At 38.6% G+C, this 72,089-nt stretch overlaps 2 protein-coding genes across 2 annotated transcripts; one reads left to right on the top strand and one right to left on the bottom strand.

Moving 5' to 3' along the window:
- Nucleotides 1-1,902: 1,902 nt before the first annotated feature.
- LOC114038898 (probable polypeptide N-acetylgalactosaminyltransferase 8) lies at nucleotides 1,903-34,567 on the top strand. Its single transcript, XM_027856411.1, has 10 exons — nucleotides 1,903-2,192; nucleotides 9,226-9,392; nucleotides 15,616-15,799; nucleotides 17,090-17,287; nucleotides 17,911-18,025; nucleotides 20,226-20,411; nucleotides 22,139-22,276; nucleotides 22,856-22,951; nucleotides 32,628-32,795; nucleotides 34,336-34,567. Exons 1-10 carry the CDS (start codon nucleotides 1,903-1,905, stop codon nucleotides 34,489-34,491), a joined length of 1,698 nt encoding a protein of 565 aa, XP_027712212.1. The 3' UTR covers nucleotides 34,492-34,567.
- Nucleotides 34,568-40,994: 6,427 nt separating this feature from the next.
- LOC114038899 (probable polypeptide N-acetylgalactosaminyltransferase 8) lies at nucleotides 40,995-70,618 on the bottom strand. Its single transcript, XM_027856412.1, is given in 12 exon segments — nucleotides 40,995-41,141; nucleotides 43,438-43,605; nucleotides 49,620-49,715; nucleotides 50,700-50,837; nucleotides 51,951-52,102; nucleotides 52,105-52,135; nucleotides 59,115-59,229; nucleotides 60,051-60,248; nucleotides 63,298-63,481; nucleotides 66,124-66,290; nucleotides 70,329-70,498; nucleotides 70,544-70,618. Coding segments are annotated over 12 exon segments (1,641 nt in total).
- Nucleotides 70,619-72,089: the final 1,471 nt, after the last annotated feature.

Below are 72,089 nucleotides of genomic sequence, written 5' to 3' on the forward strand. Positions count from 1 at the left end.
GCTAGGTCACACATGCCAGAGGCAGGATTTGAAACCGGGTCTTTCTGATTCCAAGTTCAACACTATCCACTACTCCCCAATAACAGCTGACTGACATTTCTATAGCACTTTAAAGTTTATGAAATTTTGTTGGTTTTTTTTTTTACACATTATCTTTGATCCTCATTGAGATAGGTACTATAGGTATTTTTATTGCTATTTTATAGATGAGGATACTGAGGCTCACAGTTTAAATGGTTCATCCTTGGTATTACTGCTAGTTAGTGTTAGAGACAGGATTTGAACCCATGTATTTACTAACTGAGTCCAACATTCCCACTGCTATACCAAGCTGTCTTTCTAAATGGTATAATTCTTTGTGTCCACATTTTATCTCTCTATTAGATTGTAATCTCTTTTGCCAGGATGGAATCATTTTTTACTTTTTGTATCCCCGTCCTCTGACACTGAATTCATTGCCTAGAGTAAGTACTTAATGAATATTTGTCTAAATGGATTGAATTGACATTCCAAATAAAGCAATAGAAAGGGCAGCTAGGCAGCACAGTGGTTAGAGTGCTGGGCCTAGAGTCAAGAAGACTCATCTTCCTGAGTTCAAATGTGGCCTCAAACACTTCATAGCTGTGTGACCTTGGGCAAGTCACTTAACCTTGTTTGCCTTGGTTTGCTCATCTCTAAAATGAGCTAGAGAAGGAAATGCAAACCCTCTCAGGAAAACTTCAAATAAGGTCATGAGGAGTCAGACTTCACTGAAAAAAGACTAAACAACAGCAAAGCAGTAGAAACGGAAACATATTAAGCTCTAAAAAGGTAGCAACACATCCATATTAGTCTGTCGTATCAGAGCTAATTAGCTATATAGAGACTTTGAAAGAATAGCATACAGGACAGATAAAATTTAATGGCCCTAGAGAAGGGGTTCTTTGGGGGAAGGGAAAAACATTTTTTAAGCACCTACTATGTGCCAGGCACTCTGCTAAGCACTTTACAAATATTATCTCATTTGAAGCCTCATAAGACCCCTGGGAGGTAGGTGCTGTTGTAATCACCATTTTATGGTTGAGAAAACTGTGGCAGACAGAGCTTAAGTGACCTGCCAAGGATCACACAGGTAACAAGTGTCTGAGGCTGGATTTGAACTCAGGTCTTCTCGGGTTCTAGGTGGTAAAGTGGATAGAGTGTTGGCCTTGGAGTCAGGAGGACCTGAGTTCAAATCTAGCCTTAGTTGCATGACTGTGGGCAAGTCACTTAAGCCTATTTTCTGCAGTTTCTTCATATGTAAAATGAGCTGGAGAAGGAAATGGCAAACCACTCCAGTATCTTTGGCAAAAAAACTCAAATGGGGTACAAAAGAGTTGGACATAACTGAAACGACTGAACAACAACAACTTCTTGGGCTCTTTTTGGACCTAGCATTCTATCCACTACACCACCTAGCTGCATACATACCTGTTTGGCCTATGGGTTACACAAAATCATTTTTAAATCATATAAAATAAAAATAATAATTACAAGCAAAACTGATTAAATATAAAAATGTAATTACACCCATCCAAGTTCATGAGCCTTCTAAAATCTCTCTAAGAACTTCTTGTAGTTTGGAGGGAGGAGGAGGTCACCCTTGGATCCCTACTTACCACCTTGCCTTAAGGAGAGCAATGCTCCTGGACCACATATTCTGTCCAGGTAAGGAAGGCGTGTGTGAACCACTTCACATCTTCTGGCATCCAGACCACCTAATCCTGGGCTCTTGGGAGCCTCAGAAAAATTTGGATATATAGAAATATCTGTGTGATCAGAGTTGCTTGAAATATGTACATTTTTTCCCCTTTTTCTGACCATCTTTCTCTCCCCACTCTACCCCACATCCCATGTACAGAGGATTCCATGAAGCACACCAGGATGCAAAAAGAGATGAAGGAGGCAGAGGCTGTTGCCAAGGCATCAGGAAGACTAGAAGATGAAGGGAAGCAGGCCCCCAGAGCATCAGAAAACAGGACTCAGAAGGAAACCAAGCATAAGCCACCAAGAAAACTTTTCCCAGACTCAGTTCTTTTCCAACATTGGGGTGAAGATTTGACTGAATCCCAACAGATGCTGGCCCACGACCTCTTTATCCAGTTTGGCTACAATGTGTACCTGAGTGACTGGCTGCCTCTCAACTGCTCTATTAAAGACTTTCGAAGCCGCAGGTACAATAGGAGTGGGGTTATTCTAACAAAACTGTTAAGTAGTTTAAGATGTTAAGAAGTCTAGAGGGGTTTTGTGTTTGATTAAAAGTTGTACTTTTGAGAAAGTGCTAAAGGGGATGAAAGGAGAAGGGAAAAAACAGTGGAAAATGGTTTTGAAGGGCTGGACAGTGGACTCAGGAAGGCTGAGCAGAGTTTATCTTCATTTCATGGATTATGAAACTGATACAGAATGGTTACAAGATTATTCTAGGGTACATAACAAAAGGAGGCTGGACAGAAAATGTATAGATCCTTAGAGCTCTCAGAACCAAAATGGAATTTAGAGATTACTTCTTTACTGAACACTAAGTAAATTATTAGAGGTCACTCAAGACCCAGATTATATACCATTCTCTCCCAAATCCTCCATCCAAATATCTCTGTATTTGCCCTTCTTTCTTTTTTTATTTCCTCCCCTCTGCACTTTCTTTATTTTCCTCCTCCCTTCAGTTCACAAATATTACTCTACAATGCCCAGCACTATGCAAAGCGCATGAAAAATACCTTGACCTCAAAGACTTTATGGCTGAATTAGGGAAACACCAGGCAAAGAGGAAATATTGTCAAGGGAACACACAAATAAGTAAATAGTAAGTGATACAGACTGAATTTATAAGTGCTATATGTATTTTTCATTTTTCCCAGTCATAAGAAAAAATAGAATACTTCACAGGGTCAGACTAGTGAAAGCCAAAAACATGCTTCAAATAGTCAGGGGCTTTATCCAACATCCCCTGAATTTGCTACATCACTTTTCAGTATTAGTAGTGAAATCTTTTGTCCCACTAAGGTGGTAAGGGAACTCACAAATTTTGACCACCAATCAGTTATGAAGTACCTACTATGTGACAAGTACTGCATTAAGTGCTGGAGACACAAAGATAACAATGAAATAGACTCTCACCTCAAAGAACTTATATTCTTTAGGGGATAAACAAAATGCACAAATATAAGTAAATACAAAATATATACAAAGTAAATGTGAAGTAATTTGAGAGTGAGGGAAATAATTAGGGAAGGCAGCTGGAGGTGATCAGAGAAGTCTGAACTACAGATTCAAAATGGAGATGAGAATAGCACTCCAGCATGCAGGGCAGCCTGTGTAAAGTCCCAGAGACCTTCTTTATCTGTGTGAAAAGTGTTTTGTAATAATGTTCACCTAGTCCCTAGCCTTGTCTTGGCGGGTAGACTTGTAGTTGTTTTAAATGGATTTTTTCTTTCTATCTCTTCCTGCTGGACTTTGTTGGTAATATATAGAAATGTTGATGATTTGTGAGGGTTTATTTTATATCCTGCAACTTTGCTAAAGTTATTCATTGTTTTAATTGATTCTCTAAGTATACCATCATATCATCTACAAAAAAAGTAGTTTTGTTTCTTTGTTGCATTCATATTCCTTCAACTTCTTTTTCTCCTCTTATTGCTATAGCTAGTATTCCTAATACAATATTGAATAATAATGATGATAATGGGCAGTTTCACTTCTGATCTTATTGGGAAGGTTTCTAGCTTATCCCCATTACAGGTAATGATTGCTGATGGTTTTAGATAGATACTACCTATCATTTTAAGAAAAGCTCTATTTGGTCTTAGGCTTTCTAGCATTTTTTTTAATGGGTGTAATTTTTTCAAAAACTTTTTCTTGCTACTATTGATATAATTATATGATTTTTGTTGTTTTTGTTATTGATATGGTCACTTATACTTATAGTTTTCCCAATATTGAACCAGCCCTGGATTCCTGGTATACATTTCACCTAGTTATAGTATCTTTTTAATATTATTTCCCAGTATGCTATTTAATTTTTTACATCAATATTCATTAGTGCAATTGGTCTATAGAACTCTCTCTCTCTCTTAGATTTCCCTGGTTTATGTATCAAAACCATATTGGGTCATAGAAAGAATTTGGTGGAACTCCTTCTTTGCCTATTTTTTCAAATAGTTTATGAATTAATTGTTCTTTAAATGTTTGGTAAAATTCACTTTTAAGTCCATCTAGGTCTGAAGATTTTTTTTTCCTTAGGGAGTTCATATAGTTGGCTAATAGTTGTTTTAATTCTTCATTGGTGGTACATTTACCCTTTTCATTTTTGATACTTGTCATTGGTTTTCTTTCTTTTTTAAAAATAAAATTAATCCACAGATTATCTATTTGTTTTTTTCCCATAAAGCCAGCTCCTAGTCTTATTTGTTAATTCAAAGGTCTGATTTTTTTTACTTCCAATTTTATTAATCTCTTCTTTGATTTTTAGCATTTTTATTTTGGTGTTTAATTAGGAATTTAAATTTTTTTCTAGTTGTTGTTGTTATTGTTGCATGCCCAATTCATTGATCTGCTGTTTCTCACTTTTATTGATACAAGCATTGAGAGATATGAATTTGTTCTTAAGTACTTTTTTGGCATTATCCTACAAATTTTGGTGTATTATCTCATTGTCATCATTACCTTCAATGAAATTATTATTGTTTTTATGATTTGTTCTCTGACTCACTCATTTCAGGGGTCCCCTGGAATCTCTTTCTGTCCAAGTGTTCAATCCTCTTACCATCTCTGGGCAGTAAGAGCTCCTAATTCTGCTGCTGCTGCTGCTGCTGCTGCTGCCTCCAAAGCCCATGGCTGGTGTTGCAACCCTGCTATGCTCCTGTCCAGCCCCCACCTCAGTGCCATAGGTCTTTCCTTCTGTCCTCCTAAGTGGTCCTGAGCTGGAAAAATTATTTACTTTTTTTTGGTTATTCTGCTTTAGAGTTCTTTTTGATGCATTATTTTAAAGTTATTTAGAGGTGAATGTTGGGTAAGTTTGGCTAGAATACCCCCTTTACTCCACCATCTTGGCTCTCTATACTTTATCTGGAATATTTTCCCTCACCTCTGACTCTTGGAACTTCTACATGCCTTCAGGACTCAACTTACGTGTTAACTCCTTCAAAAGACCTTCTTGGTCCCCTCCCTCCTCCCATTGTTAATTTTACACACACTTCAAATTACTAACATGTAAGTATACATATGTGTGTATGTATGTATGTTATATGTATCCTCTATTTACTTATCTGTGAACATATTGCATCACCCTGGTAGAATGTCAGTTCCTTAAGGGTTGAGTCTGTCTTGTTATTATTTATATACCCAGGACCTAGCACTGTGCTTAAGGCTTTGATCTCTCACTTACTAGCTGTATGACTGTCATCATTCACTTCTCTGACTTTCAGCAACCTCATCTTTAAAATATGGTTAATAATACTTGGCTATGTGCCTCACAAGGTTGTCATGAGGAAAGCATTTGCAAACTATAAATTGCTATGGAAATTTCATGAAGATGAAGATGATGATGATGTATGATGACACTAGCATAAGTAACTCAGGCCTAATCTTGGCGGAACTACAGATAATTAGACAAATTTTAAAGATGGCAGACTACTAGGCAGTCTTTGCAGATGACATAGGACCACTAATACTCTCTCCTCTAAGAAATCAGATGAGTGTAGGCTATTTCATCTATGTTAGATATAATCTCTACAATATTTCTACTGCTCTTTATTTCTCCTCTGTGCCTTTGCTTCTGTCCTTTAACATAATATGATGCTACAAGAAAGATTCCAGGGGTATCAAAAGAAAAAGAACTCCTCTCTTCTGCTAGTTTCAGATACCTAGGGCCTGACTGCTTACTGCTTCCTGAAAGTAATTGGAACCCTTTTTAAGGAAGGCAGGACATAAGCATTTATTAAGCACTCACTATATGACAGATACTCTTTTTAGTGCTTTACAAGTATTATCTCATTTGATACTCAAAATATCCCTGGGCAGTAGGTGCTAAGGTATTCCCATTTTACAGTTGAAGAAACTGAGACAGATAAGTGACTTTAAGTCACATTAAGTGACTTGCCCAGGGTCACACAGCTAATAAGTGTCAGAGGTAAGATTTTAACTCAAGGCTTCCTGATTTCAGGTCTATCTGCCTTACATGTAAGGGAAGGTTGTCTTTTTTTTCTCTCTGATCCACACAACTGAGAAAAAAATCAATGACATATAAATAAAAAAGAAACTGATTTAAATTTTCCCCCATAATAAAATGTTCCTTGAGTACATTTTACTTTTTAAATTATTTTTAATGAACAAAAAAAATATCTTCTTCCCACTGATCCCTCAAGGGGAAAAAAAAGAAAAACAAAACAAAACTCTTCTGATAAGTATGCATCATTAAACAAACAAACAAAAAATCCCACATTGGTCATGTCCAACAAATGTACTTCACATGTGTTTTCAAAAAATAGGGTACAGATCATTCAATTCAATTAACTTAAATTTAACGAACTTTTATTAAATGATTACTTTTAAGGCATTATTCTAGTCCTTTAGAATTCAAAGATTTAAAAATAACCTTCAAGAAACTTACAATCTACCTACTGAGAAAATGAAACATATTTGCAGATTGTATAATACAAGTTTTAAAGGTATGCAATCAACCCACAAATACTAATCAAATTCTGTTTTCGGTATCAGGAATACAAAGATAAAATGACAACAGCATCTGTCCTTAAGGAGTCTATATTCTACTGGGGGAAAGAGACTTTACAAATATAAGTGTACATAAAATATAGAAAAAATAGATACATGATAATGAGAAGAGAAAGAGTCACCAGTATTTAAGGAGATGAGGAAAGGCATCGATTACTATGTCGAGACTGAGATGTCTTTATGGCACTCAGTTCAAAATGAATAATAAGTATTTTCAGGAAATGCAGGACTGTAACTCAGGAGAGATTTGGGAGTTTTCCATATTAAGTTGATAACTGAATTCATGGGAGTGGATGAGGTCACCATGGTAGGGACTTCTAAGGAGATAAGAAACAAGGGTCCAGGATGGAGCTGAAGGGATATAGCCACAGTAAGGAGGCTGGAACTTGGGTCATGATCCAACCAAGGAGACTGAGAAGGAGCAGGTAGGAAAAGAATCCATCCATCAATCAATCATTCAACAAGAACTTATCAAACAATTACTAAGTGCCAACACTAGGGATACCAATATAAAGAGTAAAAGAATTCCTATTCACAAAAAAACTTAGGGTCATATAAATCGAAAGAGAAGAGGGTAGACAGGAGAGGATGGAGAGGGGATTAAAAAAATTACTATTGTGAAACTGGTCCAAAGCAAAAATAAGGAAAAAGAGTCCAACGCTTTTTAGCTGAGAAGATGGAAGGGGAAATCTTTATGGAAAGGTTATGGGGCTATTTAGCCTAAAGAAAAAAATGCTGAGAGAGACCCCTCGAGTGTTGAATGTCATTAAGTAGGATGGTAATAGACTATCCATCTTAATTCAATTCATCAGACTTTGATTGATGTCTGTTTTTACTCAGAACTTTTATAGGCCATTAGGGGATATCAAAGAAGCGCAAGGAACATTACCAACCTTCACAGAGTTGCAAAAGACTGATGAAAAAAGATACAAACCAGAAACAATATGATCAGCATCAAAAATGGCAATTGACAGAAATAGCCTGCCCCAATGCCCAGAATCAATGAGACCTTCATTCAAAGTCCACCTTAGACACTTACTAGGTGTATGATGCTGAACAAGCCTCTCAACCTCTGTCTGCCCAAGTTTCTTCATCTATAAAGTGGAGATAATATTAGCATCTATGTCTCAGGGTTGTTGTCAGGATAAAATACTTGTACAGTACTTTCTAAACCTTAAGGTTAGATAGCATGCTAGATAGTATTATTACAATACAGTCTCATTGAATAGACATAAGTGCAGTAGAAGATGAGAGAAGAAAGAGATAGTGGGAGTTGATGCGGGGTTAGGGCTCTCCCTGATCTTTGTTGGATCTGATGGAGTGTGATAGGCAGGGGAAAAAACGGTAAGGGGCATTCAAAACAGCTTGGACAACAATTCAGAGGCAGACACAGTAAGTAGTGAGATTGGCCTTGTTGGGAAAAGAATAGGTTGATTCAAAGGTATTTTAAGACATAAATTTAGATAAAATAGGGACATACAGGTCTTCAATTTCCAGGCTAAGGAGTTTCAATATGGTGTTCCAAGTAGTGGATAGCTTGAATGGACCTCTGATCAGTGAGGTAACATAACAAAGCAGTGGTCTTTGCAAGTGATTGAGAAGAGACCTGAGGCAATCATTTCAGGACTCCAGGTATGAAGTTGTATTCAGTCATTGTTTCAGTTGTGTCTGACTCTTTGTGACCCCATTTGGGGTTTTCTTGGCAAAGATATTGGAGTGGTTTGCCATTTCCTTCTCCAGCTCATTTTATAGATGAGGAAACTGAGGCCAACAGGATTGAGTGACTTGCCCAGGCTCACACATCTAGTAAGTGTCTGAGGCCAGATTTGAGCTCAGGAAGATGAGTCTTCCTGACTCCAGGCCTGAAGCACAAACCCCTGAGCTACCTAGTTACCCCCCAGGTATGAAATAATGAAGGCCATGTCTAAAGTTGAATAGGAAGGATGTGGAAAAGGCAGATTGGAGAAAAGTGATCTGGATTTATTGACTGGTTATATGGGACAAAGTAATAGCAAGGAACGGAAATAACAATAAGATTTCAAATCTAGAAAATGGAAGAATGACAGTGCCTTTGATTGCAGAAGCTGGGAAAGGGAGCCAAGTTTTGTTGGGGGGGTGGTCTGAGGGAGAGGTAGGGTGAAGTAAGGATGTGCATTTGGTTTGGAGTGTCTTGTAGAGTTTGAGGGATCTGTGTGACACCTAAAGGAAAATATCCCATGAAGATAATACAAATGGAAGAGGATTTTATTGCAGCAGAAAGGATTTAAGCTAGGCATAGAGAAAAAATCCATGGTTGTTATTGGAATAAACAAATGATGATTTCTCTGTCCTCTGATGGGCTTGAATTTTGGGTAGGAAGCCACCCTGGTCCAATTAAGGTATCGCAAAGTCATGTCTAGAGGCAAGGGGCTGGGCTAGGTAAGTTTTATAAGTTCCTCTTCAACTTTTTAATTAATAATAATAATGTAATTTTCGCAGATGTCTTCAGAAGCAATATCCCCACCAACTCTCAACCCTCAGTGTCATTCTTACATTGCTGAATGAAGCCATGTCTGTTATACATAGAGCCATCATCAGTATCATCGATAAGACCCCTCCTCACTTGCTTAAAGAGCTCATCCTAGTAGATGATTTTAGTTCAAATGGTAAGTGGCTTGGTTAAGGTATCCACATGAATGCTGGGGAGGGGTTTTGGTTCTGGTTTAGAATTTGAAACAGCCTTAAAATGGAATTTACAAATACTTTTAGTCCACACAAGGGAAACAGAGAGCGTGGAAGGGATCCAGAGAAGAGTCTTACACATGCTGAAAGCGATGGGAAATATGGCCAATGAGGAAGGCACAGCAGAACTGGATTAATTTAACTTGGAGAAGAGAAAGGGTTGAAGGGTAAAGGGTTAATAAAAATTTTCATATGGCAGTTAAAAATAAATTTTTATTAATATCTTTTGTTTTTACATCAACCACATTCCCATTTTTACATCAGCTGCATTCCTACTCCTCTCTGAAAGCCACCTCTTAAGCTAGCTGGCAAAGTGAATAGAGCTCTGGCCCTGGCTTCAGGAAGACCTGAGTTCAAATGTAGCTTCAGACACTTCCTAGCTGTGTGTCCTTGTGCAAGTCACTTAACTCTGTTTGCTTCAGTTTCCTCATCAGCAATATGTACTAGAGAAGGAACTGGCAAACCACTCCAGTATCTTTGCCACAAAAAAGAGACCTAAATGGGGTCACAAAGGGTCAGATACAACTGAAACAACAGCACAACAACAATAACATAACAAGGAAAACAAAGAGGGGAAAAACACAGTTCAGCAAAACTAATCAACACTGAAAAAGTCTGATGTTCTATGTAGCGTTCCATACCCACAGTCCCCTGTATCTGTAAAGGAAGCACAGGAAGTGATTTCTCATTTCTTCTTCTCCAGGGTCAAGCTGGTCATAGTAATTTTATTACTTTCAGGGAGTCCCACGAAAAGGAGGTAGGCATATCAAATATCTTTTCTTTTTTTTCTAGTTGCTGCTGAAGAACACTCCGCTTCTTCTGAGAGCTGGACAGCTGGTTTAATCACCCTAGTAATTCTACCCCTTGATCTTTCAAGCCTTCCGGAGAAGGTGTTATCTATTGACCATTGGGTTCTCTGCGAGCAGCAATCAGTTCAAGATCACAGTTAGCAAAGGGCTACTTGAGGCCTGCCATGGCCCCCTGTCATGCCTCTGTACCCTGCAAGGGACTCATTCCCCTGTCAACCTCAACAGTACTCGCTCCGCCAGAGGCTAGCTCACTTTGCTCCCCTTGGTGCCTGATCATTGCGGCTGAACCCCTATGTTGAGATCCACGGTCACTGCCACCAAAACTAAGAACATCTTTCTCAAGATCATTGTTTTATCACCTATGCATAGAGAAAAAAAAACAAAGCAGAAGAAAGGGCCAGAAAATCTTCTACATATGTTGTAGCTGCCAGGTAGGAGCAGTCATCATTTCTGCTGGGATGTGGAAATGAAGCAGGGGTCTTCACTAGCACCCACTCTTCTGGGTGTCCCAAAGGAATGATAGTTTTGGGTCAAGTATAAGCATTGTCTCTCCTTTTACAGTGAGGTAGTGTCCCATTCCTCCCCACCCCCATCACTCTTCTCAGCAAATTAACTTAGGTTACTTTGACACATTTCATCTGTATCTCCAATTCTGGACATGTCTTTGAGCTCCTGGGGAGGCTCGAGCATTTTACTTTCAAGGGCCACCCTAAGTCCTTTTCACTGAAACGTCAACAAAATCCACGTAACACAGTTATTAAGAGTTTCCTAAATGCCATATAAAAAGTCCCAAGCAGCCCATTCATTAAAGTTCTATCCCAAAACGAAAAAAGTCTTTAGGGAGGGCCTAAGATTATCACAGATGTGGGCGTGGAGTTTACAATCTCTCTCAAATACAAATTGAAGCAAATTCAACAAATGTTTAACTTTACAACGTTTAATATCATTTGAGGCACAATTCTTGAAGACTCATAGTGTATTCACATGGGCATCTAGTTGTTGAATGTTAGAAGATGATTTATTTGCCTTCGTGGAGACTCTTTCCCTGTTCCATTGACAGAGCTCCTCTGGAATAATGATTGATCATTGTGTTGATCAGAATTTTTAAGTCTTTCAGAAATGTTTCTGATAATATTGATGTTATTGTAGAAATACTTATCCTCATTCTGCTCATTTCGCTGCACATTAGTTCATAGGAATCTTCTCCAGTTTCTTTAAAACTTTCTTCATTTCTTGCCACATAATAGTATTCTATTACATTTACATGCCATGTTCTGTCATCCTCTAAATAATGAATACCCTCTTAATTTCCAATTCTTAGCTACTGTGAAAAGAGCCTGCTATAAGTATTTTTGTACATACGGGGCATTTTTCTCTTTCTTTGATCTCTTTGGGATATAGGTATAGCAGTGTTGTTGCTGAGTCAAGGGGTGTGCACTGTTTAGTACCTTTTGAGATGTAGTTTTAAGTTGCTTTCCAAAATGGCTGAATCACTTAACCGCTCCACCAACTGTGCATCAATGTGCCTGTTTTCCCATAGCCCCTCCAACATTTGGTGTTTTCCTTTTTTTTCTTAGCTTTTTCATATGGCTATTGATAGCTTGTAGTTCTTTCCTTTGACTATTTATCAATTGGGGAATGGCCCTTATTTTAATCATTTTGAGTCTGTTCCCTATATATGTTGAAAATGAGACTTACTACTTCTTGTCTGGGGGTGAGTCCCCTCCTCTAGGGACCAGAATTGGGATCATATTTATCTTGATGTCCTCCAGAGGATAAGGATTAGAGCTGTTTGCTCTTGTCAATACTGTTGTTCACTTGGGTGGAAAATTCCAGACCTTCACTCCTCTGGGGACCAGATTAGTAGCAGTGTTGTTGAGATCCTTTTCTTCTTCTGGGGGCTAAGCCTCAGTTCCCACCTCTCCAGGATAAAAGTGACAGAATAGTGCACCATGAACCTAGAGGTGGCTAGGTAATATAATGGTTAGGAGCTAAGGTAGAGTCTATGCCAGGATTTTCCATAAGCTAGATAATGAGGAAAGAGACCCCAAACTTATTTGACCCAGCATAGATCAAAGGTAGCCAAGAGGGAGCTGTAATAATCCATACACTAGCTATGCTAAATTCACAAATGAACTTGATAATATGAATGTTATGTAGAAAGTGATTTTAAGTTGAGCTCACTCTTCCTAAGGCAGGAGATGGCATAAGAGAACATATTCTCTCAGGCATTGGAGAGAAAGGAAAATGCTTTGTAACTTCCATTCTCACTATTTTATCAAAGTAAATATGCCTTTGTAAAACAACAATAATAATAATGTTATGTGATGGGTGAAGTTTGAAATACCTGAGGAAGCAAAGGTTTGAGCTTTGGAGTATATTGATTTATTAAGCAATTCATGCCAATTGCATTACAAATTGGGATCAGGCCTCCTCAGCTTGACCCTGGACTCCAAATATAAGGGGAGACAGATTTTTATGCATTAAAAGCAAACAATTATTGGATATAAACCAGGATATAAGATTATGTAATCTGATTTCTAACTGGAGGAAATATTAGGGGCTTATTTACAGGAAAATGAAACTTAAGTCTTAAAATGGAGTAAGTTTTACAAGATATAATGTCTTTGGTTTACACAATTCCCACAATTGTCTCATTTCTGAGTTACTATAATAGGATACACACATAAAAAAATCTTACAATTTTAATCTGTATTTGTGGTCAAATTATAATATAGAGATGATATGTTCTTAAGTGGGGAAGTAGACAAACCAATAAGACAAAGATGTAAGGTAAAAGTTTTCTAATTAAATGGAATAGGAAATTTTGAGAAAGCAACATGATTAAACTGTTTTCTCTAAGAACTATATACACATGAATATGATTGACTTTCTAATGTATCTAGTATGAAAATTCAGGCTTTGATGGTGTTTTAATAATAAATTCTCAAAATTGGATTAGAGATTTTACATATAAAGTTGCTTTTATAATTGTAAAGAAAATTCTTTTCCCATTGTCTGATAATTTTATTTTATGTTTTAAAATTTTATTTATTTTTAGTTTTGAATATCCACTTCCTTAAGATTTTGTCTGATAATTTTAAAAGACAGAAGGGTTGGGGCAGGTAGGTGGCACAGTGGATAGAGCAGCAGCCCTGAAGTCAGGAGGACCTGAGATCAAATCCGGCCTCAGACCAAACACTTGACACTTACTATCTGTGTGACCCTGGGCAAGTCACTTAACCCCAATTGTCTAAAAAAAAAAGACAGAAGGGTTCATTTTACAAGATAGGCCCTCATGAATTGTTTTTTGTTTGTTGATTTTTTTTTTGGTTGAGTTTTTTTTTTTTTAAGATTCTTATATCAAGTATAGGGTTTAGGTAAAGATATATATCACAATAAGTGGTTTATAAATACTGAAGTTCTCTGAAGTTTCAGGTTTGGAAGACCAAATTTAAAAGATTGTACCAAAATTGTATTAAGTCTTGTTACTGGCAGATTTTAGCGAGAATCATCTAGGAAGTGATTTGGAACCAGGAAGCAAAGGTCTCTTCGGAGCTGTCATGAGAATGAGGCCTTTTCCAGAATGTCCAAGAGAATATATTTCCAGGGACCAGATGACTACACGGGACATCTGGGACTCAAGATAAAATGATTAAATGGACATTGGGAGTGGGTTACTAGGATACAAGGAGGCTTGATGTCATTTAATATTGATGATCATCATTGTATTTCTTTGGCCTTTTATTTCATGGTGTTTATGTTTCCTGAGTTTTCTTGATTACCTTGGTGACATGTAAATCTTCCCTCTCAAAATTAGGCCATTGTGAGTTCTGTTTGATCTGTAGCCTGACTTAGTTTACCTATAGAGTATATTTAACAAGGTTTGAATGTTATCATTGTTGTTCTTAGATTAATGGTAGCTGTTGTACTAAGTTATGTGACAGGATACTTCCCTGTGGTCTTTTCTTGGTACATAATGTTGAGGATGAGCACGAGCACATTAAAAACTTTATAAATTTGGTTTATAAATAAGTGATCCATGGGGGAGAGGGCTGGAGCCTCCCCCTACCCCATGAATCAAAGGGGAAATTGAGAGAATTGTGTGAACAAATTGACTCCATCTGGTAAAACTGATTCCATTTTTAGACCTAAGTTTCATTTTCTTGTAAATTTCACCTGCTTGCTAATTGTGGGAATTGAGTGACATTCTGTTTCACATCTGGGGGAATTCATCTGCTCACTTTCCCCCCTCCTGACTTGGAAAGTCCCTAATCTTTCAGCCAATTAGAAATCAGATTACCTAATTTTATAGACAACTAGGTGGTGCAGTAAATAGAGTGCCAGGCCTGAAGTCAGGATGACTCATCTTCTTGAGTTCAAATCTGGCATCAGACACATACTAATTGTGTGACCCTGGGGAAGTCACTTAAACCCAAAGAAATGGCAAACCACTCCAGCATCTTTGCCAAGATAACCCCAAATGGGGTCACAAAGAGTCCAACACGACTAAAACAACTGAACAACAGTAGTCTTGTATCCTAGTTTATAATCTGTTAATTATTTGCTTCCAATACAAAAAAAAAATCTGTCTTCCCTTGTATTTGTGATCCAGTGCCAAGCTGAGGAGGCCTGGTCCCAATTTGTTATGCATTTGGAATGCTTGCTTGGAATTGATATGCTTGGAAGTTCGAATCTTTGTTTCTTCAGTTTTTGCAGATTTCACCTGTCACAGTTAAATATATAGAGTACTTTAAATTTTGCAAAGTATTTTATACATGTAGCTGCTATTATTTTCCCAATTTTACAAATGAGAGAAGTGAGGCTTAGAGAGGTCAAGAGATTTGCCCTGGGTCAGGTAAGTCAAATAGTTGATTTACCAGTAATATTCCCATGATTTGAACCTGAGTCTGACAAGGGCCACTAAACAAGACCCTATCTATGATCCTACATTTCCAGTTTCTGAGATCAACTCATAATCTATCCCCCCAATCTAAATTCATAATAGGAGACTTGGACACACTTCTTTCCCTTTGAAGCAGGAATGAATGAGAATTATTGGCAGGGGGATAGAATACAAATTGAGCCCATTCAGACGTGTTCAGGGCCAAAAAACTGAATAATAAGAGAGTAAATTACCCCAGAGTACAATAACACAGTTGTCCCTTTGTCAGGGTAGACATGGTGTAACAGGAGAAACTGCCTAATGGTTTAGTATCATGAGTACATGCCCTCCACACTCTGGAAGTCTATCTAAGGTTACTTGATAATGTGGAAGTTTCTGAATCATATCAAATATTGGTCCTAGAATTCAGCAAAAATTGTGCTTTATTGGCAGAGGAACTCAAGAGGGATTTGGATAAACAGATCCAGCTTTACAACAAGAAGTACCCCAAGCTACTGAAACTAATACATCATACCAGGAGGAGAGGGCTTACTCAGGCCCGCTTGTCTGGCTATCAAGCTGCCACAGCAGATGTGGTCGCCATTTTGGATGCTCATGTGGAAGTGAACACTGGATGGTAAGGTTTAATTGAGTTGTTATCCACCTGAAGAAAGGCAGTGAGTTGTTGAACCCTCCATAGTCCAAGAAATGAGGAGTAGAGATGGACAAGGTAATAGGAAAGCCAAAGGAGAAGAGAGCACTTATTTCTTGGATTTTGATCATCCAAGGTAGACAGAATGGTGTTGTGTGGAAAGCCCTGGGCTTAAAGAGAGACCTTACTTTTATTCCTAAATCTGCTACTACCTGTCCTTGTGGCCTTAGGAGTAACCTAACTTTTCTGGAAATCAGTTTTCTCATTTGTTAAATAAAAGGTTGGGTGAAGTTTTCTCCAAGATTCTTTCAGATTGAAATATTATATAGCAAGCATGTCCTCAAGAGTAAAGGATCTGTATCTGTATCTACACACACACACACACACACACACACACATATACACATATATGTGTGTATAGATAGACAAAGAGACAGACAGACAGATAGATAGATACTCACATTTATATAACACTTTATGGTTTACAAAGCACTTTTCTCATGACAATGCTGCAAGGTTTAACAAGGATAGTCTTATAAAAAGAGGAAACTGAGGCTGAATAAGATTAAATGTTTTTATGTTTACACAGCTACATTGTGTTAAAGATAGGAGTCCAACTTAGGTCTCCTGATTAAAAGTTCATGGGGAAACAACTGTCCAAGGCATGTCAGTTGGAAAATGTGGACACAGAAATGGGTGAACCTTTTCATCCAGTGTAAGAGTGATCTTTACCAGATCGTAACTTCCACATGATACTTTCCATAGCACAAGGACATCTGGCCCCCAATCTTTCCTCTGCCTCTAGCAGCAGTAAGTTTGCTCTCCTCCTGCCTTTGTCCCAGGCTATCAAATAGGGATAATATTCATAGTCCATACTTTGTTTCTCTGTACTGAATTGTAAATTCCTACAGGAATAGCTCAGGGCTCTTACAGATTATCCTGGAACTACCATGCATCCCTCTGGATCGCTGGAGCAAGATTCATCCTGAGATTGCTGCCCCTCAAGTGTTGAAGAAGAAGACTTTCTAGGCATACCCTATTTCTGACCCAGACTATTGGTTTTACCCCAGCAGCTCCTGAGCCACCTAGACATGTAGTTGTGAATTGGTCAGTATGTCCTTTTTTACTCACAGGTGGGAAAAGACACAAAAGGTGAGAGTGAATGTGGAAGGTATTTGGTTTACCTTTCTTTGGACTCTACTGACATTTCTATATTTTCTCTCTGTCTCTCTGTCTCTCTGTCTCTCTCTCTCTCGCACTCACTCACTGTGTTAGGGCAGAACCCATCTTAGCTCGGATCCAGGAAGACCACACTGTGATTGTATCACCAATGTTGGATGGAATTTCTTATGATACCTTAAAAGTTATTCGATATTCAATATCTCCCATTGGTTTTGACTGGGAACTCTGGTGCCTCATTGATTATATGCCAATGGACTGGCATTTCCTGAATGATGACACTGCACCTGTGAAGTAAGTTTGGAAAGCTTGGAAAAGGAAAAACTGCACTCAGAAACTTGAATTCTTACAAATGGGAGGCAGAAATGATCAATTAGGGTTTTTTTCCCTTTCTCATCAGAATTTGCTTAGTATTAGAGACCCAATATAGCAAGCCCAATCTGAACAGAAAACCATTGGTTCTTCAGGTTACCAGGGGACTTCAGAGGTTTTGTAAAATCCATTCTTCTGACTTGAAACAGGACCTAAATGCTTCTGTTTTTTAAAAATTTTATTGATTTATTTTGGGGGGGGTTAAGCAAAAGTTTTTAAAGAGATTTTTGATTACTCCTACTACATGAGAAATCTCTCATAAAAGATTAGAACAAAGTAAAATATTTAACTAAAATTAATAACACAGTGACCTCCTTTGACAGTGAATGTAACATCTCGTATTTGTAGCACCTTCTCTCAGTTTTTTTAAATCAATTAAATTCTATTTTTAATGATCTCTGGAATGTCTCTTCAGGCTGAACCTTCCTTCCCAATTCTCCACATTTTTATGGTCCCATGTCTATTCCCTACTTCCATTCCCAAATCCAAACCTTTCTACTCCTCAGTAGAGGAGGTGGTGACTTCTCTGCTGTGTCTTCTTACAGGAGTCCTTCTATCATAGGCATCTTTGCTGCAAACAGGTTGTTTTTGAGAAAGACTGGGTCCCTGGATGCTGGAATGATGATCTACGGAGGAGAGAATGTGGAGCTGGCCCTGCGGGTAGATTTCTATTCCCTTTCCAGTTTAAGTGATGGGAATCATTGGGCAAGGTTGGACTCCTGTCCATGGTGAGGCTTAAATGCCCATGTTGCCAGGCCACTGGATAGAACTCTGGGAAACAGGCAGGACTTTTGGGGGGTGAAGTTTTCAGGGATTAGTGAAATCTAGCATTATAATCCCACGTGGTAGGGAGGGAGATGAGGTTTCTGACTTGTTCTTTTGTCTCTTCTCCCTGAAAGAAAAGTATAGGCCTCACAGTACTCCCTGAATATTTGTCTTCAAGTTATCTAAAGTCTAGGGTACTCCACTCTTGGTGTAGAGACCTTCAGCTAGAAAACACAAGTATGACAGCTTGCTTAAAATGATGATGATAATAATAGCCAATATTTATTCAGGTTTGTGAGGCGTTTTACACACACTATCTTATTTAAGTCTTACAACAATCCTATAAGGTGGACTCTAGGGATATTATTAACCCCATTTTACAGATGAGGAAACTGAGACTCAGAGAGGTTAAGTGATTTGCTTATAATCTCTCAACTAACTATCAGAGACAGTATTTGAAACCTAGCATGCTTTAATCTAAGTGCAAGAATCTAGCCATCATGTCATACTAGTAAAACAGAGAAAACTGGGGTGAATGGGAGCCAGGCTACATGTTGAGAGGTGTTGGTGGTATGACTTGCCAGTGAGGAAGTGAACAAGCTTTTATTGAGTTGTAACACAATCCAGTGTAGCATTTGAGTTTAACACTTTTTCCATACTTATCTAAACAAACACAAGACTGGGATATGATTTTGATAATACAGTAAATAAAAACTAAATAAAATGGATCTGAACAATAACATCTTTGCCAAGAAAACCCCAAATGGGGTCATGAAGAGTTGGATACAAGCAAATAACTGATCAACAACAATAAAAAGGATCTGATTTAACTTAGATTTTATATACCAACTGCCCCTCTCCCTTTAACTTCTGAGTCTTTGTCTCAATTCAATTTACATGAAGGATCTTTTTTTCTTCCTCTCTTGCCTAAGGGAAATATAGAGAAATCTACAGTCTATCATCTCTGCCTTCAGAAGACTGCAATATAATAAATAATATGACAAATATTTATTAAGCATGTACTATGTGGCAGACACTTTGCCAAGCTCTGGGGATACAAATAAGAAAAAAGAAATACTATCCTTGCCCTCAAGGAGCTTGCAATCTAATGGGGGAAGATCATACTCAAAAGGAAGCCAAAAGGAATGGGGTCCCAGAGAGTATCTGGAACAATGATAGTGGTGGAGTTGAAAAGCAATATGAAGAGATGTCTGGGATTCTTAGTCCTCAATCAAGAGAGGTTTTAGGAGGAGTTTTATGATCCATAGACCTCCTATCAGAAGAGCAGAAGCAACTGGGGGTACTCATGAGGCATAATTACTAAAGCTGAAGGAATCTCAATGATGAATTTCCTGGTGACAAGTTTATCATGTTGAGAGGCATGATGAAGATGGTGGAGTTGAAATCAAGCAGAGAAGCTGGACTGTTCTTAATGGTTCTATGGCCTTCTCTCTAGAACAAGAGTAAAACCCTAGGAATTTTGGCTTCTGGGGCAGATTCAAAGCAGAGGATCCTTTATTGAGTTCTGGTATAAATAGTCTAGTGCATACACAGAGTCTAGTACATAGTAGGCACTTGATAAATATTTACTGACTGACTGGTCAAGGTTGATGACCTCCAGAAGGAGAAATGCATCATAGACAGGGGACCTTGCATATGGGGGGAAATGGTGTTATGGGGGCATGGTCTCCAGAACAGGAATAATAGTTCAGAGGTCCATAGCATCAATAAAGCACTTCTCCCTTTTATCCTACCCAACCCTCAATCTTAGCACTATGGGAGAAAATTTTAGCTATGGCTCTGGACCCAGTCAAGATGTTTCCTATGTAATTTTCCTCAGAGTGCCTCTGTACTGTGGGAAGCAGGGAAGAGGGAAGCAGCAACTTCTCTTCTGAGCAATGAGAGAAAACTTTATGGAAAAGCTAGGATTTCAGAAACTTTATGAATAAAGAAGGTAGCTTTATAGACTCGAGGGGAAGAAGGTGGAAGTGGGATAACCAAATTTACATTTTTCAAAACTAATTCTAAAAGGTAGCCTGTGAGTCAATTGAATGGAATTTGGTGGCATGCATGTGTGGTTTTCTCTTGGATGCAGGTGTGGCAGTGTGGGGGGAAGATTGAAATCTTACCCTGCTCCCGGATTGCTCACCTAGAGCGAGCCACCAAGCCCTATGCCTCGAATCTGAAGTTATTCATGAAACGCAATGCTCTTCGTGTGGCTGAAGTCTGGATGGATGAATACAAATACACGGTCTACTTCTCTTGGAATGTGCCTCTGGAGGTAATCTGTCAAGGACCCCAAGCTCGACAAGGATAAGCAGAAGGGAAGGGGGAATAAAAGGACAAAGGGGGAGATGCAAACCCAACCGCAGGGTTACTAGTTAAGTTCCTTCCACCATTACCGCTTCCCCCCAACCCCAACTGTTGATCAATTTCATTGAAGCAGTTAAGGATTCTGTGTTCTGAGCATGATACAAAGAGCCATGACAAGCCATTTGGCAAGGATGGTTGTAGTCCAATCACATATTTCTGACAGTGAGAAACTCAGGTCGAAAAATATGGCACAGGGGCAGCATTTGTGTCTGAAGCTGTTACTAACATGAGTTATCCTATGCTTGGGTACACATATCACGTGTGACAACCTGCTAGCTAAGGTTTCTTCATAGAGAAAAGTAACATGCAGGGTACTAGGGAATGTAGATCCGTAGACAGAAGAGGAGACAATGGGATAAATGTGGAAGATAGATCCTGAAAGTGAGTGTGAAAAAAGATCAAAGAATTAGATGGGAACCATGTGATAGGTTAACATGTGTTTGGTGGTGATTGGGGTATGGGGGAGAATATTCATAATATAGTGTCTGGAAGGAGCTGGGCTTTGCTAGTCATTCCAAGGCATTAAACAGGAAAGAGATCCTTGGCTAGCCTGAGCAATTACTCATTTACTGTGATTTGAATGTGAGAATTCATCTCTTCATTTACCCTAGCATGCAATAGGATAATATGAAGATGTGAAAATCTCTTGTTTTCACCATATAATAATAGCTAGCATTTATCATGTGCTGGGGACTATACAGGTGCTTTACAAATATTATGTCATTTTATCCTCAAAACAACCCTGGGAGATAAGTGCTGTTAGTATCCCCATTTAGCAGTTGAGGAAACTAAGGCATATAGAGGTTAAATGATTTGCCTAGGGTCATACAACTTACTGTCTAAGGTGGGATTTGAAATCAGGGCTTTATGACTTCAGGCCCAGTGCTCTATCCACTGTACTACCCACCTCCCCCTACCTGCCCTCTCTACAAAGACATTCTATTTTACCTCTTTGTGATGTCAAAACAAGCTGAATTGACTTGGTAATGTTGCTGGATAAATATCTTAGGATTTTTAAAGTGTTTGGACAACATAGGTTTTAATCTTATTTTATCTTCCCATTTTCTTTCTCTGTGACCTGTTGGGAAGCAGTCTTTGCCATCAGTTGAGGATTGTTGTTTGTCCTATATTCTCAAAGAACACCATAACATCAAGGAAATGATGCCATGACGTGCAAGTGAATTGGATTTAAGTGAGGGAGGGCTGTGCAAAGTCACCAACCTCACTTGCTCCTCTGGAGCCAACTGGGTCCAGTGGTGAGATATGGATCAGGATAACTGGAGATAGCCCTAGATGCAGTGAGAGACCTTGACCTTTTTAAGCTAAGGTCTTTAACAGGACTCAATTTGACTGAGGCAATGCCCAGGAACTGTAGAGTTTAAAGAAGAGTTAAGGAAGTGTAGAATAACCTCCATGACGCATGTCCACTATGCTAAGTTGATGTGTATAGATTCCAGGGTTAAAGACTAGCCTATTAATCTGCCTCTCCCAGGAAAAGTGAAAAATATAAAGATTACCCAGAAGGCATGAGACACATACCCAGTTACCTTCTCAAGTGACTCAACCCAAAACAAAACAAGGAAATTATAGGTTCTGAGGTGTGTGAATATGAAAGAAAATTTGTCTTTTTTCCAGAACCATGGAATCAACTATGGAGATGTGTCTTCCAGAAAAAAGCTTCGAAAAAACCTTAAATGCAAAAGTTTAGACTGGCACCTCAAAAATGTTTACCCATCTCTGAATCCTATTCCCGACATTGTTGCCTATGGAGTGGTATGTACCATCCTCATTGCTGCCATGACACGAAAGCAGGTTCTATGGTCCCATAGTGTTGCATGTCCAAGAAACACCTATGACTTATTTCTGATATACCTGAAATTCTTTCTGACCAGGATTCTGTTTTGCATGAAATGTCATTTCCCAGGCCCCTTTTCCATAATGCTTCCCTAAGTTTCATCTCCTTATCTCATATCCCAAATGTCCTTCCCCTCACATGATCTCTAGATGCTTTTAAAAATTTCCCTTCCTTTCTCACCCTCTCTACCCACATCTATCTCAGCTCACCAGGCTATTCAAGAAAACTTAAACCTTCACATCTTCCCAGAACCAATTTTAGGGCCTAGAGCAGATGGCAGTATTGTCTTACAATGATATAGGGAATATTCAGCAGTATCACCATGAAGTTTTCACATATAATTAAATAATTGCTACCCAGGACACCAAATTTCTTTATTTTTAGCTGGCACTGATATTATGTTTACCAGTGTGAGAAGATAAACCTTGGGCAGAAATCATCTCTCTTCCTTTCTTAGTCTCCTTTAACAAGAAGTGCTGTGTGTTTTGCTTTAATAGCTGAAAAATTCTTTGAATGAAAACCTCTGTGTTGACCAAGGACCTCCCCAAGATGCCAATCCAGTCATGTTTTACTGCCATGGATCTGAAACACAGGTATCCTCATTGGATAGATATGTGATTATAAGACAAAGCCTGTTCTACCTCTACCTCTTGTAACCTTTATTCTCATTACCACAGAGGAAGATCTGGGAGATTGGGGAACCAAGAGGAGATATTCAGGGTGAAGCTAATACCTTTACAAAGCCCCTTCTCAGCTCCACTCAGACACCAGCCATGGCTGGAGGGTTCCCTTTCACATTCACAGTAGAGCAAGAGGGAAAAGAGGTGTGGGTAAGAGAGTGACTCAAAGGCTAGAGTAGAGAAGCCGAGGAGTATGATATAGACAAGCTGTAAGAGCTACCTGTTGAACCATGGACAGTGCTGGTATGCTATGGTCCATGGAATCATGAAGAGTTAGATATGACTGAATGACTGAAACTAAACAAGAAACTACTATGCTGGTACTTATATACATTATAAAGCACAAGAATAGAAATTAATATAGGAGGAGGTAAATATGAAATCATATTTGCATGAATAGGGAGCCACTATCATTCTACTGAGTGAAAATATTTGGCAGTAAATCAGACATGTGGGGAGAGTACACGTGAGGTGCCGAAAGAACTTGTCTAGCATAGGTGCCTTGAATTCATTAAGGATAGCTAGGTTCTATCTTTCTATCTCGTTACTTACATTGAGTTTCATTTCCTTGTTGGTAAGCAAAATTGGAGCTGAGTCATTTTGTTTTTTAAAAAAGTGGTATTTACATAGCACTTCAAGATTTACAAAACCTAACTTCTAGCTCTAAATCTAAGGTCCTATGAACAAAATAAGTTAAATATCATAGGTGTTATTTTCTCCATTCAGCAGATGAAGGGATTGAGTGTTTTCCAAGTGACTTGTCCTTGGCAAGGCATCCAGTAAATGTCTGAGGGAGCATTTTCAACCTATCTCCTTATGTCAATGATCTTTCCATTATACAATACCACCTACACTCTTTCCAGCATGTACTGCTATCATTAGTTCTAGCCCAAGCAGTGAGTCTTAGCCTTTGCTATATTTTCTAGTCCCCAAAATACATCTGAATACTCAATGGATCTATGTACAGATTTACAACCCAACTGTACCTTATCATCCAGTGAGATATTTGTCTGTGCCTTCCCACAAATCCACCACAGTCTACCTGCCAACATACTAGAACCTTCTTCTTCTAGGTCTTCTAACTATCAGTTCAATACTCAGGCTAGCCCTCTGTTATCCCTATCTCGTGAGAGGGATAATAGCTCCTCATTTCCTGGTTGATAACTTTTATACCACTTCGCAGTATATTGTCCTTGGAAATATATTGCAATCTATTTGCAGCCTATATGTTGTAACATATTGGCTTTTTGGGTCACTCTCAATATAAATTCTTCAAAGATTGTGCTTTTCTATGATTTTCTGCCATATAACAAGAGAAGAATGTGATTGCTAAAAAGATGAGTCAGAGACAGCTTGGGATTACTGAAAGCCCCATGCAACCTCCCAACTATAATCTTGTCTACTCTCTCCCCTGTATTCAATTCAGGCCCCATTTCACTGTTCATCTGCAAGGTCTGCATTAATGTGTGAGCTCTATAGTCAGTGGTTGTTTGTCCTTTGTTTTTGAAGAGACCTGATGACGTCATGGGGTGATGTCTTGACTTGTGTGTGAATTGGATTTAAGTGAGAAAGAGTTGCACAAAGTCATCAACTGAGTCATTGAAGTTCAGTCAGGACAACTGGGGATGGCCCAGGATGCAGTGGAGGCACCATGGTGCCTTCAATGTCTGACCAAACTTTGAACACTCCACGGACCCTGCCTTAGCCGCCTTCATGGCCATTGGAACAAATTGTTTTCATCTGCCCATTCTTCTGGGGAAAGTCTTCACAAGCTTGGGGTAGACACCCTTCCCCCCCTCCTTAACTCAGTGCTGGGTTTGAGGTCTGTTGGTTACTCTCAACATGATTTAGCCTGTCTGCTGAGATGATTTTACCAGGGTGTGGCCATGGTGCATGCTACAGCTTCTTGGAGCCACAGGTGAGAGTTGGGGGACAGGTGGACACCAAAAGTAGATGGGGAGCCCTGAAAGGGCTTGGCAAGCCCTCACTCCAGAGGTGCTAGTTGTCTCTGAACACCCCATACACCCTATAGTCAGAATATTTACTTGCATAGCTTAACCAGGTCAATGGCCATTTTCCACCCATTTTCGATCCATAGATTGTCTAGATTAATGTCTTTTTTCAGGATAGCAGCATGACACAGTAAATAGAGCATCAGACTTGGAATCAGGGAGACCTAGGTTTATTAGACACTTACTTGTGCTATGTGGGCAAATTGTTTTAAGCTGAACCTCAATTTTCTCATCTGTAAAATAAGGGAGTTGGACTCAATATCCTCTAAAGTCACTTCCAGCTCTAAATCAATGGTCCTATTCAAGGTACATATATCCCCTATATCCCTAGTGTTTGGCACTGTATTTATTAGGTACTTAATAAATGCTTGTTATTGCTTGATATCTCCTTAATAGAATTGTAATCCCCTTAAGTTAAGGACTATCTCACTTTTACATTTCTGCACCTAGTATAGTGCCTGATATGTAGATATATATATATATATATATATATACATAAATACACACACACATATATATAGTATATATGTATATATACACACTTTTACAAAATGTTTTATTGATATCTTTTATTTTTTACATCACTAAAGTTTCTCTCAGATATCCTTCCCAACTCACAAAGAACTGCCCCATGTAACAAATAGTATTCTTAAAAACTAAATAAAAAGAGAAAAAGAAGAGGAAAAAATCTGCATAACTGAACAACACATTGAAAAAGTCTGAAAGTATATGAAAAGCACAACACTTGTGGACCTCCTATCTCAGCAAAGGAGTAAATTGGGAATATCTTCTTCTAGTTCTTCTTTTGAGTCATGCTTGTTTTTTTACAATTTTACAACATTCACTTTTGATGTTTTCTGTAGTTCTTTCCATTTACACTGTTAGTTATATATATTGTTTTCTTTGCTCTGCTTAATTGCCCTCTGCATTATTTCATGTAGATTTTTCCACGTTTGCCTCAATGCATGACATTCATCATTTCTTACATATTCCATTATATTCACGAAACAGAATTTTTTAACCATTCCCTAATTGATAGGCAACTACTTTATTTCTAACTCTCTCATAAAAAATACAGCTATAAATATTTTAGTATATCTGGGGACTTAATTCTCATTAGTGATCTCTTTGGAGAATAACCAAGTATTGGAATCTCTAGAGCAAAGGGCTTGGACATTTTTATTACTTTATTTGCATAATTCCAAGTTATTTTCCAAAATGGCTGTGCTTCACCAAAAATGCATCTTCCCACAATTTCTCCAACATTAACTATATATTCTTAATGGGTGTTTATTGATTAATTCATGCAATCATAATTACATTATCACAACTAGGAGGACCTAGAGGACTTAACCACAGAGAATCTTTCTACCCAAACTGCACAAGATAGTTAATTATGTTGTGCCTCACTTGATATTGATCATTAGATAATCATTGAACAAAATTATTTCCATAGTTGCACCTATCAAGCAATCTTTTGTGATCTCATGCTATTCATGTTAGTCATTTGTAGTAGGAGACTCTTCAAGGTCCTGTTTTGCTCCACAAAGTGAAATACTTGTTTATAATCAACAAATAATAAGTTATTAATCTAGGGTCAGGTATTCTCTGTACTTTTCAATCAGTTGTGTAAGCAAAAATGAGATCTGCTGTAGAAAATGTGTTCTGAAAACCTATCCCTTTCTAATATTTTTATCAGATGCCCTAGATGCAGTGATAGTTCATTCTCTTAAAACTTTATGGAAATGATATGCCCTTTCAACTGTCTTGTTTTGATAATAATTTCCATAATTTCTCCAATTGTGTGCTATTTTCTCTTCTAGGTATCTTAAAAGTTAATTTCTTAGTGATGTCAGAAGTGTATCTTCTCCAGAATACAACTATTTTGTGTGTACTTGGTCTGTTCTTCTCTTTCTGATGTATGGGATTGGGAGGATAGTGGTGCCTTCAATAGTAAGAGTGAAGTTTGGAAGGAGGACACAAAAGGGGGGAAGATAATGAGAACGGTTTTGGACATATTGAGTTTAAGATGTCTATGGGACATCCATTTCCATTGCTGCTTAATTTATATTATAAATTGCTGTTCTTCATCATCGGGTTTCTCTGCTTATCAGGAGTGGTGGGAAGGGTCAAGTGTTTGCTAACTGGCATGAATTCTGAGATTTTTGCAACCTTCTTCCTATAATAACTGCTTAATCAGTTAAACTATTTGTAGTAAAAATGGTGATGATGTCAATACCTTTTCTCTATTTCTCATTTTACAGCACCAATATATTTTTGAATAGTAAGTAGATCTAATAGGAGTTATTTTAATTACACTTAATATCTTCTTATTCTTGTCTTTCTAGTTTGGTAGTGACTTTGATCATTGATTTAACAAATTGATGGCTTGACTGCACACAAACAGTTGATTCTGAAATGACTTCCGCATTAATAACCAGTCTTTAAGTCCCAAAAGTCTAAGTAACATTTTAAATACTTAAAAGAGAACTAAGACATTTGAGACATCCTATATAGTTAATTAGGATGTAGATTTAGGAAGATGGCTGATTGAGTAATTGTGTTTAAGTCCAGCTCCCAATCATCACATAAAAACAGAAAAAAAAATTTTCCAAATAAAGCAAAAGAACAACAAAAAAGGTAAAAGGAAAGAATCACTAGAAAAAAAATCCTGAGGAAAAATTAGCCATAAATCCAACGAAATCAGCATCCTGTCCCCCTGAAAAAAATATGAATACACAATTTAAAAGAATCAAAGAAGAAATCTCCGGAAGCTAAAAATACTTCAGCAGCTACAACTGTATCCCCAGAAATAAAATAGGGACAACAGCAAGACTGCCAGCCTCAGAATGAAGAAGACCTGGCCTCAAGCACTATGTCTAACACAAACTGGCCCTGTGATTCTGAAGGAACTTTTTACCTTCCTATGCTTGGGCAACTCATTAAGATTGTAAATTTCATTGCAAATGTCAACTTATATTAGTAAAAGGAATTTCCTCAGCAGGAGATCCTTATACCTATGAAATCAAAAGTTTGGTCCAAAAACAAAGTAAAATAAAACTGAAAGTACTTGAAAAATTTAATAAAGAAAGATATAATTGAAATTGGAGCTCTTAAAGAATATCTTAAGAAATACGTTGATGGCTTAGAACAGAAAGCAGAGAATTTTAATAAAGCAGTAGATACCCTGAAAAAGATAATGGTAGAAACATTGGTAGAAATTGGTAGAAAATGGTAGAGCTTGTTGTGGTGGTGGAGAGGAAACACCTCACCCCTTATCATAGCACCTTGGAAGAACTGACACTTTTCAGGTCCCTAGAAGTGTCTCTGAAAACAGCTGTACAAACCCCCGAAGCTTGGGACGGTATTCTCCACATTGGAAACAGACTCTTACCTTAACGAAGAGTTTAAAACTCAAGTAATTTGTTGGGATCATTAGCAAACAGCGCAAAAAGAGTCAGACTATATTATCTTTGGTGACAAAGAAGATCAAAACATATAACCAGAAGAAGACAACAAAGTCAAAGCTCCTACATCCAAAACTTCCAAGAAAAATATGAATCAGTCCCAGGCCTTGGAAGAGCTCAAAAGGGATTTTGAGAAGCAAGTAAGAGAAGTAGAGGAAAAACTGGGAAGAGAAATGAGAGTGATGCAAGAAAATCATGAAAAGCAAGTTAACAGCTTGCTAAAGGAGACCCAAAAAATACTGAAGAAAATAACACCTTAAAAAATAGCCTAACCCAAATGGCAAAAGAGGTCCAAAAAGCCAATGAGGAGAAGAATGCCCTAAAAAGCAAAATTGGCCAAATGGAAAAGGAAGTCCAAAAGATTACTGAAGAAAATACTTCCTTAAAAATTAGAATAGAGCAATTAGAAGCTAGTGACTTTATGAGAAATCAAGACACTGTAAAACAAATCCAAAAGAATGAAAAATTAGAAAACAATGTGAAATATCTCATTGGAAAAACAACTGACCTGGAAAATTGATCCAGGAGAGATAATTTAAAAATTATTGGACTACCTGAAAGCCATGATCAAAAAAAGAGCCTAGACATCATATTTCAAGAAACGATCAAGGAAAACTACCCTGATATTTTAGAACCAGAGGGCAAAATAGAAATTGAAAGAATCCACCGATCTCCTCCTGAAAGAGATCCCCAAAGGAAAACTCCTAGGAATATTGTAGCCAAATTCCAGAGCTCCCAGGTCAAGGAGAAAATATTACAAGCAGCCAGAAAGAAACAATTCAAGTATTGTGGAAACACAATCAGGATAACACAAGATTTAACAGTTTCTACATTAAGGGACCACAAGGCATGGAATATAATATTCTGGAGACCAAAGAAGAGAGGATTACAACCAAGAATCACCTACTCAGCAAAACTGAGTATAATTCTTCAGGGGAAAGAGTGGTCATTCAGTGAAATAGAGGACTTTCAAGCATTCTTAATGAAAAGACCAGAGCTAAATAGAAAATTTGACTTTCCAGTACAAGACTCAAGTGGAATATGAAGAGGTAAACAGGAAAGAGAGATCATAAGAAACTTATTAAGGTTGAACTATTTACATTCCTGCATGGAAAGATGATATTTGTAACTCATGAGACCTTTGTCAGTGTTAGGGTAGTTGGAGGGAAAAAATTATATGTATGTATAGATAGATAGATAGATAGATAGATAGATAGATAGATAGAGAGCACAGGGAGAGTTGAAGATGAAAGGGTCATATCTGGAGCATAAAATTAAGGGGTGAGAGGGGATTATACTAGGAGAAGGAGAAAGGGAAAGGTAGAACGGGGTAAATTTTCTCACAAAAAAAAAAACCCAGAAAAGAAAAGGCTCTTACAGTGGAGGGGAAAAGGAGGAAGGTGAGAGGGAATGAGTGAATCTTATTCTCATAGGATTTGACTTGAGGAGGGAATGACATACACACTCAATTGGGTATAGAAATCTGTCTTACCCTACAGGAAAATAGGAGGGGAAGGAGACAAGAGAGTAGGGGGATGATAGAGAGGAGGGCAAATTGGGAAAGGGGGTAATCAGAAGCAAATACTTCTGAGGAGGGACAGGGTCAAAAGAAAGAATAGAATAAGGGGGGGGGGGCGGGATAGGATTAAGGGAAATAGAGTTAGTTTTTCACAGCATGTCTACTATGGAAGTGTTTTGCATAACTGCACATGTATAGCTTGCCTTTCCAATGAGGGTGGGTGGGGAGGGAGGAAAGGAGAAAATTTGGAGCCCAAAGTTTTAAAAATACATGTTTAAAAAAATGTTTTTACATGCAACTGGGAAATAAGAAATACAGGAAATGAGGTACAGAAATTTACCTTGCCCTACAGGAAAATAGAAGGGGAAGCAGGGGAGAGATAGCAGGGAAAATAGACTAGGGGAAGGGGTATTCAGAATGCATGCCATCTTGGGGTGGGGGGAGGGGTGAAATGGGGTGAAAATTTGGAACTCAAAATCTTGTGGAAGTAAATGTTGAAAACTAAAAAGAAAAAAAAATGAAAAGAAAAAAAGAAATGTACAATCTTTGCATATCTTTTACTTAATTCTGATTCTTAATGTAACAAGAGGGTAGGCCAATGAGGGCCCAATCTTTAGAGCATGCTCTATCTGTTGCTCTATCTATATGGAGGCTGAGTGAGACTGCTTCTGAAAATACAAGACTAAGGGTACCTTTCCTTTCTTGATTCAGAGCATGTGCAGATAATTACTAACTGTTTCCTGATTTACTGTATAATGGGGGAAAAAACCTTTTAATTTGCTGCTGAGCTGGATTTGAGAGTGCATACAAAAGTCTAGAATAAACAAAATTTCTCTCTTCCTTTGTGGTGATCTAGGCAAAAACTGATGTAAGCAACTGGGTAGGAAGAGGGGTCACCATGTAGCCATGGATACATGACACTACTATTTCTTCCATCTCTGTAGGAGATCCATCATTAAATGGAACCAAGTCACTACCCTGTAGGCTTTGAAAGATCAGAAGAACTATCAGAGGCAAAGTAACAGAAGTTAGTTACAGAATCTATTGGCAGCTGTCAAACTTGGTGAGGTTCTTTCCCTGAGGAGTGCCTCATTTCACATAGCCCAGAAGTGAATTGATCCAGCAGCTAAAACATGTTCCTAAAAATAAGAGTGATACTTCTATCAATTATACTGCATCTGGAAGTGAACTTTGTGGGGACTTTGAGAAGGGAAAAAAGAATTCCCCAGGCCAGGGGAATCCCAAGTGTCTCCCAAGTTGGAAGAGTGGAATATTTTAGAACCCCTTTAAATTTGGGTCCTCTTTCTCCAAACCAAATAGGTATGTAGGGGATAGAATGTGCTACAAGATGACTACAAGCCATCAGTAAGGCTAGCCCCAGAAGTGATCTTGTATTTTTCAACCACCACTTTGTCTGAGCCCACATTCCCAAGGAACTAAGTGGGTGTGAAGAAGGCAGAATGCTCCCACTTTGGAAGGTCTTTGTACTTTAATTCTTGCTATGTCTTTTTTGTTAAACATCCCTTCATAAAAGCTAATTGATATTGGGGAGATGTTAACTGGTTGTTTGATATTGGAGGGAAACATAGCTGATGGGGACCTGTGAGTGACAGTATTAGGCAAAAAACCTTGAGATTACCCTAGATAGAAGGAACAGTCTGTCCTTAGGGTCTGCCTGGCTAGTTCAAGTGGGGATTGAGAGCTTGAGCCCAGAGCTCATGTGTTACATTTATTTTCTGACATAAACTTTCCACCACTCTCCCCTTTTCCTACCTCTGTGCTGAAGACAGTATCAATGAGTATGATGACTTATTTTAGAGCAACTTGTCAAGTTATTTGTAGAATTGTTCTACCCTATCATGCTTTGGGTGTGTGTAAACTGTATCTCCCTAGTAGTCTGTTTTGAATTTGTTTTATCATGAATTCTGTAAGCGGAGGTGACCAAGAGTTCCATCAAATTCTTTGTTTCTTCTGGATTGATATGGTTCAGCTGCTTTAGTAGAGTTTTGGTTATTGGACAAAGAGCTTATATACAGAATGCCAATTGATAAATTAATGTTTATAAAGGGTCTAAAAAATATGCCCCTTTCTTGTCATTCTGATACTATCATTATGAAGGGGAAATAAGCCCCGCAGGAAAGAGGGCTGTTCTGTATTTTTTCTTTGTTTCATGGATTGTCAGAGTCAAAGAATTTATCACCTAGTAACAAGCCTATCAGTAACATGCCTCTCCATGGTACTACTGCAGTGGTTCTCAGACTACAGGACCATCTTGCTGGGACGATACCTAAAATTGTGGTAGAATCTTCTGGAGCTTATGCTCTATTGTCATAGCCTTCAAGAATTCTATGCCACAATAAGGAAGTAGAATAGGACTTTTGTGGCATGTCTCAGCATAGCTAAATTCCTTTGTTGATTATCTTGTGCATTTAGAAATTCATGACTCATACTGGTATTTAGCAATTTTGACACAATGGAGGGAGAAAAATAGGTTTGGAGCTCTGAGAGAGAAATGGTCTATGAGCTTTGTCTGGAATGGAATTGTGTCATTGAGAACTCTATCTCTGACAGGTCCTTCTGCTCCTATTTAGATTTTATTTTATTCTCTGACTGGACAGCTGTATCTGGGGAGGATGTATGATAAATGGCGTGCTTATTTCCGATGCCTGGTGGACCTTGGAGAAGGGGAAACGCCAAAATTACTGTCATGCTCTGAAGCAGCTGAAAATGGGATGCATGTATTTTGGGATTTTAAACAGGTGAGTTTCAACTATTGAGATTTTTTGCTGATTCATTTTTGTGAATGTCAGGTTTAGGAGTTTAGACTTAGTATGATAAGACTAAACTCCCCTTTTGACATTTTGAAAGTGGTGCTCCAGGAAGATTTAGTGGTGGTGACGTGAAATATGCGTTGGAAAGCTCAGACAATCAGAAGGCAATAATCTAGCCACAAAGTGGCAATTGTAGCTCAGGTATACAAAAACCCTTTCAGGTTTACAAAGTACTTTCTTCACAATAAAATCTTGTGAGAGTGGTAGAGAAAATGTTATTGCCTCCATTTTGTAGATATGGAATCTGAGGTTCAGAAAGGTCATGTAACTTATTCAAGATCACACTGCTCACAAGGGGCAGAACTCACATTTGAACTCAGGTCTTCTGATTCCAAAATCATTGTCTTAAAACTACACCTTAGACTGTCTCTAAAGGAAAACAATGAGATTGTCAGCAAGTGGATTAGTTAGACTTGAAGTCAGAAAGATTTGGCTAAACTTGCTTTAATGCATACACTGACTATATAGCCATGAACAGGTCACCTAGTTCTTCTGAATCGCAGTTTACTTATCTGTAAAATGGGGATAAGGAGACAAAACAAAGGATAATATCTACCTCACAAGGTTATTGTAAAGCTTAAGTGGTATAATATATGTAAATCACTTTGCAAACATTAAAGGATTTGGGGAGAAATAGGAAGAAAGAAATGATGACGAAAAATATTTTGAAGGCAAAATCCTATTGAGCTAGATTGCTAGCCAGAGATCCAAAATCCAAAGAGAGGAGTTAGGATCAGTTGGTCAGATATAAAGGGAAAAAAAGGATTTCATTTGAATCAGCAGATCAAAAAAGCACTCGAAGGCAAGTGACCCTGACAGTACCCACAACCCCAGTCACAGTCATGTTTTAATGAGGATGGGGGTAAAGTTGGGGGTGGAAAGAGATCATTGGCCTTAATCCTATCTATGAACGTCAAAGAGGCATGTTCGAACCCAACTTTGATGCAATCTGTCTGCCTTCATTTCCCTCTGCATTCTTAGAGAAGGAGATGTGCTTTCAAAAATTTAAAGTTGGCTCCCCTGTGCTCTCAGTCTCATCTTATCCTGATTTCTGAGTGATCTGCTTCTCAGACTCATTCTCTCCTCTGATAACTTTAATCACTCCCTCTCTTCTGACTCTTTCTCTTCAGTCTTTATATATGTTCATCTCTATTAGCCACCCTTTCCAACAACCAAGTGAGTCTCTCCTTCCTTTCATTGACAAACTTCTCAAATGAATAACTTAGCCTGCTTCCTCTATCTCCTAATAATCAGCAACTTGTTCACCTCCCTTCTTTTGCCTAGCACCCTACTGAAATTTCTCTGTAAGATCATCAATGATCTCCTTTTAGCCAAATTGAAATGGGCTTCTGCATAAGAAAAAGCAAAAAGATCAACCATTGGGTAGGAAAAATGGGGTGTGGGGCAGGAAGAAGACTGGGCAGTCAGGGTATTTCAATCATAATGCCTATGTTCTTTTTCTATCCAGGGGGAAGCTATCATCAACAGAAACACCAAGAGGTGCATGGAGATCAAGGAGGGCCCTTCAGAATCCTATATCATAGTCTTCCAGCAGTGTACTGGGCAATCATGGAACATTCAACATATTGTCAGAAAGCAGGGGATCCCAGAAGCCTTTGGTTAACATTAAGATGGGACCTCTGAAGCAAGAGTGAGAGACATGTCCAATCAATGCTAAATTATCTGTTGGATTGAACTGATATAGTGGTGTTTGGTTTTTTTTTTTTTTGGCCTATACTTCATTTTCTTTCAACAGGAAAGCATGTACTAAATCCAAAGCTTATCTGTTATTTAAAGTTTATTTACATTTATATTTAACTAGTTCAGATGCCAGCTAGATAAAAAAGTGATTGATCATAAATGTTTCAGTATGCATCTTTCACTATTTATAAGCAGAGAGCATTTAAACAGTGAAGGACAGTGGCAGGAAGGCAATGGAAAGAGAAAGAGACAGTGGTTCTGACCCTCTGTTTATTTAAAATTTTCAAAACTCCAACCTGAGTGGGGGCTCCTGAGCAAGATGAGAGAGAATATTTTTGATATCGATTTCTTTTCTATTTTATATAAATATTCCAAAACAAGGTACAAATTGCAATTAGTCCCCTCCCTCCACCTTAAACGAAAAGTGAGCCAATGACCATTGCTGCCTGGTGACGGGCTGAATGTTGTGAGCCACACTACATTCTCCATCATCCTAATACTTAGGACCTGTGTCTTTCTAATTTCGAACTCTTGGTTTGGTCCTTACTTCCTCTATTAGCCAGGTATGAACACACCAAACTGACACTTCTGGATAACTTTCACCATTTGAGTTGCTCCAGATTTTTCCTTCTTTTCCCCTCAGCTTGAACACCTATGATATTATGTCTTTATGAAGCATTATGCCCTCAGGGACTTCTGTTTCTTGAGTCATCTATCATATACCAAGCCTGACTGGGCTATTACCCCTGCCCCAATTTCTCACAGCATGGCTTTGGAATGTAGTGCCATGCCTGTGAATCCGATCACTGAAGACTAGAAAAACCACTGGCATTTCTCCAAGTTCTTCACACTGGGATTTTCCACCATGACCAGGTAGCCGTGGAAAGGACAGCTCTCTGTACTTGAGTGGCTTTGTAGTCCAAAACATATATATATATATATCTGATGTGTGCCCAGACAAGTAGCTTTCTCAGGCCCCACCTCCACCTAGAGCCACTTCTTATGGACCCTGATGTTAAAAAAGAATCTAAACTGGAACATGCCAGCATTCAGTTCAGTTCTGCACACAGGTATTAAATATATACTAGGTACAAAGCACAGGGTTTGGCTTTTGATGCAAACATAAAAAATGAAAATAATTTTTACCTCCAATATTCTTACATCCCACCTGGTTTTAAATATATAGATAAGGAAATATGAAGTGATTTGTGGGGAAGAGTATTAGCAATTCAGGAGATCCCTAAAAAAAAATAAAATAGTCTCTACTCTCAATAAATATATTTTAACAAGTTAACAATAAATATATTTTAACAATAACATTTCAACAATAAATATATTTAAAAAGTTAATAGTGTTAACAAGGAACACTAGTACATTATGTAAGGAGATACAGAATAAAAACAAAATAAATACAAGGTAGCTGGAAATGAAGGAAAGGAACTACTATTTGGGAGGTTTACGAAGGTATTCACATAGAAGGTGATGCTTGGGCAGAGCTGATGAGGGGAGTGCTTTCCAGGCAGAAGGGCCAGCCAGTGAAAATGAAGGCAGACAGAAGATCAATGAGGTGTCACATATGAGCAACACCAAGAAAACCAGTTTGGTTACACCATAAAGTGTGGGGAAAGAAGTAATGTATTCAGGCTAAAAAGAGTTTGGAGCCAGATTGAAAGGCTACAAAGGAATTTATGTTTGATTCTTATGGTAATAGGGAGCCTCTGGAGTTTTGAGTAGGGCAGTGATGGTCAGACCTGTGTTTAAGGAAAATCATTTTGGCAACTCCCTGGAGAAATACATTGGAGTGGGAAGAGACTTGAGGCTAGGAGGATTATTAAGTCATTACAATAGGTGAATCAATAAGTGATAAGGCACTGAATTAAGGTGGTATATGTGTGACTTCAGAGGTAGAGAGGAACATTCTGGAAGTAGGAGGGGCAAGATTTGGCTAATGGTTGTATATGTGGGATGACAGATAATTAGGAGTCATGGATGGATTGCAATCTGTACTGATAAAGGGCATTTCTTCCTATTATCATATCAAGATCATAGAGTTGTCCCAGTACTGCTTGGAGTCTGTTCAAAGATCTTCCAAATAAAAAGTTTCAGTGGGTTTTGAATCCATTTGTTAAAAATATAAAACTGCTCAAAGATCTTCCAAATGAAGAATTTCAGTGGGTTTTGAATCCATTTATCAAAAATATAAAGTTGTAATGCCTTCTGAAGAATTTGCAAAGAAAATCAACTGACACCAGGAAATATGGACATTTATTAGCCAAATTAAAAAAAAAGCCTTTGCATAATTGGTGGTTAGGATTTAAAAGTTAATATGATTTAATAATTGAAGCCAATAATATACTTCTTCCCTTTGGTATATAGTTATCTTTATTACATCTCTTCTAGCTACAATTGTCATCAAAATCAAGTATTTGAATAAAATGAACTTAGAACCAGACCTTCAAATGTTTCCATCACAAAGTGTTAAATCAAGATTTTCAAGAATAATGAAGGCTATTCATATGTTTCACTAAGTTTTAACATAATTTTTTAAAAATAGGGAGTGCAAAAAGGTTTTTCCTACTACACAAATAAAGTTCAAAGGAGTATCACTGAAGAAATATGAGATTGGAAAAGGTAGTGTGATAGTATTTGTATATGATTTGTATTTATTTACTTGTATCCATGCTGTTTACCCCAGGAGAATGTAGCTTCATTGAGAGCAAGGAATGTATTTTATTTTATCTTTGTATTCTCAGCACTTAGGACAAAACTTTGTTTACAATAGGTACCTAATGATGTTTTGCTGGATTGAACTGAAAGTGGGGGGAGGGAAGGATAACAGACACACAAAATTGCTCCACTGAAACCCTATATCCAAGAAACATACATTCCTAGAGGAGGACCCCTAACACATTGGAGGGATCGTTATTTAGTAAGCTAATAATAACTAGCATTTATATAATGCCTTAAGGTTTGCAAAGCACTTTAAAAATATAAATTTATCCTCACAACAGCTTTCAGAAGTGGGTCATTTCAGAAACAAAAGCTGAATTTTTAAGTGATTTGCTTTCATTAGAAAATACCTTAATACACAATATACAGTTATAGTCAAGTTCATTGTTCAAGATACTGAATGTAAATCTTATTTCAAATAATAATTATGACAATTTTCTATCTTTTTGGCTGACTTTTTTCATATATAATTAAATTGTTATTAGTTTTTATAGTACCCTGTAATGTGACTGACAAACAGCTTGTGCTGGAAATAGAAGAAATGTAAGCTCTGCCATTTTCTGGTTGGCTTTGTGTTCACATTATTAAAGTTATCTGTAACACATGGCTTCTTAACAGGAATCTTTTTAAACCACTTGTCTGTTTTGTGAAAGTTACTTCTTTTAAAATGAGACAATAGGTCTACAAAGCTACTTAATTAAATAACAATACTTTATAATGCCCTGAAAATGATCGAATGAGTAAGAACATCACGTCAATCCCTCCATACTGTAGAACTCCTATTCTTTCTTTAGGATTCCTTATGTCTGAACATGACATAGAAACATCTGATATAAAGACAGGGTGAAGGTGCCAGTATCCATGTGTATATTAAAAATAAGTAAAGCTTAACTTATTTCTTTTGAGGGTGGTGGTGGAAAGGGATGATTCTCATCACAGGATGAGCCAATAGAAAATGTCTATTGCCCAAATTCAATATGGATCCAGATGGACACTTTATAGAGAGTTTGCCCAACATTATGTATATCTGAAGCAGAGAATACAGATTGACAACAAACTGGGCTCATAGTTGAAGAGGAAGAGAGACCAAGCTGGATTACATTTGGAAAATCACAAGTAAGCTAAACTAGATTGTGCGTGACAATGCAACATCTGGGGCATCTGCACTCTCATACTCAGCACCCCAGAAAATTAACTCAGATTCAAGGTATTTTGTGGGTACATACCCATTCAAAACCATAGCTTACAAGCTCTACTGTGTTTATTTTTTTCTATTCAGCCAGAGTACACAATTAATTCAAAATAAAGACACTTAATGAAATAGAATAAGAAAAGTCAGAATGCACAATTCTTCCATTATTCTTGGGTGCATTCTGTCAGAAATTCATATACTATCCACCAGGAGAATGGGTATACATATAACAATGATAACAATACAACAATAATAATAATTAGTATTTATATAGTGCTTACCTTGTGCCAGGCACTATGCTAAGCACTTTATAAATATTGTCTCATTTGATCCTCACAATAGCTTTGGGTGATAAGTGCTGTTATTGTCCCTATTTTATACTTGAGGACACTGAGGCAAACAGGATGACTTGCTCCCTTTAGGTGTGATGTAACCACTGAATACATCATCACTGAGGGTCTCCACGATACCCCTTACATCAGGAAGAGCTCATACTCTCTGATATAGACAACTAGCCACCTAACTTAAGAATTAGCCATTCCAATGACCCTACAAAGGGGCATCATGATGGTAATGGCATTACCATCATGATGGTAATGATGATGTTGAGTCCTCAGTTAAAGGATGTGGCAATATTTAATTAAATTATTAAATTAAATTAAAAAAAATAACTATTCCCAAGATCTCTGGCTTAGCATGCATGTGTATTTGACCCATAACAGAAGGTAAGACCTCAAGGTGACTTCCTAATCCTAGAGAGTATCCTGATCATTCCTCCTGATGACTGCCAGGCATTACTGTCATTGCTGAATTGCTCCACGGGTCTCATAGTATGGGTATTTCTCCCTGCTACCAGTTTCTGGGCTCATTTCTTCAGGGACAGCCAACCCCTATCTTTAAATTCCGTGTGCTGATATACCAGGGCTAAGGCAGGCTGATCATTCTTTTATTCAGGTCAGTGGTTCTGTGTTCTTTTTATTTATGTTTGTTTTCACCTGTTACACTTCAATTTGTCTTCCCTTAATTCCTTAACAAAGTTTTAAATCCTTAACTTTATGTGGAGTTGAATTAAGGTAAGTAAGATCTCCCAGGCACCAGACTTAGAAAGTTGATGTTCAGATTTGGGCTGGTTTTGGGGTCAAATTTAGGGATGCTGGTGGCTGCTGGAGAGTACAAAAAGCCTCTTGGAAATGGCTTTGAGGCTCAACAACAGAAACCATTTCCTGTTCCCAAAGGATACAGGCCCACATGGTAGTAAACACATAGACATTAGTCAACACACTGTCTGCCATAATTACCCACATTTTTAGTAATTACTCATTAGTCAATAAAATAATTGAACCACAGAACATTTATTAAGTGCCTTCTATGTGCCAGGCACTATGCTAGTCACCAAAGATACAAAGGTAAGATACAAAGATACAAAGTTAATCTACACACTCCAACCAGAAAATAAAAATACTCAAAAGATCTGTAGTTTCATTATGATGGGCAACTCCTTGTGTGAGAACTCTCTCCACCAACACAGATTTCAGATCAACCTATCACTTCATAGATAAGCCCTAGCTTAAGGAACATACAAATTAAAGGAAGCTAGTACTCAACCTAGATCTTGTGTTTCTGTCTAACACTCAATCCACAATGCCATGACGTCTTTGCGTTTACCAGACAGTGGCTAGAAAAGAGTGATCTAGTGAATAAGGGTGAAGTGGTGCTTAGAAAACCTGAGTTCTACATGCTGATATTCACCTGCATGGTATGCATTAAGTATTCCACCCTGAACAGAAAGGATGTACTGAATGATCTTTCAAAGTCCTTCTATTCTGAAAAATCTAAGTGGTATATTTCTACCTACAACAATTTCAGATACAAAAATAAAATAGAAGAGGAAATGGAAGAGAATCTTTGTTACCCAGAGAAAATCCTTTGGAGAATTTTACTTAGAGGTTCAACTGAATACAGTTTCTCCTGACTGTACGGGGATAGAATTTCACAAGTAGACTGGGTTGCATTCTGAGAAGATGAGAAAGGGAAGTTATGGAGGAAATGAATAAATAAGGTAAGCATAGAAATTGTTGGCTAAACAACATTGGTAGGACCCAGACATGAATGTCTACACTATCATCCTTACCTTTGTCTTCCACCAACAGACACAAACACTTTGAATCCAAATAGTGTTTATTTAGAGAAGTTTCAAACAGTGATACCTACAAAGTGTATTCTACTCCTGCGAGAAGGTGGAAACAGCTTGTCATCATATTCTCTCCCTTGTCCCTTGAAAAAGCCCACTTCTTCCTAAAATGGATCTCCCAAGTTGCATACATAAGCTATTTGAATTTATGACATTTGTCTCCTATAACTTGGGTGTTCAAAAATTGTCCCTGTTTATAGTCATGATGAGCACTCGCCTCTGAACACTGTTAGGACTTGACATGGTCCCTCCAATAGCAAGGGCTAGTACCACCAATTTAGGTTTTCTTGGGTCAAGTCACTTGCTAGCTTCACTACTGAGAGCTCTCCCAGTCTCTGACAACATGTTGGATGTTCCACTCTTGCCCTGTACACTCCTGGAGGATGAGAGTATAGGATCTTGAGTCATCTTGCTGGATTTCCAAGCACCTTTTGGTGTCCTTGTTGATGATAGCTGCCCCCTGAATGGGAAAAGAGCAGGGAGTGATTTCAATGAAATGTCCCATCAGACCAGTCTTCTTCCTGTCCCACACCCCCATTCTTCCTACTTCAATCTTTGTTGTCTGCTGTGGCCAGTGTTACTTGAGGAAATCTCCAATCCCCACTTACAAGGAAAGTGGGTGTATGTAAAGTGGATTTGTTATTCTTTTTTAGATACTAGTTCCCAGAATCCATGGCCATAAATAATCTACTAGTTCCCAGGATCACAGCCTGTAAACAATTTCACTCAGCACTGTACCGTTAGGTAACTAAAATAATATAAACATTTGAGCTTAACTTGTAAACAGCATAGCGCGCCTGTGCTATGCTATGTCATCATGATATTGCTAAACTTGATGTAAACTTGTGAGGCTATTGCTGGCAAAATGCCTTCTTTATGGGGCAGCTGGATGACACAGTGGATAGAGCACCGGCCCTGGGGTCAAGAGGACCTGAGGTCAAATCTGACCTCAGACACTTGACACTTGCTAGCTGTGTGACCCCTGGGCAAGTCACTTAACCCCATTGCCTAGCCAAAAAAAAAAATGCCTTCTTTGTGTGCTTCTCTTTAAATCAAGTGAGCACTGGCCAGTAAGTGTGGATTTGAGGGGATTTATGGAATGTGCCAGCTAAAAGCTGTGCATGCCTTGACCTGCCACCATCAAGGCTCGGAGGGAATGTGAATGCTGTGCTTGTCTTGACTGGCCCCCATTGAGACTTAGGGGAATATTGTAGGAGTTGGAGCTCCTACTCTTACTCTCACCGGCCCCTGTGAGAAGAGTAATTAGGAGATGTTGTAGAAGTTGGTGCTCCCAAAATTGGTAACCCTATTGAAAAGAATAAATTAAAATAATCCTTCATTATGTTGCCACTGATGTCCTTCTAGCTGCCCAGATCAAGAGTGAACCTGTTAGCGGCCAGGGCCCAAAAGCTCCTGTATTACAGTGGGATTAAAAAAAATGTGAACCAGATTGCTCAGAATTAGCCACATATGTCTGTTTCCTCCAGTAGAATGTAAGCTCCTTGAGGGCAGAGACTGTTTCATTTTTGGCTTTGCATCCATGGAACTTAGCACAGTGTATGCCACATGGTTGGAACTTAATGAATGCTTTTTGATTGATTAACTGATGTGGTTAATTGAAAGTGTGGAAGCAGGAACGGGAAAAACTGACTTTACATGTGTGAGGCCCTACTGGTTCATAAATACCAGGTAAGTAATTGATTGTCCTTGATTCTTCCAGAATCAAAGCCATCTATCTCTCATTCTTTTATATCCACTAAGTCATCTGGTGAAAGTGAACTGATTTCCATGTGCCTGAACAGCGCTAACACCCTGCTGGACACTGATCCCTGGTACAAGGAATGCCACTAGGCAATGGGCAATCTATCCCATATCTTATGGGGCAACTTACACTTCCTATATTTTTTTGGTGTGTGGGGAGGAAGCAGCATAGTTAGTAGGTGCTCCTTGAAACTGACCAATAACTAAGGACAATGGAGATTTGTAAATTGCCCTGACCTGCTTAGAGGAAATTAGTCCATCCTCCTTAGATAGGGGAGTAGCCTTCAGTTCCTGGAAGATCCCCATACTGGTGCTGGACGGTGCAGACACCCTATCTATCCACATCAGCCTTACTGTAGTTCAGAACTCCTGAGCTCAAATGATTTACTAGCCTCAGCCTGCTCTGAAGGAAGGCTGGGAGTGTGGGGAGAAGCAATAAGCATTTATATAGTGCCTACTATGGGCTAGGTACTATATTAAGCTCTTTTTATAAATATTATGTCATTTGATCCTCACAACAATCCTGGGAGGCAGATGCTATTATTATTCTCATTTTACAGCTGAGGAAACAGACTAATAGCAGTTAAGTGACTTGCCCAGGTCACACAACTACCAAGTGTCTGAAGCCAGATTTGAACTCAGCTCTTCCTGACTCCAGGTCCAGCACTCTATACACTGTACCAGCAGTTGCCACTAAGGTCCTGCACCATCATGTCCAGTATATTTTCTGGGGGTACCTAGGTATTGCAGTGAATATAGCACCAGGCATGGAGTCAAGAAGACCTGAGTTCAAATCCAGCCTCAGATACTTGTGTGATCCTGGGCAAGTCACATAATCTCTCTTTGCCTCAGTTTCTCAACTGTAAAATGGGGATAATAATAGTACCTACCTCCCAGGGTTGGTGTGAGACCCAAATGACATAATATTTATAAAAAGAGTCAGAGGCACAGTGCCTGACACTCAAGTCAAGAATCTAAAATACCCATTAACTTGCCTGTTTAAAATCCCAAAGTGTATGCATTCCTTTATATGTCGCATCAGGGCACATTGCTAATTCTGGCTCAAGCCCTTGGCCAGGATCCACAAGGCACTGATATTTGGAGAACCAATCATCATATAACAGTCCCAGGTACAGCTCTCCAGTCAGAAAGTAGAACACAACCTAGAAAGGAACAAAGTAGCCCGTGAGGGATACAGAGTCATTGATGGGAAACACCTGACTCAGGCAAAGCCCACAGATTGCTCTCTGGGCATGGGGGAATCGCTGTGTTTGCTTATCTTATTTCTGGGAAGCAGGGGTCTCCCCTTGTTCACTCCTGCTCCACTAAATTCCAGCTATCAGTCATTGAGAAGAGAATCTCTATGAAAGGGATTCCACATCACTTTCTTCACTGCCTGAGGTTCAGCAGTAACATGGCAGGAAGGGCACATAGTCAGTCAATAAGTCAATAAGCATTTTTAAGCACTTACTATTTGCCAGGCACAATGTCTAAGCAATGGGGTACAAAGACAAAAGGTAGTCATTGCCATCAAGGATCTCACAATCTAATGGAGGAGACATGATGCAAACAACTATAAATGAATAATAATAATCAGTAGCATTTATACAGTGCCTACTATGTGCCAGATACTGCCCTAAATGTTTTACAATTACCTCATTTGATCCTCACAACAACCCTGGAAGGTAAATTCTATCTTATTATCCCTCTTGTACAACTGGGGAAATCTAGGCAAACAGGGTTAAGTGACTTGCCCAGGGTCACACAGCTAGTAAGTCTCCGAGGCTAGATTATGAACTCTGATCTTCTTGACTCCAGGTCCAGCACTCTATCCACTGTACTATGGTAACTATGCTAAAACAAAAACCTGGGCACCCTGAATGTGAATTCCTTGTATATGATTTCAAACATTTCAAACAGGATTGATAAGGATACCTCCTACTTGCCTCTGAGATTAATCTCTCCACGTATTTTCTAGTTCCTGTCCCATCGTCCAGGCATCCTTGTATTTGGGCTCCTTTTCTCACTCTTTCTTCTTTGACCATAACAAAGGAGTACTTATTAATGAGTTGATGTCATATTGCAAAGAAATCTCTGGTGGAGTGTTCTTAGAATTTCTGCCTGACCCTGGGATGTTTATCATCCTTATCAATGACTTGAATAAAGTTGTACTTAACATGCTTATCAAATGTGTGGATGAAACAAATTAAGAGGGAGAAATACCACTTTGGAGGATAGTCAGGATCCAAACATCTTGACAGGCTATAAAATTGGGTTAAATCTAAAAAGATGGAATTTAACAGAATTTGCACTTGCACTTGGCTTTGAAGTGGGAGAAGTGGGAGAAATCTGACTAGACAGTTCATTTGAAAAAGACTTGGAGAGTTTAGTGGACAACAAGCTCAATATGAACCAAAAGTCTCACATCGAGCTTGGGGTCCAAAAAGGCAATAGAATCTTAGACTGAATTAAGAGGAGAAGTGTCCAAAATGAGAGAGGTAAATCATTCCCCTGTATTTTTCTCTGGTCAGGCGTCTTCCAATAAGGCATGTTTACTTCTGAATACCCCATTTTAGGAGGGACATTAATCATCTGAAGAGTGTCTAGAGAATGGTGGAAGGCCTTGAGATCCTGCTACATGACAATCAGATAAATACTGAGAATGTTCAGCCTGGAAAAAAGAAGTCTTGGTAGCATTCTTTAACATTTTGCCCTAAGCTCTCTTTTCTCTAAAGTGTCTTCTTTGATGGTCTCATCTGTTCCAATGATCTTTATTCATCATCTCTATGTAGATAATGTGGAAGTTTGTATCTCTATTCTCAACCTTATCTGGATTTCCAATTGCCTGGTGAATATTTTCCACAATCAATAATTAATTAAATTATTAAAAATATCAAATTATTAAATATTGATTAAATAATCAATCAATAAACATCTGAGCCTAAAATGTGCCAAGCACTAGGGATATAAACAGGGTTTGTGCTACAAACAAACAAAAAGAGGCAAAAGACAGCCCTTGTCCTTAAGGAGCTTACAATCTAATGGGGGAGAAAATAAGCAAGCAGATATGTACATATAAACTCTATCTAGGATAAATAGGAAATAATTAAAAGAGGGAAGGCACTTAAGTAAAACCAAACTTGTCTTCCCCACTTAAAACTGTCCTCCCTAACCTGCTCTATTTCTTATAATGACACCCAAGATTATCCTCTTCTAACCCATAGACACTCAAGTCCTGTCATTTCTACCTCTGAAATACCTTTATCTTGCCCCTCTTTGCTTTTTCTCCTTTAATTAACTTACTTACTTTTAACATACATTTTTTTTTAGAATCTTGAGTTCCAAATTCTCTCCTTCCCTCCCTCCATGCCCCTGCCCCTTGAAAAGGCAAGCAATATAATATCAATTATACAGGTGAAGTGATGTAAAATATATTTGCATATCAGCCGTGTTGCAAAAAAAAAGCAAGAAAAAACAAAAAAAAGTGAAAAAAGTACACTTCTATCTGCACTCAGAGTTCAACAGTTCTCTCTCTGAAAGTAGATAGCATTTTTTTTATTAATTTTTTTTGATTTATCAACAATCACTTCCATATGCTGTTGAGTTTAAAATTTTTCTCCCCCTTCCTCCCCACTACCCTCCCCATGATGGCCTATAAGGCAAGTTAGATTTCTATACCTAACTGATTATGTTATTCCCTTCTTGAGCCAAATCTGATGAGAGTGAGGTTCAAATAATGCTCATCTCCCTCCCTTCTTTCCCTCTGCTGTAATAGATTTTTGTGTCTTTTCGTGTAACTTAATTTACCCTTGTCTGCCTCCTCCTTTCTCAGTACATTTTCTTAGAACAGATTAATCCACTTACTTGGATCCATTTAACTTACTTGATTAGACTTTTTTTTATCACTACATCAAAGTCAACTTATATCCACCCCCTTTATGTATACTTCTTTAATATGGTGTAATAACAATACAGTTCTCAAGAGTTACAAGTGTCAGTAGATAGCATTTTTCATCCTAGATGTCTGGGATATTGTCTTGATTAGAGTACTTGCCCCTCTTTTCCATTAGCCCTGCATCTCCCTACTTCAGGTCCTTGTTTCTTATCTAGATAAGACTCTTAGCTGTTATTCCTACCAGTAGTTTATACTCTCTCCACTCCATCCTCCATACCACTCCCTGAATGATATTTGTAACACACTGCTATGATCATATCACTCCTCTATTCAAAGAAAAATCTCCTGGACTTTAAGTGATAACAGAGGGATTTATATTTATTTTTCTATTTTATCCCAGAGGTAACAGGGAACCTGTGGGTTTTATTGTTTATGTGTCAAACTTGTGCTTTAGTAAAATCACTGGCAACTGTGTGGCAGATGGATTGAAGAAGAGAGAGACTTGAGGCAGGGAGAAAAATTAGGGGGTGATGGTAATAATCCAGGCAAGAGGTGCTAAGGGCTTGAATTGGCGTGATGACTGATTAGAGGAAGGCAATGGATGAGAAATGTTGTAGAAAAGTAGAATTGAAAACACTTCTTCAAGACCACCATTATTTCTTGTTTTATATGATTGCATATGTTATAACCTATATCAGATTGCACACCATCTCAGGGAGACAGGAGGGAAGGGAAGGAGGGATAGAATTTGGAACTCAAAACAAAAAAAGTTTAAAAAAATTTTAATGTTTAAGGGAAAAATAAAATATTTTTAAAAGGGAAAAAAGACTACCATTATTTCTATAAAGGTTCAGCAGCAATCAAATGTCTTATGGCTACACGCCATCCTTATGACTTCACTATTCCTGGTGACCACTCCCCTGTATGTGTTCTCTCCCTCACTGGATGTAAGGTTCTCAAGGGCAAGGACCATCTTGCTTTTTAATTTGTACCCCTAGCACTTATCACAATGCTTGGCACATATTAAGTCCTTAAAATGCCTTTTCATTTATTTATTCTTAATTGATTGGATATGTTCAGTAAAATAGAGTAAGGAACCAAAGATGCTCTGAGTTGTAAACCTGGGTCCTAGAAGGATGGAGTTGACCTTCACAGAAAGAGAGAGATTAGGAAGAGGGGTGTGGTTATGGGGAGATAGACAATGGGTTTTGTTTTGGACATGTTGAATCTGAAATGACTAAGGACATGCAATTTTGAAATGTCTAATAGGAAGCTGGTGGTGCAGGATGAGAGATCAGGAAAGAAACTTGGGCTAAGTACATAGAATCAAGAATCATCTGGGGGGCAGCTAGGTGGTGCAGTGGATAGAGCACTGGCCCTGAAGTCAGGAGGACCTGAGTTCAAATCCGACCTCAGACCAAACACTTGACACTTAATAGCTGTGTGACCCTAGGCAAGTCATTAACCCCAATTGCCTAAAAAACAGAAAACAACAACAACAACAAAAAAGACAAGAGTCATCTGCATAGAGATAGTAATTAGATTCATGGGAGCTAAGGAGGTCACCAAGTGAGAGAAAGAAGAGAAGAGAAGAGAAGAGAAAGGGGGATCTAGTATAGAATCTTGAGGGACACCTACAGTTAGGTGGTCTACTCTAGCTGATGAGCCAACAAAAGGGACTGAGATAGCAGGAGACGAATCAAGAAAGCATCATCCAAAAAACCCCAGGGAGGACATCACATCAAAAGCTCCAGAGGAGACAAGAAAGATGATGACTGAGAAATGATTATCTGATGTGGTGATTACAAGATCACAGTTAATTTGGTAGACAGTACGTCTCAAGTTCTCACTCTTCTCCTTTCATCTCCACGCCTTTGCTCACTCTGTGCTGCCTCATTGGAATAGATTCGCCCATTTTCATTTCATGAAGTCTTTCCCTCCTGCAAGGCCTAACATGAATGCCAATTCTTCCTCCTCCCTTTGCCTAGCTCTCATTTGTCTCTACCATGGTGCTTTCTATCAAACATTCAATCAGTCAACCAACATTTATCAAGGACCTACTATGTGTCAAGCACATCCTAGGTAATGAAGATACTAAAGGCAAAAATGAATCAATAACTGTCTTCAAGGAACTTACATTTGTGGGGGTGGAAAGGGTGTGTGGAACATATAGAGTACGTAAAAGATATAACTAATATACAGAGGCATTGCTGCTCTAGCCTTGGAGCCAGGAAGAATCATGTTCAAGTCCTGCCTTTGACTCCTACTGGCTGAGGGACCATGGGAGAATCATTTAACCTTTTGTTGCTTTGGGCAACTCTATAAGATTAAGTTAAAGAGAACATACTGGCTTGCTTCAGTAAGAGAAGTTTCTTCTTCCAGGAGTTCCCTATGTCAATGCGTGTTCACAGGGACTGTTTGTGCCTGACCTGTGGTAAAGCTTTCTGAGCTCCTATTGGTCTGATCAGCCACAGTCAGACACACTATATCTTGACCCCAACATAGTGACATTATTTTGGTCCTCTTTGAGAATAGATGGCAGCTGTATTAATGAAACATATCCCATATCTATTACAAGGGGAAAATGGCATAGGACCTGTGATTTCATTGTTCTAAAGAAACTCCCTATACCAATGCAAATATGCATTTAGAGCCTTAAAGAATTGCCTAAATCACAGAAAGGGGACCTGCCCAGGGTCACACAGCCAACTTATATCTGAGACAAGACTTGAATCCAAGTTTTCCTAGGCTTCTTTCTATTATATGTTTAGTTCCACTGTCTAGCCATTGTGTTACACAATCCTATAAAATAAATACAAGTTTATTGGTGGTGGAGGGAGGTGACATTAGCAGGACCTTAATAAATGTTCTACAAATTTCAATTTGGAGAAAACTGGGTGAGTGGAAGAGATCTGGCTGAGAAGTTAGTCTGTGTGTCTTCTTGAGCTTGTCTCAATATTACTCTCTGAATCCCCAATCTCTCTCCAATATAATCCTATCCCTCACCCTAAGTTTCTCAACTCTTTACACTCAATTAAAAAGAGAACCTTTAATGGCCAGGTTCAGAGCAAAAGTAAGGAAGAGATTTGTTTCAAGTTCTGGTATTGGCTTAAACTCTAACACATTTCCCTCTTTCCCCCCTGCCCAGCTTCCCCTAGTTCTCCATCAGGTCTTGAATCCAAAACCTAACAAAAGTTAGAAAAGGCCAAGACATTATAAGGTTTATTTTGGATAGTAGGGGTGGGATGTGGCAGGGTGGAAATGTCTGCTTTGGGACCATACCTGTGATTCATATCCATGGCAAGTATGCATGATTGGAGTTTTTCCTGAGACAGGTCCCTGATCAATGCAGATCATCTCATCCACAGCATTTTTCATCTGGAAGAGCAAACACACACAGTACTCCTGGGAAAGGGAGACCGAGAAAGTAGGCTCATCATCCATACCCAGCCAGGATTTGGCTTCTTATTGTTAATATGCATTCTCATCTTAAAGGATGATAGATTTAGCTCTGGTAGGGACTTGATTATCTTGTGCTATAGCTTCATTTTACAGAGGCCTGGGGAAGTTAAGTGACTTGCCTTAATATCACACAGCCTGGTAAACAGCAAAGTTGTTCATTAGACTCTATATTCAGTACTGACACCATACTTCAGCTGAAAGGAAGAAAAGATTTGGTGCTTGCCAATTATTTCCTAAGCATTGGGAATGAGACAAGTATTCCAGAGGGCAAGACAGCTGTAATCATCTGGAGATGCCTACTTTCCTCCTAAAGGACCCTTAAAGTAGCTTCTGGGAAAGTGTATACGCGTGAAGCCGCTTTCTTAAGTTAGCTGAGAATAATGCTGGTTCTGAAAATCTGGTAGTGGGTTGGGAAACACGAGGGAAAATGAAGGGGTCTAGCTACCTTATAAAGGGAAGAAAACAATGACTGTGGATCAAGAAGCATACAAAATTAAAGGGGAAACAATGATTTACATAGAACTTTAAAGGCTGGCAAAACACTTCACCTATGCTAACCTCATTTCATGCTCACAACAACCCTTTGAGGTTCCTACTATTATTTTTCCTATTTTGCAGATGAAGAAACAGAGCCTGAGACAGGTGAATGACTTGCTCAGGGTTTTAATACTTAGACAAAATTTAAACTCAGTTCACCCTGTCTCCAAGTCCATTTCACCATTTACCTGTCTCAAATCTGGGAAATCCTGGAACAGAAACCAGATGAGTAGTATTGAATAGCAAATAGAAATGCTGACCATAAGGAATTTCAGAAACACTGAACTAACTGATATAGGCCCCTTGGAGGGAGAACTGAGGTTGTTTAATGTGTCTCAGAGCATCCATAAATATGGTACTTACTATTCCATAACTGACAATGTTTCGAATTGGCTTCAGAGATGGATAAACATTTTTGAGGTACCAGTCAAAACTTCAACAATTCAGTTTCTTCCTGAGTTTCTTTCTGGAAGACACGTCTCCATAGTCTATTCCATTGTTCTGCAAAGGAGTCATCTTTTCTTTCAGAACATCAAATCTCGAAATCTGTAACTCCCTTGTCTCCAGCCTAAGACAGTTCACATGACAAGTGGACAACTGCTCCATGACAAATGGATAAGTGCAGTGTCCTGTGGGTAACCTTCATAGCCTTTGGTTTTCCTAAGAGGAGTGAGTAGTAGTGCTCTGGGCCCCCCAATCTGAACAACTGCCTGAACAACCAGCACCATGGTCCTTTGTCAGAGGTTATTCCATGCTGTCCCCACCTTTCATGAAAGACCATAGACCTTCAGCTGATTATAAAGCCATAAATTGCAAACAACATGTGTTAATTATTATATATTTAACTTTCGGTTAGTAAGAAAAAGAATATCATCTGATGATTTTAAATCTGAAGTGAAGCCTAATTCTTTCTGAGCATTTTATCACCATCACCACCACCATTACACACACACACATACACACACACACACACACACATACATATACACACACATATACACACTACTGCCTACAGTTTCCCAGCTACTTAGTCAGGTTTCTAGCTCCCTATCTACACTCCCTGCCATCTTCTCCAGTTCAAGATTACTCCAAAAGTCTATCATCACTGAATATGACACCCATGGTTAAGCCAGAATCATCCCTGGTGATAACAGTTTCAAGCCCACGTGTTGACACCAGGTTGATATTGTGGATGGGTCCTATATAAGTCTGAATGTAGAACGTGTTTCCTTTTTGTATCTGGCTTGCATCAAACCTAAATTTAGTTTTTCATTGCTGTTGTTTTTTATAGCTAAACTGTTTTGTTTTATTTTTGTTGTACCTTTCAAGGTATGTGATTTTAGGGATACAGGCTATATTAAGGTGTGGATGAACAATGCCCATTGTCATTTGAGTTTCTCTATGTGTCATGCCTGCTCAGAGCTGACAGCAAAGAATTTTGCTCAGAGCAAAGAATCCCTGACTTCCCCCATTGGTGTTGTTAATCAGGGTTGCAGGTTTGGAGATTTGTGGGAAACTATGTTTGACCTGGGACTGAGTTGCTACATTTTTATCTTTTCCCTTCTATTACCCACCCCTCTCTTTTCCTTTTCTACCTTGCAGTTTGTGACAAACCTCCACAGGCAGATTCCAGTAATAGTAAACCATGGATTTATAATTATCCAACCAGACTTCAGCCACACGAAGAGCATTGCGTCTCATGAATTGCCCTAGATTCCAAGCATAGGGTTTGAAGGCTCTCTTCAGGTGAACAATCCGGGAACAGGAAGGATCTCAATCTTTCCTCCACACTGTCACACCTGCATTAAAGAAAACACACACACACACACACACACACACACACACACACAAATTTGTCTCATAATGAATCATCTTTAACACTCACTTCAGTACCATTTAAAAAAAAAACAACATGAATTCCTCCATCTTGCTCTGATATCCATCGCAAAAGTCTGCTGAACTGCCTTACCTCAATTCCTTTTTTGGCAGGTTTACTAGGGTAACCTAGTAGATTAAGGGTAGATCAAGGGAATTATGGAGACATAGCTTACTTAAAATTTTAGCACAAGCTTTTGAGAAAGTCTCTCTCCTGCCATCTTGGGAACAAGGTAGAGAGGTGGGAGCTATATGGCAGTTCAGTAAGGTGGATTTTGAGAAGTGGTTGAATGACTGGTCCTCAAAAGCAGTTATTAATGAGTCAATGTCAGCTTGGAAGGATGGCTATCAATCATGGAGTCAGTCCATAAGCACCTACTATGTGCCAGGCTCATAACTATGAAGAAAGCCATTTCAGTTGAATGATGAGGTCAGAAAGCAGACTGCAGAGAAATAAGAGAGTGAAAGGAAAGAAAGTAGAGGCATCCATTATAGATGGCCTTCTCAAGGAGTTTAAACACAAAAAGGTTAGATAGCAGGAATAGAAGGAAAACAATTAAGGGCTGGGTTTTTTTTTTGAGGATGATGGAGTTTGTAGGTAGTAGGAAAGTAGTACATAGATAGGATGAGATCAAAGATTAGTGAGAGAGTAGGAATGATAGGGAGGGCAATCTGCTGGAGAAGATGGAATCACTTGTCCATGCAGAGGGGTTAGGCTTGGCAAGGAGAAGGGCCACTTCTTCATATGAGACAGGGATCAAGAAAGAGATAGAAGAGTACTTGAGTGATGTAAGAGGAGGAGGAAGGAAATAAACATTTATTAAGAGCCTACTATGGGCCAAGTACCATGCTAAACACTTTACAAATATTATCTCATTTGATATTCATAACAACCCTGGGAGATAGACGCTATTATTTTCCCTGTTTTATAGCCAAAGAAACTAGGGCAGACAAAGGTCAAATGACTTGTCCCAAGTCACACAACTAGTAGGTGGCTGAGGCTGGATTTGAGCTCAGATCTTCCTGGTTTCAGTCTCAGTGCTTTAACCTAGCTATCTCTAAAAGGAGGGGACAGGAAGAAACTCTCTGAAAATGGCCTCAGTGTTTTTCTATAAAATATGAAGCAGGATTCTCAGTTGAGAGACTGAGGTGAATCTCTCAGGAATCTGTCCTTTGCCATGTCATTTTGATCAATGACTTTAATAAGCAATAATAATTAATGAACAACTTATAACACCATAAGGTTTACAAAGTGTTTTGCACATATAGATGACATGCCTTTCTGATCTGCAGATGATTCAAAGCTTAGCATAATAGTGAATATACTGACTGACAAAGTCAAGATCAAAAACATTTCATTGGACTTAAGCAATGAGCTAAATTGAATAAGATTACATTTTAAAAAGATAACAATAAATTCCTCCACTTTGATTAAAAAAATCAGCTTCACAAGTATAAGATGGGGACCAGCTAATTATATCAATAAATACAATGACAGCCAAAAAAAACCTATATTAAGAGACATAGAGTATACAGAACAAGAGAGTTAATAATCCCCCAGCAAGCTCAAATCTAGATGATTTTATGTAGTTCTGAATGCTAGATTTTAGGAAGGAAATTTACAAACCATAGTACATCTAGAGGAATGGCCGTTATGAAAAATAAGGAGCTTTAAGACTGTGCTGGGCAAAGAATGTTTGAAAAAACAAGGAATATGTAGGCAGACATTGAGGGAACATGTCATGTTGAAGTATTTGAAGGGCTGTTGTAGTATGAGAGGGACTCACTCTGCTTGGCTTTAGAGGGGTGAACTATGAGCAATGCACAGAGGATGAAGAGAAATTTAAAAAAACTTGATAAAAGGAAAACCATCCTCACCGTTAGAGCTATGAAACATTGGAATGGATTGCTTTGGACATAACGAGTTCTCCTTTAACAAAGGTTTCCAAGAAAAGGCTGGGTGACTACTTAACAGGGATATTATAATAAGGATTCCCATTGAGTTTCAGGTTGCTCTATGGTCTCTGAGGAAGCAAATGGGGAAAAGAATGTAGGGAAAGAGATTTTTACCCATCCAGGCAGAGGTTGTGAATGGAAGACATTTTTATAATATATCAGCCCCAATGTTTTAATTAGAATATGAAAAATTGGTGATTTCTTAGATCTTCTATCTCAGATGGTTCCCACTAAGATGATTTCATCGTGAAAAAAGCCAAAGTTGGAAGTAGAAAGAAGTTTCTGTCACCTGTAATAAGATCAAGATAAAGTCCCTCACTTGGTTTCAAAGATCAATAGTTCAAGTACTGAATAAATGAAACATGGCAATGTGAAGGGAAAAAAAAAACCCAGAGTTACCTAGTGAACTATGAAATTAATGTGAATCAGTAGTGCAATAAAACAAACATTTATATGGCATTTACTATGTGTCAGGCACTGTACTAAGCACTTTAAAATTATATTCTCATTTGAGCCTCAGAACAACCCTGGGAGGTAAGTGCTATTATTATCCCCATTTTACAGATGAGGAAGCTGAGGCAAACAGAAGTTAAGTGATTTGCCCAGAGTCACGCAGCTAGTAAGTGTCTGAAGCTGGACCTGAACTCAGATCTTCTTAACTCCAGGCCCACTGTGCTATCCACTGCACCACCTTCCTGCTTAGTATATACCTAGCATAATGTGGCAACCCAAAACTCAGTATAATTTTGCATCACTATAATAGTAGAGTCCAGAGTGAAAGATGTGAGAGCTCTACTGTGCTTTAAGGCCACTTCATAAGTATTATGACCAGCTCTGGGTGAAATATTTTAGAAAAGAAATTGAAAAGCTGGTATGTATCCAGAGAAGGGCAAACCAGGATAGTGTGGGAACTCAAAACCATGTTATATAAGGATTCATTGAAAGAAATGACTCACAAAACTGATGCAAATGTCTAATATTTAATTCTCTCTCTCTCTCAGTTTTCTTTACATTTTATTTTTCTATGCACAAGTTACAACTGAAACTATTCTCTTCAGAGTTACCAATGATCTCTTAATTGTCAAATTTCACGGTCTTATCTTCATCCTCTGCAGCATCTGACACTGTTGACAATCATCTACTTCTCCATAGTCTCTCTTCCTACTGTGTTTTCATGATACCATTCTTTTTTTAAATAATATTTTATTTTCCCCCAATTACATGTAAAAACAATTTTAGCATTTCTTTTAAGTTTGAGTTCCAAATTCTATCCTTCCCTCTCCCCTCTCTCCTCCCTGAGATGGCAAGCAATCTGGTATAGGTTATATGTGTGCGATCATGTAAAACATTCCATGTAAGTCATTTTGTGCAAGAAGACTTGAAGAAAGAAAGAAGGAAGGAAAGAAAAAATGAAGGAAGGAAGATAGTATGCTTCAATCGGTATCCAGGCAACATCAGTTCTTTCTCTAGAGGCAGATAGCATCATGAGTCCTTCAGGACTGTCTTGGATCATTGCATTGCTGAGAAAAGTCAAGTCATTCACAATTCTTCATAGTATAATATTGTTATTAATGTGAACAATGTTCTCTCGGTTCTGCTCATTTCACTTTGTGCATGATACCATTGTTTCTTGGTTCTTCTCCTATCCATTTGACTATTCCTGTTTCTTTTGCTTGTTCAGGCATCTAGGGGATGGAGTAGATAGAGTGCCAGACCAGGAATCATGAAGACCTGAGCTTAAATATTGCCTCAGACACTTCCTAGGTGTGTGACCCTGGACATGTCTTCCTCAACCTCTTTTGGCCTCAGTTTTTTCCATCTATGAAATAGGAGTAAATGGAACACAGTACTTTGTAAACCTTAAAATGCTATGTTAGCTATTATTATTATTGTTATCATTAGAATTATTATTATCCATAGCATGATGCCTAACTCTGGGTGTCCCCCAAGGTTCTGTTCTGTTTCCCCTTTTCTTCTTTTTCTATACTCTCTCACTTCATAACTCTCTCAACTCCCAGGCATGATTAATATAACTATGCAAATAACTTACAGATTTATATATCCAAAGCCCTAATCTTTCTCCAAAACCCAAGTCCTTCATCATTGGACATTTCAAACAAATGCTCCATACACATCTCAAATTCAACATGTTCCAATAGAAGTCATTTTCTTCCCCAGATACCCACCCCTTTTCTGAACTTTCTTCTTTCTGTTGTGGGTACCATCATCAATGTAGTCATTCAGATCCTCATAGTCATCCTTGACTACTCACTTTCTCTTACTCAACATATCCAGTTGGTTGGGAAGTTTTATAGATTCTACTTCCATGACAAATCTCACATCTGTCCCCTTCTCTCTACTTTCATGGCCACCATTCTAATTTAGGCCCTCATCAACTCTTGCCTGGACTATTATTTCGATAGCCTCCTAAGTATTTTTCCTACCTAAAGTCTTTCTCTTCTTTAACCTGCCAAATGATATTCCTGAAGCAATGTGCTGTCAATAACACTTCCCTGCTCAGTCAATTCTGGTAACTTTCCTATTACCTTTAGGATAAAATAGAAATTTCTGTTTGGCATTTAAGGTCCTTCACAATTTGGCTCTAACCTGCCTTTCCAGTCTTACTTTGCATTATTCCCCTTAATACACTCCTTAATCAATGCAAATTGGCCTTCCTGGGGTTCCTCATATGCAATATTCCATCTCTCATCTCCATACTTTTACTTGGACTGGTCCCCCAGGTCTGAAACTCCTACTCAGGTCTACCTTTTTGAATTCCTAGTGCCTTTCAAAGTTCAGCTCAAAGACCACACCATGTATGAAGCGTTTTCTGATCACCTTAGCTACTTAGTCTTTCCCCCATGTTTTTATTTATATTACGTGTATTTATATTACATATTCATAAACAATTCATCTATATTATGCATATAATATATGTTGTATATGCTTATATGTGCATATGTCTTTATCTCTATATTTGAAATGTATACTTTTTTTTTTTTTGGTAAAGCAATCAGGGTTAAATGATTTGCCCAGGGTCACACAGCTAGTAAGTATCTGAGGCCAAATTTGAACTCAGGTCTTCCTGACTCCAGGGCCAGTGCTCTATCCATTGTGCCACTTAGCTGCCCTGAAATGTATACTTCTTTAAGGCAAGCATTGTTTCATCTTTGTCTTTGTATTCTCTGTACCCAGCATAGTCCCTGACACATGATAGGCAACTAATGAATGTTTGTAGTTAATTGATCTAGAATATAAAGTCATTGAATGAAGTTTTTTTTTACTATGATCTAGCACATTCCTTTGCATATAGTTGGTGCTTAATAAATTTTTCAGTTAAATTTAATTGAAAATTTATGGCCTTGAAAGAAGACTGGAATAAGAGTAGGGCACACATAATAGCTGTATTTCACTCAACTGTTTGAGGAATTGTTATATGGAAAAGGGATTAGGCTTGTTTAGCTTGGTCCTGGAGGGAAGACTAGTTGGAAGTTACAGAAATATATATTTCAATTCAACTTAAGTAAAAACTTTGAGTGGCTCAAAAGTAGAATTTAGGGCTCTATGCAAGGATTATTGAGTTCTCTGTCAATGGACATCTTCAAGTAGATTACTGAATACAAGTTATACAATAAGAAGGTTACTTGTGCTCGAAGGGGAAAAAAGGCATCTTAGGTTCTTGATTCCAAGTTCTGTTTTACACAAAATCAAATTGGAGAAAATTTTCAACCCACAAGAAGAAAATGGCAAAACATGCAAAATTTCATTATGGTTCACTAGAATAATTCGGTTTCCTTATACATTGCACAGTAGAAGATTATAAGTATGGTGAAAGATTATAATACATTGTATGTATGTTTCTCCTTTAATGGATGATACAGTTGAAGAATAATCAGTATAAAGAAAGCTTGGCAACAGACCAAACTCAGCAACATTATTCAAGAGGTATTTAAGAATAAAACTAGCAAGAGGCAACAAAACGGCAAAGGAAAGATATATAATGATTTTTGTAACAAACTTTTTTCCTATGGCATATTAAAAACAATAGTTTAGATGTAAATTGGAATGTGGAAGCACTGTGGATTAGCAAGAACCAAAATCCCAAGGGTTGTGATTTAGAAAAGACACCTGTGAAAATGGAACTAACAAAAAAGATATACTAGAGGAATTCTCAATGCCTTAAAACTGTGCAGGACACCTGAGCAATTGAAAGTTGTGCTTTATCCAAACTGTATTCACGCCCCAAGTTTGTACTTCATAAAAAGCACTTCACTGTGTGCTCTTGAACTGACTATATACTAGATGTACATCTAGATGGGAGAAAGGAAACCACCCTTTAGTAAGAAAATGTTGTCATTGTTGTACAGCTAGTTGGTGTAGGAATCAAGCACTAAAAATCTGACCCCTTGACTCCCATCCCTGGGAATTTTCCATACTATGTTAGACATCAATAAAATATGTTTACTACTAGACTAATAAGACACAGGTCAACCATTATATATTAAAATATAACTGTTCTTCCTTTGTCTTCCTGGGTCCTCTTTACTTCAACCTTTTCTCTCTAAGTAGGCTTCAGCATGGTCAAATGTCACTACTTTGGGTCTTCCAGGCTTAATTGGTGGCAAATCTCAGGTCTTTTTGGAAAATTCTCAGTATATCTTATAGAATCTACACTTTTCTTGGTGAGAGAGAGGTAGAGGACCAAAATGGTAACCACCTGTTGAGTTTCACTTCAGTCATTCCCCAGCATCCAGTGATAATTAGAATATTATATTCCATGAAAACCCCACCCAAAGAATTCTGTCTCCTACTCCTTCCCAAAGCTCTTCTCAGCCACCTGACAATTTGAGCATTTCTTATCCTTAAGCAAAAGAGATCCAATGGTACACAATTATTCTATAACTGTTTCTACTCATGGCTTGCACAAGAAAAAGACCAAAAATTTACCCTCAAGCCTAGTTCCACATTTTCTCCTCCATAGACTTGCATTCCTTTATCAAGGGATCCAATCTCTTTCAAGAACAGTCTGTCTGCAGCAAAGCTGCCCATGATGGAAGGACTCCTGTGGAAACACACAGCAGGAAATGGGAACTGACAGAGCATTGATATGAAGATGCAAGTAGAGGTGGGGTCTGCATGTAGAAGGAGAAGAAGAGAAGGAAGAAAAAAGAAAAAGAGGAGGAGGAAGAGGAAAAGAAGGAAGAAGAGAAGAAAAAAGAGGAGGAAAAGAGGAGGAGAAGGATGAGGAGGAGAAGAAGGAGGAGAAGAAGAAAGAAAAATAGACACAATAATGCCATGCTGGCATTTTTAAACTATGCCTCACAAGTCACTATGGAGATGCAGCGGACTCAGAATGCAGAATGAGACATGTTTTTTTGTTTGTTTTTGTTTTTGACATGGCTAATATAGGAACTTTTGTCTCTACTTATTTGTTCCAGGAGTTTGTTTTGCTTTTTTTTCCACTGGGACAGAGCCATGTGCAAGGGCCAGGACATGACTGTTCATTGATAAAAAGCAAAATAACAGGGAAACAGGGATGAAGGAGGGCAAGAGCAAACGACTATTTGTGCTAAAGATGTCCTCTCAGTTTAAAAGTCTTCATCAAGACTTTTAAAGAGGAATACATCAATTTAGGGTCAGTTTTCCCCAGAGACAGGGAGCTGAGCCCTAATCAGTCTTTGATGGCTCTTTGTATCCTATGATATTTTTGCTTTGTTATACAGATTGCCAAAAAATTGTATAAACTCAGAAACTTCTATCTGATTCAGAAGAAAAGTCCTAGCTGATCCTTACATCTTAGAAATAGCCTTACTTGTTTCCAAGCTGAAAAAAAATTAAAGTCTCTGGGACTATAAATGATAGTTGCAAGTTCTCCAGACTTACTTCACTGGTGCAGTATCATCCTTCAATTTAAACCAGCTTTTTGGCACAGGATTGTAGAGGCACCAGAGGGCCCAGTCAAATCCAATAGAGGCTAAGGGATAATGTTCCACTTCCAAGGTGTCAAAATGAATTTTGCCAAACATGGGAGACACAATCACAGTGCGGTCTTCCTGGATCCTTGCTAAGATGGGCTCTGCCCTAGAAAGATAGCGTAAGAGTGCTGGACTATGTTAAGACAATGCCAGTGAGATGTAGGGTAATCTACACCAAATATTTCTCTTTACCACTAACTTTTCTACTTTTTCCCACCATGTAATGCTGAACAGAGATTTAACTAGGATGAGGTGACTGGCCCAAGGCACCAAAATTTAGAGGGTGCAAACAGAATTCACACTACTTCAGCAGCATAGAGACAAATCAGCTAAGCAGTTAGCAAGATCAACTAGTTAAAATAAGAAGCTACCAGATAACATAATTCCTTCCTCCAGCAACCATACCCCAGGAGAATTTCTCCCCAGCCTGGCCCCTATTTCCCTGAAACTCAGTGGTGTCTTTTCCAGCAACAAACTAGTGGTATCTTACTGTCTTTCCCCATCAACAGGCTATATTTCTCAGGGTCTCTCCACCCAACTAAACTTATCTTTAAAAGTTTCTTTGAGACTAGGCTCAGGGTACCAAAATTGCTAGTTACAGTTCTACTGGATGGTGAGATACAACAGTTGAAATTTTAGGGTGAGTCTGGAACCTCCAGAGTGATTAGGGCAGAATGATGGATTTATATCAAGACCAGTTTGTAGTTGGAAATCCCTCTACCCCAACATTAAGCACCTCTCAAAAATCAGATTCTGTTCTAGGGGATCAGGAAGGCAGATTGATTGAAAGACAACCCAAGGAATTCTGAGTCATTCTTGGGTGAAAGTTTCTAGTTTAATTTAGTTCTAGGAATAAAAGAATGTTAATGATGTTAAGACCATCAACTCCATTTGATAGCCAGGGGTAGCATCCCTCCCATGACCATGTCATCAGAAACTGGACCTGTAACAAATATAGCCAGGAGCAGAGGGAGACTTGCTGAAGATAAGAGCAATATCTCCTTGCATTTGAAAAGAATACCATCTGTGAATTCTAAAAAAATACTTCCAATAATCCTTAGTTATGCATTTATCCTTTGGCCATACATACATTCTCTACGTTGTGCCTCAGTATTGTACATTAGGCTTGTGACTATTCTTTGCATTTGGAGTAACTTGGTGGGACAGTGAACAGAGCACTGGAGTTAGAAGACTTCAGTTTAAATCTAGCCTCGTACTTTTGTTAGCCGTGTGACTCCAGGCAAGTCACTTAACTTCTATCTGCTTCAGTTTCCTCATCTGTAAAATGGGGATAATTATAGTACCTACCTCCTAGGGTTGTTGGGAAGAAAAAAGAGATAATATTTCTAAAGCATTTTGCAACCATAAAGTGCTATGTAAATATAATAGCTATCATCATCATCATCATCACCATTGTTATTATTATTATTATCATTCTGTGTGTATTTGTGAAAGAGTGTACTCCAGAGTTTGGGGAGGATTCTTTTTGTACCTGTCCCTTCTACACTAGCTTTGTAAATAACATTTCTAAAATTTAATTCACTATGGCTGATAATGTTAGGAGCACGGCAGTGTAAGCTCATGTGTGATAGCATTAGAAACCCCACAATCTTCAGAGTTACTTGATTATGGAATCCTGAGATGACAAGTAGCCATTGCTCTCAGGGGACCTAGGCCACCAATTAGTTGAAGTTGGGGAAGTAGCAATATATACATGCAATATAAATTGCAGAAAGATATTAACAGATGGAGGGGGGACCAGGAAAGGTTTCATGTGGAAGGCAGCACTTCAGCTGGGTGTTTTAGGAAACTACAGATTCTAAGAGAAAGAGGTGAGGATGGAATGTGTTCTAAGTAGGGTGTGCAGCCAGAGCGTGGAAACAGGAGAGGATTGGTATGTATAAAGAACAGTAAGAAGACCAAATTGGTTGGACCATAGAATGTGTGAATGTGTAACAAGACAAGAAAGGTAAGATGGGGAAGTCGATGAAAAGCAAAATAATAAGGGAATGGAACTCCTCAAACAGAGGAGTTTATATTAGATACTAGAGGAATCACTGGATTCTACTGAATAGAGGAGGACATAATTAGACCTGTGATTTAGGAAAATCATTTCAGAAGCTAAAGAGGAAAGATTTTGAGTGGGGAAAACCTTGAGGCAGGGAGAACAATTAAAAAATTGCAATAGTCCAGAGGACAAGGGATAGGACCTGAACTAAGGTGGTAGCTGTGTGAATAGAGATAAGGGACCAGATGCAAGAGATGCCATGGAAGTAGAAACAAAATCAGATACCTATTCTGTGAGGTGATTGCCATTGTCACCTTCATTTTACAGAGAAAGAAACAGATGGTGATAGAAGTTAAATGAGTTGTCCACCGTCACATAGCCAGTAAGTGTCCAAGATGGGATTTGAATTTAGGACTTCCAGACTCCAGGTTCAATGATCCAAGTTCATTGGGCCACCTAGCTGCCTTTAATAAATCTCAAGTTTTGTGACATGAGTCTTTTTGTCCTTTTCAAAACTCTCTATTTCAATCTGAAGTATTAGAATATTCTAGGTAATCAGTCAGTCAATAACATTTATTCAGTGCCTACACTGCACTAGGCTCTGTGCTAAGCCATAATGATACAAAAAAAGACAAAAGTCAATCCCTGCTCTCAAGGAGCTCACAGACTAGTGTGGAAAGATGACACAAAACCAGCTATGTATAATTAGGATATATACAGCTTAAATTGTTCAGAAGTGGCCAAATTTGAATCCTAGGTGACAGAGAGCCACTGAAGTTTATTGAATGGGGTGGGGGGGGGGAGAGGAAGGTCACATGATCACTTTAGGTAAATTAATTTGAGTGGAGTGAAGGAAGGAAACCAACCAGAAGGCTATTGCAATAGTCTAGGAGTGAGGTGGTGAGGACCTGTGGTGGTGGAATCAAAAGAAAAAAGGAAGTATATGCTAGAGATATTAGGAAGGCCTTTGCATTACATTATACCTACTGCCAGAGACAAAAGGATCTTCTTCCTTTGGGCTTCCCCTTGTCTAAGATCTGGTGCCATCTTTGCCCATCTCTACCTTATCCCTCTAGGGACCCATGAAAAGGTATATCATTTTCTTATTCCCCTTCCCCAGATATATATCCAATATATGGAGTCTTACCAACCAACATTCACTTCAACATGAGCATCTAAGATAATGACCACATCCTCTTTAGCAGCTTTGCAGCCAGAGATACGGGCCTGAGTGAGCCCCTTCCTCTTCGTGTGATGAATCAGCTTCAGCAGCTTGGGATACTTGAGGTTGTAAACCTGGATCTGTTTACCCAAATTTTCCTTTAGTTCATCTAGCAACAAAGCACAATTTTTATTGATGCAGCATTCAATATGGCACAGCAGTTAAGTGGTACAGTGGATAGAGTGCTAGGCCGGGAGTCAGGAAGACTCATCTTCCTGAGTTCAACTCTGGCCTCAGACACTTACTAGCTGTGTGACTCTGGGCAAGTCATTTAATTCTGTTTGCTTTAGTTCCTCATCTCTAAAATGAACTGGAGAAGGAAATGGCAAACTATTCCAGTGTCCTTGCCAAGAAAATCCCAAATAGCGTCACAAAGAGTTGGACACCACTGAAAAACAACTGAACAACAACGACAACAATTAATATGTACTTTGTAAATATGGGTAGAGATATCCTTATTGAATGTTCAACAAATTCCTGGGATATTAAGTGTTAGGGTGAATCTCCCTTGTTACAATTTCTACGCCCACTTTCACCTTAACAAAGGGGCACATGCACCATTGTCTTCCAAGCTAGATACCTCTAGATTTTTCCAAAGCAATATGTGTACATATAACTTACACCTCGTTCTATGTGGTCCATTTGTGCTTAAGTATATCTGAAAGGATCTGGACTCAACTGTGCATTGTTTTCTGGTTTATATTTCAGGAGCAGGACAGATCCATACATCCATACATACCATTCATGATAGAATTCAACCTAAGATATAGCTGGTGAAACAACACCACTGTAAGAGGAGTTGATCAAGAGAGACTCTTATCAATCTGATGAGGCCTCCAATCATCTTTGTGAAATTACATAGGATAAACCTTTGTTTACGACACCTGAAGAGCACCTGTCATAGAAGGGAGGGAATCTCTTATTCCTTCTGCCAATCCATATAATGGATAGAGATAATTTGTCAAAGGGAATATATCAAGGTTGAAAGGGAAATATTTATATAAGAATGAGAATTCCAGAGGGCACAGTAGGAGAACCTAGTAGAAGGGACTTCTCTTAGGTGAAAGTGGATTTGGGAAAAGCAAGGGCTGAGCTATGAAGATGGCCTTTAAGTCAGGGAGCCTTGGGTTCAAGTCCCACCTATGACATATTAACTGTGGAGTCAATACATGAAGATGGAGTGTCCTGTTCCTGGAACAGAAAAGAGGCCAGTGTCACTGGATTAAAAGTACATGGGGTGGTGTAAGGTAAAAGAAGATTGGTAAGGTGGGGTTGGGGTGGGGTGCAGTTTTGAAAGACTTTGAATGCCAAACAAGGGATTTTATATTTGATCTTGGTGGAGATAGGGAACCAATGGAATTTGTTGAGGGGAGTGTGTGACGTGATCAGATCTGTATTTTAGGAAAGTCAATTTGACAGCTGAGAGGAGGATGGACTAGAGTGGGGAGAATCAGGCAGGAAGACCAACCAGCAGGCTATTGCAATAGGCTATTGTGAGGTGATAAGGGACTGAATCAAGCTGATGGCAGTGTCAGAGGAGAAAAAGGAATATACATGAGAGTTGTTGCAAAGGTAAAATCAATGGGACTTGACAATTAACTGGATATGGGGTGGGATTGAGAAAGAGTGAGGAGTTGAGGCTGACACCCAGATTTCAAGCTTGAGTAACTGGGAGGGTTGTGATGTTCCTGACAATAATAAGGCAGTCTGGAAGGGGCACCGATTTGGGAGAAAAGATAATGAATTCAGTTTCAAGCACGTTGAGTTTAAGAAATTTTTCCTTGTTGTGAGGAAAAATAAGAGAGACAGAGACAGAAACAGAAACAAAAACAGAGAGACAGAGACAGAGATTACCCGATTTTCTTCTTTTGGGTCATGCTGCCCCCATGATGAATCTGGCCTCCACTTGAACCAGAGTCAGAGCCTCAAGGCGGCATCCCCAGGGCTGCACATGATATCTGAAGGGTTTGACTGGGATCTTGGGATTTGGTTCCAGTTAACCTCAATCCCAATTGTTTAATTCCCTTTTATGTTCATCTGAGCTTGATTTCTTTTAAAGCTATCCTATTCCCCCTATTTTGAGGGGATTTAAACCTCCATTTGAATTGCCCTATGGTTTTGTAGGGACCCACTAAAGAAATTTGGAGCACCTTGTCTTTTGCAAGGAGCACTGATCCATAGTCACAGAGACTGATGGGTCAACCAGGAGCTTCTGTGTCAGATTATGTCCTTTAGCAACAATTTATCATTCTGTATTCTCAACATTCTAATGTCCAATTATTAAAAAAAAATCCATAAGATATTAGGGGAATGGGATTAGGTAATCTTGGATTATACAGCCTCCCCCACACATACATTCCAATGTTTAACATCTCTCTCTGTCAAAAAATCCTTATCCCCGGCCTAAATTCTTGTTGCTGTAATTTGTTTTGTCCCCAGTGGAGCTAGAGAACGGGGCAGATTATCCTCTGAGTCAGAATCTTTGAAAAGTGTCACCAGATTCCTAGGTGAAAACTCTTACCAGCCTTAAGCCTTTTATTCTCCAGCCTGCAGTTCCTTTGTTCCTTTACTCTTTCCTTACAAGTCACATGCTCTAATCCTTTTGTCAGATATGTGGCTCTTTTCTATACCCTCTCGAATTTCTTTATGTGAATCAAACTAGTTTAGACCCAAAAAAGTTAGTAAATCCCTCTGTAAGACTTGTATAACTTCCAAACCAGAAACAAAGTGCCTCCCCAGTATTCAACTCACCATCTGAGCTAAAGTCATCTACCAGGATGAGCTCTTTCAGCAGATGGGCAGGAGTCCGATGGATGATGCTGTTGATGGCCCGTTGTATGATTGACATGGCTTCATTCATAATTGTGAGAATGACACTGAGAGTTGGAAGTTGGTGTGGATATGTCTTCTCAAGACACCTTTAAGAGAACAAACTATCAATGATGATGCATTATTATTGTATGGTTTAGGCCACATCCTCCAAAGTCACTTAGCCCATCCCTCTGTCTGGAATGCCTTAATCATCCCTGACAGATAACCACTACTCAACTAGTTAAATACACATATTTTTCAAAACCACCTTAAAAACTAGGGGAAAATAGAATAATAAATTTGTCTCTGTTGTACAAAGGAGGAAAATTTCATCAATAAAAGGCAGGAAATGAGTAAAAACCAAATATATAATAGAAGAAAACTCATGAAATTCTGAACTTCTACTCTGGCATGTATGTGTATGTGTATTCTAGATATCTACTTTCACGGTTAAAGGAAATTCTCTCTGAGGAAAATCTCTATACAAATTCATCACAACATTCATATTCACAACTCTTTATCTATCTATCCATCCATCCATCTATCTATCTATCTATAGCCTTAGGGTCACACAATCAATGTATATCAGAGACAGGACTTGTATCTATGTCTTTCTGACTCTAAGGAATAGATAGGTCTGTACACAATGGATGTGTATGTATATAGGTAGGCATAAATGTGTGGATATATGTTTATATAGTATCTAAAGGCAGAGACAATACCAAAAGAGAATAAAAAATCTTGGACAAAATTAACACTAAAAAAGTGACCAAGGCACCAATAACTACTGACATATATGTCTTCTTCCCCATCTATAGAAAATTTTAATAAGAATCATTTATTCATATATCATAGGCTATTCATCCATCCTGGATGATAATTACAGGTAGAGAAAAGGCAACCTTTCATAAGCATTATTCTGCAGTAGATTAGATAGATAGGCTAGGTGGATAGAACATTTATTTGTCACTTATTATGTTCCAGACACTGTGCTAATCTTTGGGAGCACAAGTACAAGGAAGTGAGCTAGATCCTGCCCTCAAGAAGCTTACATTCTAATGGGGGAAGACAACACTTAAGAGCTAAATAGCAGAAGGGCAGGGTGGGGTGAAGTGGAAACATCTGTAGAGTCAAGAGAGTAGCCATGAGAGAAGTGAGCTATGGTTGGCTGGGGCATTTCCTCAAGTGGAAGTTCTGGGCAAGAGCTCACCAATGTGAAGAAAGGGCTACGTGAGTGGAGGCATCTCCAGGGAGATTTCAAGGAAGTGGCATGAAGGTCAGGGCCCCAGTAAGATAAGGTGAAATCACTATCCCATCAGAGCTGAAGGACCCAGTGCTAGAATCTAAGCATCTGTGTGAAATGGAGATAATGAGAGAGTTGAGCTATGGTGAAAAACCATCCAGGAAGTGATGTGGATGTCTGGGCCCCAAATATGTACAAAATCTAAGAACTGACCATGCTTAATATTTGATGATGGTTTTTTAAAAAGTATTTTATTCAGTAAAGCAAAATGGTGTTTTAAAAGTTCTCTCCCAGCAAGGTGTCTTCTATTCAGAACTGTTCAAGATTCCTTGAAAGTTATAACATATGTAACTTCATTTAGCAAACGTCTAATTATAAGCATCAGGCTAGTTTAGATCTCCCATTGGTGGATGATACTGTTATATTTACATCAAATCCCAGGACATTGATGATGCTGCTGAAATGATCCATAACCATTTGAAATATTTTAGCCTGACCATCCACACAGGTAAAGTGGATGAAGAATGTTTATTATGCACATTATGACATGCAATAGGATAGAACACCTATACAACTTTTCTAGATAGATGGATAGATAGGTGTGTACACACATGCTCATGGACACACACACATACGCACACACACATGCATGCATACACATTCACATAAACCATGAGACCTTTCCATTTAACAGCTGAAATCTTTATGTGTTGTCTTCCATGATGAAAAGGTCAGCTCTTGGGGAGCTGGAATTGTTTTATATTTTTATTTGTTGTATTCTTTGAACTTAGCACAGCGTTTTGCAAATAATAAGCACTTAGTAAATGATTTTTCATTCATTACCCAGAGACCGTAAAGGGGCAGACAAGTGGACTGAAAGAAATTACAGGGGGCCCTTTGCTGGTCCTGGGCACAGCTAGCTCTGATTGGCAACTCTGCTATGCATATGCAGTTTCCCAGAAGAGAGGAGCACCTGTGGTCAGTGACAAGAGAGCAGGGGATCTGGTCAAGGTTCCAAAGCAGAGAGGAGCACCAGCACTTGCTGGTGGAGGTGCTGGGGCATTTCTGGGTAAAGACCAGAGCTCAGACCAGGAAAACAGTGATCATGCCTCTCTCCAGATCATACCACTTTGGAAGCACCAAGAACTTGTCTACCCCCAGAATTAGCTCTGAAAACAGCGGCATGAAAAAGCTTGAAGTTTGGGATGGTGCCCAAGGCCAAACCACACAAGACCCAGAAGCAATCAAACATGGAAACATAGTGTTCAATAAAACCAAGGACTCCAACTATCTGGAAAAGGACAAATGCTATTTGATAAAAACTGATGAGGAACTGGAAACCAGTCTGACAGAGAAATTAGCTTTCTCCAAAGCTCCAGATGAAAATGTCACCTAGATGTAAAAGGTCATTCATAAACAAATTAGAGAAAGAGGGATAGAGACACCTTTCCAGGCCTGGAAAGAAGGAACATTCAAGTTCTTAAGCAAATTTTATGCAGATTTAATTCACTTCCAAAACTGGAGTGAAGGCCTATCAGGTAGGGGAAGAATTCTTTACCAAGCAAGGGATAGAAAGGATCACAGGAGATAAAATAGATATTTCTATCAGATTCACAGTAATGAAAAAGAGTAACAAAAAAAAGAATTGTATATATGCTAACTGACTTTCTTTTTCCTGGCTACCACAGTTTTTCTGACCATCCATTAACCTTATTCTCCAGTGCTCCAGAGAGTGGATATGATCAGCGTTTAGGAAACAGCTGAAAAAATTGTGGACTACAAGCACGATGGAAAAAAAAAAGTGACTAATGATAGCCAACAGCTACATAGCACTTACATGACAGGCACTGTTCTAAGCACTTTATAAGTATTATCATGTTTGATTCCTCACAACAACCCTAAGAGGTAGGTGCTATTATTATCCCCATTTTACAGATGAGGAAACTGAGGCAAAGAGAGGTTAAGTGACTTGCCTGAAGTTAGACAGCTAGTAAATGCCTGAGGCCAAATTTTAACTCTGGTCTTCTGGACTACAGGTCCATCACTCTATCCACTGTGCCATCTAGCTGCCTGTATGAAGAATACTTAGAAATAAAGGAGGACAGGAAGTCATGCCCAAGCAGAGAGTGTATTAGAACAATTTACAACTATATAAAAAATTTGGAGAAGAAGAGAATATGGAAGGAAACAAAAAGTTTTATTATTTCATTAAACTTAATGACTGCAACTTTTTAAATAAATTGTAAGTCGTGTAGTTTACAGTTTTATGCAGTTATTTCATTTTCTGATTTTCTGCTTTGACTCTAAGATCTTCTTCTGTATTTTCCATAGTGTCTCACAGAGCTGGGCACATAAAAGAATGCTCAGTAATAGGAAAAAAATGTGGACAGGACAGAGGGATTCTGAAAGGGAAAGAAAGGGAAAGAAAGAAAGGAAAAGAACATTATTTAAAGTTGGTCATATGTTGAAGGGGACCTGGAAAGAGAATTTGAGAAATTTGAGTAGATTGTCAGATTATTAGGGTACTGTGTTACCTCAGGCAATTCACTTAATGGTCTGTGCTTCTGTTTCCTGATGTGTAAAATCAAGGGGTTGGTATAGACAATATCTAAGGTCCATTTCAATTCTAATAATCCTATAGATCTATGAATTCTCCATTCACTGTCTGTATTTTCATGGCCATTTAATCTCTCCAAGGCTCAATTTCCTCACATGAGAAAAAAGAAAAACACTACTTCTCCTTCTAGATTTCATTATGCTACTATAATGCCTTGACTTCCCTCAGTTCATTCTTTATACCATTTTCTTCCTATCTATCCTCCCAATTCCGCACTCTCAAAATTGTGTAACCTTAAGTGGAAGCACTTTCAGCATGAATAGACTTATGTAAATCCAACTTCACCTGGGATTGCGACCGTCTTTGAAAGACCGATTGAGGGGCAACTGGTCACTCAGGTAAACATTGTAACCAAACTTCATGAAGAGGCTCTGAGCTTCAGTCTGCTGGGACTCTGATAGGCCTTCACCCCAGTTATGGAAAAGTGCTGAGTCTGGGTAGAGTTCGCTCAAGACCTTGAGTCACGCCTTCTTTCCAGCCCTGGGTTCCAATGACTGGACACGATTCCCTCCATCCTTCAGCTTTATTGGTTGCCCGATGATAACCTCTTCCTGTTCCATCTCCTGTTGCGTCATGGAGTGTCTTGTAAAATTATCTAAATTTAAGGAAATTCAAAGAGAATGTTTCAAGCAAACTCCAATCTGTCTATCCATCCCAATTTCTCAAAGACTCTCTTACTTCTGAGATTCAGAAATCTTGGCCTCAGAGGATATAAAATACTGCAGGAAAATGTCCTATTTGGGATCAGACGCTCTAATATATCTGCTGCACAGCATCGATGCTCTAGGGGTACTATTCCCACTGCTTCCATTAAACACTACTTGTTAGGTGTCCCATACTTTCAGGACTTGGGTACCTGACTAGTTCTGACCAGTTTATCAAATTCACACTAAGTTGCTAGTGCCATTGAAAGACTCAGTATGTTTCCATACTTGGGATGTTTGAATTTTAAGGGGAAATTCAGGTGATTACATGGTTTAACCCAAAGAAATAAATATCTAATGCTGGAAATTCTGGCATTAAGTCAGACCATCGGGGAAAACATTTGTGGAGAGCCTTTCAGAGACCATGACTGTCTCTATTAGACGCACTGATAAGAGGACTCAACTACAGCATTAGAGAAATGGGTTTAACCCAGCCTCTTGTATTGGTCACATTCTGCACCTTTTCTAGGCTGCCTACTCCTAGAGTTAGATGACATCTCCAGTAGACAGAACAATTCTGGAGCATCAACAAGAGACAGACCACCTGGAAAGAGCACAAGCAGAAGGAAAAATAATGTGTTAGACTAAATCTAAGGTCCGTCTAGCTCTGAAACCTTATGTTTTTACAATCAATCAATCAGCAAGCTTTCACTGTGTTCTAGTCACTATGCTACATTTTGGGCATACAAAGATGAAAATAGAAGTGTCTACCCTAAAGGAGTTTGCATTCTATCAAAATAGGACCTCATCTATAAGAAGAGCCATTGACTCCTGCTCCTGTTTTAATTTTGTTTTGTTTTTTAACGTTTTGCTTTGTTTCTGTTGTTGCTGACCCTGCTGCTATCCTGTTGTCTCCTACACTGGCCCCACCATAGCCATACCAATTCCACTAACCACTCTTTTAACCTCAGGGTTTCTCTCCTCTCTGCAACCATGGAATGGATGGATGTTCCATTTCATTTTCACATATGTTTGAGTCAGATCTGACATTTCATTGCTATAAGGAATGGTTCCAGGGAGGAAATACATCTATAATTTACATTTTTAAAGATTTTCCTAGAGAACTGGGAAGTTGAGTACCTTGCCCAGAGTCACACAATGTGTTTGAGGCAGTTCTTGAGCCCAGGTCTTCCTGACTGTAAGGCCAGCTCTCCTTATATTGGAACACATTGTTTCTCATCTTCATGTCACCATCTCCCATTTTCCTCATGTTTCTTAAACAACCTCAACAAAAATTGAATGAACTATTTTGTGTAGAATGCTATGCTAAGTGTAGGGGAAGATACAAAAATTAAACAAGGACCACCCTACCCATATGGAGCTCATGTCTAGTTAGTAGTTG

The sequence above is a fragment of the Vombatus ursinus genome, unplaced genomic scaffold (genome assembly GCF_900497805.2).
Source record: "Vombatus ursinus unplaced genomic scaffold, bare-nosed wombat genome assembly UNPS02011431.1, whole genome shotgun sequence".
Classification (NCBI taxonomy): domain Eukaryota; kingdom Metazoa; phylum Chordata; class Mammalia; order Diprotodontia; family Vombatidae; genus Vombatus; species Vombatus ursinus.

Coding starts and splice junctions, on each gene's coding strand:
- LOC114038898 (XM_027856411.1), top strand. CDS start 1,903: ATGCAAAAAGAGATGAAGGAGGCAGAGGCTGTTGCCAAGGCATCAGGA. Junction 9,393..15,615: donor AGATGATTTTAGTTCAAATG/GTAAGTGGCTTG, acceptor CTTTATTGGCAG/AGGAACTCAAGAGGGATTTG. Junction 32,796..34,335: donor TATTTTGGGATTTTAAACAG/GTGAGTTTCAAC, acceptor TTTTCTATCCAG/GGGGAAGCTATCATCAACAG.